At 47.2% G+C, this 72,089-nt stretch overlaps 2 protein-coding genes across 2 annotated transcripts in view; one reads left to right on the forward strand and one right to left on the reverse strand.

Annotated features, from left to right (window-relative positions):
* Positions 1 to 1,760, reverse strand: part of LOC130127545 (NHL repeat-containing protein 3-like) — a 6,390-nt gene extending 4,630 nt beyond the window's left edge. The window contains exon 1 of the mRNA XM_056297216.1: positions 1,223 to 1,760. Within this exon, the coding sequence (XP_056153191.1) occupies positions 1,223 to 1,472 (250 nt within the window). The 5' untranslated portion in view covers positions 1,473 to 1,760. The remainder of the gene's footprint in view (positions 1 to 1,222) is intronic.
* Positions 1,761 to 15,646: 13,886 nt separating this feature from the next.
* On the forward strand, positions 15,647 to 40,632 carry nrbf2b (nuclear receptor binding factor 2b). Its single transcript, XM_056297209.1, has 5 exons — positions 15,647 to 15,808; positions 17,060 to 17,144; positions 36,213 to 36,253; positions 37,679 to 38,388; positions 40,549 to 40,632. The coding sequence occupies exons 1-5, from the start codon at positions 15,779 to 15,781 to the stop codon at positions 40,580 to 40,582; spliced, it is 900 nt and encodes a 299-aa protein (XP_056153184.1). The 5' UTR covers positions 15,647 to 15,778; the 3' UTR covers positions 40,583 to 40,632.
* Positions 40,633 to 72,089: the final 31,457 nt, after the last annotated feature.

Raw genomic sequence — 72,089 nt, forward strand, 5'->3', positions numbered from 1 at the left:
AAGAGTGATAGAAGCTAGGTTAAGAGGAGAGGTGATGATCAGCAGCAGCAGTGTGGTTTCATGCCATGAAAGAGCACCACAGATGTGATGTTTGCTTTGAGAATGTTGATGGAGAAGCATAGAGAAGGCCAGAAAGAGTTGCATTGTGTCTTTGTAGATTTAGAGAAAGCATATGGCAGGGTGCCAAGAGAGGAGGTGTGGTATTGTATGAGGAAGTCAGGAGTTGCAGAGAAGTATGTAGGAGTGGTGCAGGATATGTATGAGGGTGGTGTGACAGTGGTGAGGTGTGTGGTTGGAATGACAGATGGGTTCAAGGTGGAGGTGGGATTACATCAAGGATCGGCTCTGAGCCCTTTCTTGTTTGCAATGGTGATGAACAGGTTGATGGACAAGATCAGGCAGGAGTCTCCATGGACTAGGATGTTTGCAGATGACGTTGTGATCTGTAGTGAGAGTAGGGAACAGGCGGAGGAGAGCCTGGAGAGGTGGAGGTATGCACTGGAGATAAGAGGAATGAAAGTCAGTAGGAGCAAGATGGAATACATATGTGTGAATGAGAGGGAGGACAGTGGAATGATGAGGATGCAAGGTGTGTAGGTGACGAAGGCATATGAGTTTAAATACTTGGGGTCAACTGTCCAAAGTAACAGGGAGTGCAGAAGAGAGGTGAAGAAGAGGGTGCAGGCAGGTTGGATTGGGTGGAGAAGAGTTTCAGGAGTGATGTGTGACAGAAGGATACCAGCAAGAGTTAAAGGGAAGGTTTACAAGATGGATGTGAGTCCAGCTATGTTATATGGTGTGGAGACAGTGGCACTGATGAAAAGACAGGAGGTGGAGCTGGAGGTGGCAGAGTTGAAGATGATAAGATTTTCACTGGGAGTGATGAAGAAGGACAGGATTAAGAACGAGTATATCAGAGGGACAGCTCAGGTTGGACGGTTTGGAGACAAAGCAAGAGAGGCAAGATTGGGATGGTGTGGACATGTGTGGAGGAGAGATGCTGGGTATATTGGGAGAAGGATGCTGAATATGGAGCTGCCAGGGAAGAGGAGAAGAGGAAGGCCACAGAGGAGGTTTATGGATGTGGTGAGGGAGGACATGCAGGTGGCTGGTGTGACAGAGGAAGACGCAGAAGACAGGAAGAGATGGAAACGGACGATCCGCTGTGGCGCCCCCTAGCGGGAGCAGCCGAAAGTAAAGATATATATATATATATATTTACCCCTCTGTGCCACATACACCACCCCAGCATACTGATCGACTGCCACTCCGAAGACAACCCCAGAGAAGAGTTCCGGGTATTTGGGCCAGGCTATGTCTAGTTTGTAGAGAGGTCTCCCAAGCAGCTGGTAATCACGCCTTAAGGTGGTGCCTTCCGGGTGCCTCTCCATGGTGCCGTATAACACCAGTAGAAGCAAAAATATCGTGGCCATGGTGGCCGCTATCAGGCACGTGTGTCGTCTCTTCTTCATGCTGAGGAGTCCGAGCGCCTTCGAGCCTGACGTCAAGCGGCTTCGGGCGGACAGATCTCGGGCGATCGATCCGCGATTACATCGTAAGTCACCTACCGTTGCTAGGCAGAGTCCCTCTTCACCGAGCCAGTTGACGGCCCGACATTAGCATGGGCATCGCCACATAACCCAACACGTCTGGCGGAGCCTGAAGACGGAAGACCCAACGGCCCGGACGCCATGACGGGCTGAGCAGCCGAGCCACAACAACAACAGCGGGGACGTGTTGCCGGAAGTTTCTTTTCTTTTTTCTTTTTTCTTTTTTTTTAAATCATCTTCTTCTCTTGGTTTACTAGCGGCTCGCAAACAACTTTACGGGTGCATACCGCCATCTACTGTACAAGAGTGTGTAACATCATGCCGTTTTTTTTTTGTTTTTTTTTTTACTTTATAGCCCCCACCCCCAAATACACACACAAAAATCAAAACACATACCCACCCACCCCCCTCCTGGACACTAAAAACAACAACAACAACGACGACAACAACGACAACAAGCAAGTCAGAGAAAAGGGAAAATAAAAAACAAACTCATCAACTAAACATATGAAAACAAAGGGGCTTTGTTTGTTACAGTTGGAACCACTCAATAGTCAGACACCTAACAGTAGATATATGCACACAAACCCATGTACAGAGATATATACAGTATACGCCCATACTCATACACAAATAACGAGATATACATACCCACACATCTCAGTACACGTATCTCAGTATAGGCGGACAGGTTCATCGACAATAATACATGGATAAGCCACTTATTCAAGCTAAATTATCCCGAATTATTAAATCATCGCCCATTCCCAGTGCTAATACTTAGAATAAAGGGGAGTTGCTGTAATTGGGGAGCAATAGATCTATTCTGGTATTTCTAAATTTGACCCATCAACCTTGTGTCACTTAAGAAAGTAAATAGTGCCTTCCTGGTGATTTTAATCCACTCTCCCTCTCTCTTTTTTTTTTTTTTACAAAACTGTTGAGCTGGGGTGCGCAATCTTATTTCGTATGGAGGATAAGCAAAGCTTGACGACTCGGGTTCTCTTTAGCCTTTAACGTTAGGCATGTTTATTTGGGCAAATGCAGCAGGCCTTGGCTCTCTGCTACCGACTCTTACAACCAGTTTACAACACACTGTCGCACACAGAGAACGTGGCGACGTCATCTCTGAATGTACCGTAAAGCCTTAGACAGAACAATAACACGGCTGGTACCGTAATACAATGAGTAAGGGCGCCATCAAATAACAGCACTTAACACCCCCGCTCGCTCTTAGCTCACTGGGTTACCTGGAAAACAAAACAACAAAAATAAGGCTTCTTCTTTACCTTGACAATGAGAACACACTCCTTGCACTTCTAAATGCCAAACATGTCTTGAGCAAACCTCTTTAGCTTTAGCTTGGTGGCTGGCTTTGTCATTACATCAGCGATCATTTGCTCAGTAGGACAGTATTCCAAGATTACCTTTCCATGATTTACAGTTTCCCTTATGAAGTGGTACTTAATATCAATGTGCTTGCACCTCTGCCTGTTTACTGTGTCTCTGACTAGGGCTATAGTACCTTGGTTGTCTTCGTACACATTTATTTGTGCACGTTGGTATTTGTCCATACCTCTGAGTAGCTGTTCTAAGTAGATACATTCCTGTATGGCTAACGATAAGGACATGTACTCTGCTTCGGAAGTAGATAGTGCTACTGTCAGTTGTTTTCTTGTCTTCCATGAGATCAAAGAGCCTCCTTCACTTAGACTGACACAATATCCTGATGTACTACGTCTGTCTGTTACAGCTGATGCCCAGTCAGCATCACTGTACACTCTTAGACCTAGTCTCTCTGTGTCATTTCTCTTGAAGCATAACTCCTGTTCTGCTGTACCTTTGAGGTATCTGGACACGTGCTTTACAGTGTTCCAGTGTTCTTCTGTTGGTTCAGCAAAGTGCTGAGATAGTTTACTGACCACGAAACTTATATCTGGTCGAGTGCATGTGGACAAGTAAATTAAACTTCCGACTGCCTCACTGTACTTTCTTGGCTCTTTCATTTTTTTCAGCATTTTCTGAGTACTCAAGTTTTGGCTCACATGGAGTCTCTCTGGACCTGCAATCCTGCGTTTCAAATCTCTCCAGTATTTTGCTCACATATCTCTTCTGTGACATTTTAACTTGACCTTCTGCTTGCTCAAAATCTATCCCCAAGAAATGTTTAAACTTTCCCAGGTCTTTCATTTTGAACCTTTCAATGAGCATCCCCTTTACACTTTTCAGTACACCCTCGTCGCTAGCTGCTATGATCAGATCGTCAACCCATATTATCAAGATTACCTTTTCGTTATGTTTTTCTCTTGTATACACACTGTGATCAGCGGGATTCCGTACAAAACCATTTTCACTCAAACATGTATGTAACATAGCGTTCCAGTTTCCGCCTGACTGCTTTAGACCATAGAGATACTTATGCAACTTGCATACTAGCTTTTCACGTTTCTGACTTTTTCTCATAACCTTCTGGTTGCTCTATATAGATTTCACTGTGAATTGGTGCATGCAAATAGGCTGTCTTAACGTCCATCTGGTGTAAGACTAGGTTCTCCTGCGCTGCCTTCTGCATGACCACTCTTACACTTGTCATATCAGCTGTGGGTGAGAATGTCTCCTCGTAGTCAGCTCCTGGTTTCTGACTGTAGCCTTTTGCTACGAATCTCGCCTTGTATTTATCTGATCCATCAGTGTCACTCTTGAGTGCGTAGACCCATCTACCCCCCACTGCCTGTTTACCTGGTAGCAACTGGGTGAGGCTGAAGGTCTTGTTCTCCTCCAGTGATCGCATCTCCTTGTTCATGGCATTTTTCCACTGCCTTGGTTTGGTTGACGCTATGGCGTCCTGGTAGGTTTGAGGAACGTCGCATACTGCTCTATAACAAGAGTCCACGTATGTTTGCAGTTTGTGCTCTGTATCCTGAGTCTTGAATTCCTGTAGAATATAGCTTGCTTAGTTTTCACCCTTCATGAACTCTTCACACACGGTTGAGGACAGGTAGGGGAGCTTACCTTTTCCCTTACTGCCATGCTTTTCGATGCACTCCTTTAAAAAGGGGTCAAACTCTGCTATCAGTTAAAGTAGTCCCAAATAGTTTCCATTGTGTTCTGAGCCCAGCAGTTCGTGGTCCCCTCGGAATGGCAGTCTTCTCGCTCCCAAAAATGTAATGACAGCGACCACACGTCTGAGTACTTCTTTCCAATACCGTTGCTCTGCCTCACACTGTTGGGCAAGAGCTGCGTCCACTCTGCAGAAGTGTTTAGACCTCTGCATTAACGACAACATGTTTTGTCTATGTTCTGCACTCTTTTCGTGATCTGGATGTTTCCAGTCGCTGAATCCGCTGATAAATGCATGTCGGCTTTGCGATGACAGGAGTTTGCAGGCATAGCAGTAAACAGAGCCAGTCGGCGGCGAATAAAGCAGCCATTCCCTTGGAACAATTTGATTATTCTGGAGACGGCAATGAAGAAAAATGTTAGTAAGAGAGCTGGTCCCACACTCCAGGCCAGACTCCCTCAGTGATGCAGGGTATTTGGGCGCCCGCTTCTGGAAGGCTGCAGGTCTTCTGTGGATCGCCTCCTCTCGGAGCTGCTCGGTTATGGGTCTCCACAATGCAGGATCTGGAGCGAGCGTGGAGCCACATGGGCTGCTTGCAGTCTCAGAAGGTGATCTAGCTCCCTCAGCGGTTGTGGGACTCGCAGCAGGGCCTTCGCTGTGAGCTGGAGGCTGCTCGCTGTCCTCCTGACTGCTTGCTGTCTCGATGTGCAGTTCATTGCTACTAGCTCCCTCCTCACTCGCGGTAGCGAGCAGGTTGCTAGCTGTCCCAATCCTCCCGACAGGCGAAGAAATTTCATTATCAACAACATCAGCTAAGGTGTCTGTTGTATACTCCTATTTCTACTTGAGTATAACTTCAAATAAAGAGGCAGGAGACGGAGGAGTATTTTATGTCGTCAGATGTATTCTTGTCGGAACCCCGGAATCCGCATAACCATAACACACAAGGTACACAAGGGAAGCGTGACAGTATCTCAGAAGGGACAACCCTAGATGGCCAATACATAACATATCCCTCCCCCTTTACTTTTGATGTTCCCTTAACAAAAGTAAAAATTTCACTCCATATATACTTTCTTTAAAGTCTCTGTTTCAAGTAAACTCTATTACTATGTCACAGTCTCTGTTGTTTGGTATTCTTCCCTTTATAAGTATTTCTAACAAATTAATATGTGTCAATTACCAAAACTTGTTTTGACAATATACAACTTTTGCCTAAACTAGGGAAAGAGGGTAGACTACCTCATTTCCCGGACTGAACCCTGGGGATTATTATGCCCCAACGCTGTGGGTTAGTCTCTAGACTACAGTGTCAGTCTATCCGGAGGTCGTCTGTCTCTTCTAGGGTAGGTACGACCTGTGGGCAAGTCAGTCATTGTTTCTCTGGGTGGGGCCTGTATGGGTCCTGGCCTGGGCGAAGTGATGCCTGGCATAGGCACCTCAGCAGGCATAGGAGTGTCTTGAACTGTATCCATTCCGGACGTTGGCGTCTGGGGATCTTCTGGGGATGGAGGTGGTTCCTGATAGACCTCCAGCTCTGGATCAAAGGATAATGGCTGAGGTGAGTCAACACAGGAACCAGAAGCGTGGAGTAGTTGATCAATGTGTCTTCTCCAGATTAGATGACTACTGATTTCTACTGTGTAAGACACTGGACCTGTTTTTGCTAAAATTGTCGCTGGTGTCCACTTTTCCCCCTTGGCATTGGTTCCGGGCGAGAACCCTGTCACCAGCTGTGAAGCTCCGCAGCCTTGCTTTCCCTCGTCTCACTACCTGGGCTCTCTGTTGACAGTGCACAACCTCTCTTGTCTTTTGTGGTCTCAGGAGGTCCAGACGAGTGCGGAGTTGTCTCTTGAGCAGAGCCGTGGCAGGAGACACCTTTGTGGTAGCATGATGTGTGTTTCAGTAAGACAACAGGAAGGCACTGAGACGCCAGTTGAGGGACTGCGTACCTTGAGAGGACTTGAGCGCTTGCTTCATGGTCTGTACGAATCTTTTGCGAGCCCATTTGTAGCTGGGTGATACGGCGCAGACTTGATGTGTTGGATTCCATTCTCTTCTTTGAATGTCTTGAACTCTTCAGACACTAGTTGTGGGCCATTATCACCAACAAGCTGCTGTGGTAAACCAAAACGGCTGAAGACAGACCTTAGCTCTTCAATGGTTCTCTCTGAGGAGGTGCTCTTCATGACGGCAACCTCAGGCCATTTGCTATGAGCGTCGACCACCACTAAAAACATGTAGTTCTCCAGCGGTCCAGCAAAGTCTATATGGACTCTTCGCCACAGTTCTTCAGGCCAGTTCCATGTGTGTAATGGAGCCAGCTGTGGGAGGTTTCTCAATTTCTGGCAGGCAGAACATGACTTTGCTTTCTCCTCTATAGCTGCGTCCAGGCCCGGCCACCAGAAAAACTGCGTGCGATCTCTTTCATTCGCACCACACCACAGTGTCCAGAGTGGAGCTCATCAAGCACTTTCTCTCTTAGTGGCAGTGGAATGATGACACAATAGCACCACAATAAGCATCCAGACTGGACTGAAAGCTCGTTTCTTCTCACCAGGTAAAGCTTCAAACGTGTCTCTTCGTCAAGCAAGGACTGCTCCTTTTAGATCCGGTCAGTCATCTGTATTTTGTGTACCTAGTATAGATTATGTGTTTCCTTTGCATTCCTGTCCTTTCCTCTTCCCAGCGCTGGCATAGATGTTGGGTCACTCCTAGGCGCTGCAGCCCTACCAATCTCATCTATCCCACTCTCTCCACTGATGTTGAGCAAGTGGTGACGGGAGGGCTCTGGAATTGCCAGTCTGCAGTGCCAAAAGCTGAGTTTATCTCAGGCTATGCATCCTTGCTCTCCCTCAACTTTCTTGCTCTAACTGAGACCTGGATCATGCCAGAAAACACTACCACACCCGCAGCTCTGTCTGATGTGTACTCTTTTTCTCACACTCCCAGAGCTGGGAGGCGAGGTGGTGGTACTAGCCTGCTAATCTCCCCGAAATGGAAATACTCTCTTGTTTCCATTCCACAACTTTCTCCGCCCTCTTTTGAATTTCATGCTGTTACTGTCTCTTATCCAGTCAAACTCAGCATTGTGGTTGTGTACCGCCCACCAGGCCCCCTTGGTGAGTTTCTGGAGGGGCTTGACACACTTGTCTCGCACTTTCCTGTTTATGACTCTGCACTTATCCTTCTCGGTGACTTCAACATCCACAATGACAAGCTAGATCCTCTTCTCTCTTTCCTCTCCTCTTTGACCTTCACCTCTCACCCTCTCCTCCTACCCACAAGGCCGGCAACCAGCTGGACCTTATCTTTACTAGACACTGTCCTATTTCCAATCTCTCTGTTACTCCCCTCCGGCTCTCTGACCACTATTTCATGTCCTACTCTCTCTCCCTCTCTTCACCCCCTTCAGCCCCTCCCCCTACCCACATGGTTTCCACCCGTAGGCGCCTCTGCTCTCTCTCCGCCACTGATCTTTCTTCCTCTGTTACCTCTATCCTCCCTACACCTGAATCTTTCTCTCTCCTACCCCCTGACACTGCTACTGATCTTCTTCTCTCTATCCTCTCCTCTTCTCTGGACAATCTCTGTCCCCTCACCTCCAGGCCAGCACACCCAACTCCACCTGCCCCTTGGCTGACCGACTCTGTATGTACTGACAGACGGAGCCTGAGAGTGGCAGAGCGCAAATGGAGAAAAGGCAAACTCTCAGAGGACCTTCTAAACTTCCAATCTCTTCTTTCCCCTTTCTCCTCCTCCCTTTCTGCTGATAAGGCTGCCTTCTATCGCTCTAAAATCCTATCATCTGCCTCTAATCCTAAGAAACTCTTTGAAACCTTCTCTACACTTCTTCAACCCCCACCTCCTCCTCCTACTTCCTCCCTTCTCCCTGATAACTTCGCTAACTTCTTTGACAAGAAGGTAAACGACATCAGATCCTCCTTTCCTCACCACCTTTTCTCACCCTCCCTCACCTCTCCACGTCCCACCCTATCCCACCTCGCTCCCCTCATCACATCCAGTCGCCCCACCAAATGCTCCCTTGACCCGGTCCCCTCCCCTCTTCTTCAGTCTATAGCACCTGAACTCCTTCCCTTTCTAACCCACCTCATCAACACCTCCCTCCAGGCAGGATGCTTTCCATCTGCCTTCAAGACTGCTAGAGTCACACCCCTTCTCAAGAAACCATCACATAACCCCTCTGACGTCAAAAACTACAGACCAGTTTCCCTTCTACTCTTTCTATCCTAAACTTTCGAACGTGCTGTCTTTAACCAACTTCCTTTGTACCTCCACCAGAACAACCTCCTGGACCCCAACCAGTCTGGGTTCAGGGTGGGTCACTCGACAGAGACGGCCGTCCTTGCAGTGAACTAATCGCTGCACTCTGTGAGAGTAAACTCTCTCTCCTCTGTCCTGATACTCCTGGACCTGTCAGCTGTGTTCGACACAATGAACCACCAGATCCTGCTCTCTACCCTCGAGGGGCTGGGTGTCACAGGCTCTACACTCTCAATGTTTGCATCCTACCTAATGAGTTGTTCCTAACAGGTGACATGGAGGGGATCTGTGTCGGAGCCTTGCAGACTGACTACAGGTGTTCCACATGGTTCGGTTCTGGGTCCTCTCCTTTTCTCCCTGTACACGACATCCCTGGGTTCTGTTATTCGCTCGCATGACTTCTCTTACCATTGTTATGCCGATGCCACCCAGCTGATCTTGTCTTTTCCTCCCTCTGACACACAAGAAGAGACACGCATGGCTGTGTGCTTGACTGACATCTCGGAGTGGATGGCGACACACCACCTGCAGCTCAATCTGGACAAGACAGAGCTGATGTTTTCCCGGAGAAAGGTTGCCCGCACCGACACCTGGCCATCACCAATGACAACACCGTGGTGACGCCAACTCGGACGGTGAGGAATCTGGGTGTGATCCTGGACGACCAACTGTTGTTTGCTGTAAACGTTGCATCGGTTGCTCGCTCCTGCAGATTTCTCCTCTATAACATCAGGAGGATTCGCCCATTCCTCACCGACGAGATGCACAGGTTCTCACCTAGGCTCTGGTCATCTCCCGGCTGGACTACGGCAGCCCCCTCCTTGCTGGCGCCCCGGCGTCGGCCATCAGACCTCTGGAGCTTGTTCAGAAAGCTGCAGCTCATCTGGTGTTCAACCGCCCTAAGTTCTCCCACACAGCTCCCCTTCTCATGTCCCTACACTGGCTCCCAGTAGCTGCTCGCATCCAGTTCAAGACTCTGGTGCTAGCCTACAGGGCAGTGAAATGAACAGCTCCTTCCTATCGCCAGGCCATGGTCAAGCCCTACACCCCCACCCGACCACTTTGCTCTGCTGCCTGAGGACGCCTGGTTGCCCCGTCGCTCAGAGGCCCCTGCTGCCGATCGACCCGGTCACAGCTCTTTTCTGTCCTGGCCCCACAGTAGTGGAATGAACTCCCCACTGATGTCAGGACAGCGGAGTCGCTGCCCATCTTTCGGCACAGGTTGAAACTCACCTCTTCAAGAACTACTACACTGTTACTTGTTTTTAGCAGTTATTGTATTCACTCATTTAAAAAAAAACTCTTTTCTTGCGCTTTTTCTTTAGCACTGGTTTTGCGCTTAGATGCTTGCTGAGATGCACTTATGACCTCTGATGACCAGTAGTTCTCCTGATTTCCTACGTTTAATGCACTTATTGTAAGTCGCTTTGGATAAAAGCGTCGGCTAAATGACTGTAATGTAATGTAATGCTTCACACTCTGTGTCATCTCTCCTCTCCTTCCACAGGTGATGATGTCCATAGCCTCAGACAGGACTGGATCAGCGCGTTTGTGTTTCTTAACATGAGTCGAGGTCACTGGAGCAGCAGGCACTTCTTTGAAGTAGAGGATCTCAGCTTGTGCTGGCTCAGCATGTTTGACAGGTAAAGGGAGCCTGGAGAGCCCATCTGCATTCCCGTGCCTGTCTGCTTTCCTGTACTTTATGTCATACTGGTGAGCAGACAATAACAAAGCACATCTCTGCATGCGACTGGCTGCCAGTGGCGGTATGCCAGTGTGGGGACCAAAGATAGAGGTGAGTGGTCAATGGTCAGTCAGTAGCGTAAATTTCCTGCCAAAAGGTACTGACGGAATTTCCGCACTCCAAATATTATAGACAGTGCTTCATGCTCAATCTGTGCATACCTGCTTTCTGCCTGGCTCAAGGTCCTCGATGCGAAGGCTATTGGTCTCTCTTCCCTTGATGGTAAGATGTGTGACACTACTGTGTGGTAATTTGGGGTCGAAATGAGTGAGGGCCTCTTGATTCAGAGAGGACAAACGTGACTTCTCTGAAAGCTGCCTCACATTTGTCTGTCCACTTCCATATCATGCTTTTGTTTAAAAGCTCATGCAGCGGCTTCAGCTTATTGTACAAACTTTGCATAGTATGTCAGCAGGCCAAGGAATGATCTCAGTTGAATCATATTCTTCGGGAACGGCACATCCACAATAGCCTTCACCTTTGACGGTGCCTTGTGGAGTCCGTTACTGTCAATTACGTGGCGCAGGTACTCAACAGATCTGAAAAACTCACATTTATTCTTCCTTACTCTCAGACCATAATCCTCCAGTCTTTGTGGTGTTGCATCCAGGTTCCTTAAGTGGGACTCCTCATCTGGACCTGTGATAACGAGGTCATCCAGATAGCACTGGATCCCTGGTAGCCCACTCAGAATTTGGTCCATTGCTCTTTGGAACAGTGCAGGAGCAGAAGCAATCCCAAAAGGGATCCTATGGTACCTGTACAGCCCTTTGTGTGTCACTATGGTCAACAGTTCCTGTGCTCTGGATCCACAGGCATCTGCAGATATGCCTGACATAAGTCTATCTTACTAAACTTCTGTCCTCCAGCCAAACCTGAAAAGAGGTCATCGATGAGGGGTAAAGGATACTGTTCTGCAGTGAAGACAGTGTTCACAGTGACTTTAAAATCACCACAGATCCTTAGAGACCCATCCTTTTTCATAACTGGCACAATTGGTGTAGCCCATTCACTTGTTCTTACTGGTTCTAATACTCCACTCTTCACTAATCTGCCTAATTCTGCCTCTACCTTGGGTCTGATGGCATACGGGGCAGGTGTAGCTTTTAGACACTTTGGTTTGCTTCCTGGACTGACTGTCAGCTTACCTGTAATGCCTTTCATGCAGCCGAGTTCTCCATCAAAAACTTTGGAGTGTTTCTCCAAGATCTCCTGTAGGGGGCCTCTGTCTCTGTCATTAACCAGGAACACATCCTGCCAGTTCAGTCTGAGCTTTTCCAGCCATCTGTGCCAGCCTAGCAGAGCTGGACTGTTTCCTTTAATGATGTAGAGTGGAAGAATCACGTTCTGTTTGTTGTGTTCCACTGTCACGTCCACAACGCCTAACACTGGAACAGCCTCACCCTTGTACGTCCTTAATCTCAACTTTGTCATTTGTAGAGCAAGGTGCTGCAGCTTCTCCTTATAGACAGCTTCTGAAACCGTGGATACACATGTACCGGTGTCTACTTGCATCCGCACTGCTTGGTTCTCCAACAGTGGTGTGACCCAGTATCCATCATCACTGTCCCTCACAGATAGAACACACACTGTGTCATCGTCAGACTCACAGCTGCTCTGCTCATCCTGGTCATGCTCCGTCTTATTCACATGTTTCTTTTTGTTTCTGTGGAAGCCACTTTTCTTCTTTTCAATGTGTTGTTTGTGTGTTTGGGTCTTTTTGTTTTACAGGCGCGTTCAATAGGGCCTTTCTTACCACAGTGTCTGCAGTCTAAGTCTCCACACCAGCACTCTGACTCCTGGTGCCCTGTTTTACCACAACGGTAACGCGGATCTCCCGCACTGCGGGCGACAACGTTAACCAGTCGACTAAAGGGTCCGACCCGTTAGCCAAGGGCTACCGAGCCTATTCATCCGTGATCGTTACATTTTTTGGTGCGGGAGATCCGAGTTCACGTCCCGGCTGTGGCGGTCCGGCCGGGTTGCCCCTGAATTCGCTACAATATGGTAGCTAGCTTGCTAGCTTGTAGTTAAGTTAGCCGCAACCTCGCGCTGTACATCCGTGAGAAAAACTTGTAAAAGTCGAACTTTCAACCGAAAATAATAAACACAACGTGGCACCGTATTACCTCGTCGCCAGTTTTGTTGTATACTCCTGTTTCTACTCAGCTGTTTCTCCATATTAGCATCGCGTCGCGTGTGCTTGACGTCGGCGTCATCGCCGTTGCGTCAAGTCACGTGACGCGGGTTGACCAATGCGGGGAGGCTCCGTCAGCTCGCCCTAACCCTAACCCAGTCTCACTGTGTTGTTATAGGCTACAAAAAGCGGCACCAGGCAGACCGGTTAAAGTGATCTAACCAGATATTTGGCTTATGCCCTGGGTCCTTAATATGGCCCAGCTTCGACCGGAAGCTTCTTGGCCTGTTTCTCACAATCCGCCGCTTCCGTTTCCTGCTGGAAGGCTGCCGATTTCCTGTGTTTGTGAACCACAAGCTGCTGATGTTCGCCATGGCCAAAGCCACTGAGCCGTGGTCTGGGCGCCAGCAACGCCATCTCTCTTACATCTCGGGGGTTCACCACTGACATCCGGCACGTCGCCGGCAAGGACAACTTTGTCACCGACTGCCTCTCCCGGGCGATGGTGGGGGCCGTCCGCTTGGGACTCGACTACGCAGCCATGGCTGCAGACCAGGCTGCTGACACAGAAGTGCAGGCCTACCGGACCGCTGACACCAGGCTGCAGTTGAAGGATGTGGTTTTCGACGACGCTGGGGCCACGCTTCTCTGTGACATCTCCACGGGTCAGCCCTGGCCCATGGTGCCCACAGGCTGGCACCTTTCACACCCAGGCGTGAAGGCATCAACGAAGTTGGTGGGGGCCAAGTTCGTGTGGCCTGGCCTCAGGAAGGACGTCAAGGACTGGTCTGGCACCTGCATGGCGTGTCAGCACTCCAAGGTTCACCGCCACACCAAGGCACCCCCGGCGCTGTTCCCAGTGCCTGGGAGGCGTTTCGACCATGTCAATGTGGACCTAGTGGAACCCCTTCCCTCCTCCCGTGGTTTCACTCACCTCCTCACCATGGTGGACAGGACCACTAGGTGGCCAGAGGCTATTCCGTTGTCAACCACCACGTCTGCTGAGGTGGCCCGGGTGTTCATCGGGTCCTGGGTACCCGGTTTGGCATGCTGTCTGCCCTCACTTCTGACCGGGGCCCGCAGCTCACATCCGAGCTCTGGACTGCAGCCTAGGGGTGAAGCTGCACCGCACCACAGCCTACAACCCGCAGGGCATGGGTTTATGGGAGTGGTTGCATCGTTCTATGAAGGCCGCTCTTCGGGCCAGCCTCACAGACAGTAGCTGGGTCGACCGGCTCCCATGAGTCATGCTTGGCCTGCGGACTGCCCCAAAAGAAGACCTCCAGTCCTCGTCGGCCGAGCTGGTTTACGGCCAGCCACTGCGGGTCCCGGGGGAATTTCTCCCCGACGGCGCGGCACCCTGGTCTGCTGCCTGCCAACGGGCTGTGTTCCGGGACGCTGCCGGCATTTTCACTCCAGTCCCAACTTCACGGCACGGCCTCCCTCAGTCTTACATCCCCAAGGACCCGCAGTCGGCCGGGTGTGTCTTCATCCGGCACGACGCCCACCAGGGGGGCACGGTGGGCGTCTGCTGTTAATATAAACAATACATTATGCAAAGACCCAATCCACATTTCTGATTTTATTTCTTCATTCTATGAAAACCTTCATAACTTTAATGAGAATGCTTGCAACACATTTTACAACAAGTCCACGACCATATGCCAGCAATTAGCAATGATTTCAAATCATTTTGTGATGCAGAGTTAAATATTTTAGAAATTAAAGATGCTTTAATAAGCATGAAAAAAGGAAAAGCCCCTGGTACTGACGGTCTTCCAGTACAAATTTTTTTTTTTTTGCTTTTTTGTTTTTGTTTTTTAGCAAATTTACAACAAACAATGGCATGGTACAGTGTCTTAGACAGTTATCCAGGCAACAGACAAGCCTTAAAGTGGGCACATACAAATCAAACGGGTATAGCAAGAGGTTCGAATGGGAAAAGGGAAAAATAAAGGAAAATAATGGAAATTTAAAAAGATGTAAAAAAAAATCAAAACAAACAATAGGGAGTAGCGGGGGGCTAGGGGTTCTCTGCAAGGTCAGCTTTCTCAACTAAATTGCAAAGTATCACAGCATTCTTCTTCTCCATACGTTTCAGAGATGAAAAGTAATGACACAGCTCCTTGTGAAAAATATAGAAATTTGGTTTTGTTTTCATGAATCAATTTTATGTATAAAAATTTTCCAAGGATGATGATTGTATTGATTGCCAGGTCATGTGTTGGATCTTTTACATGTATACCAAACAAAACATTTTCTTTTGTTCGAGAAATTAACAAATTTAGGCCATAACCAATCATGCAAATCTTCCCAAAAAGCATTAGCAAATTTACATTCATAAAAAAGACGATCAGTTTCAATGTGTTCATCACAGAATGAGCAATTGTGTTCTAAACCAAATTGACGCCTTAAACGTTGTGCAGAGGGGTATATTTCATTAGGAATGTTCTGCAGAGGGGTATGTTTCATTAGGAATGTTGAAAGTTCTGCAGAGGGGTTTGTTTCATTAGGAATGTTATAAATTCTGCAGAGGGGTATGTTTCATTAGGAATGTTATAAATTCTGCAGAGGGGTATGTTTCATTAGGAATATTATAAATTCTGCAGAGGGGTATGTTTCATTAGGAATGTTATAAATTCTGCAGAGGGGTATGTTTCATTAGGAATGTTCTGCAGAGGGGTATGTTTCATTAGGAATGTTCTGCAGAGGGGTAGGTTTCATTAGGACTGTTATAAATTCTGCAGAGGGGTAGGTTTTAAAGTGAACTTCCTTCGCTCTTCCGGTAGAACGTGTTGCCGGAAGTGACCTTTCAAGTTGCGTGATTGCGACGTCATCACATCGTGTCGCGCAGCGTCAGCCATCTAACAGGCGACGGCTGGGGTTTAATGTCCTGCTCAGCCTGATGACTGTTTTTCAGTAATTTATCCCTGCCGTGGATGACAGTCCCTGGGGGACAGTGAGGTCTTTCATGTAGATTCAGTCATTGAAGACTGGACCTGATGGAGGTGGTGGACAGCCCGCTTAACCTGGTAAGTTTCTGCTGCATTCGTGTTGCACTAGCAAGCTAAAGTTGCTGTCGCTAGCTGGAGGGCTAGCGTGCTGCGCGTTAGCCCTAGCCCTCCAGCTAGCGGGCTGCACGTTAGCCCTCCAGCTAGCTTAAGGCTGTTGGGTAAAGACCGCAGCTAGCGTCCCCGTGTTAGCCCCGCTGGAGCCCTCAGCACACAAAGCAAAGGCGTACTCGACGTGGTCGCCTTGCGCGTGTTCAGCAGCTCGCTACCTTAACGTGGTGTTTAAACGTGTTCTACACAACAGCCAGTAAGGTCTGCTGCCTGAAGTCTCGTTTGAATGATCGTGTTGTCAACACATCACAAACTGTTCTCAGTCTCGCCACCAAAACTCTGCTCTTCGTGGACCCAGCAATGCTGCGAGATGGCCACACGTATGTGTTGTCCCAGGCGTCCGTGTTGGATTGAAGCTTTGATGAAAACAGGAACGAGCCCTGAGGAAGTTGTGGGGAGGCCTGGCCTGCAGGAGGCTGACCTGCAGGAGGCCGACCTGCAGGAGGCCGGCCTGCAGGAGGCCGACCTGCAGAAGGCTGACCTGCAGAAGGCAGACCCAAAACTATTGCCTTACAATAAAAACGAGCTATTTACAGGGTGTAGCTACACGTAAAACCAAACGTGAAAAAGAAAAACAAGCAAATTAACAGTTAACTGAAAAACTCAACTCCCAGTAGTTGAGTTTAAACGTAACAAATGAACAAAACTCGACTCCTAACAGTTGAACTGAAATGAACATGTGCACAGGTCTGCACTCTGACGTTCCACAGCCCCTAAGAACAGCTCCAGAGCTACTGCTTAAATACTTCCCCTGAGCTGATCAGCAACGCCTCAGTTTAGGCTGCACCACTGTGGCAAGGAAAGCCAACACCTGGGACCCACTGAGATGATGGGACAACTGCTTGCGTTCCCACCCACTTTATCACAGAAGTACTTGCTGCAATGAAAACTGCTTCATTTGTTTTTCACCTTTATTTTGTGGTGTGTGATGTGTATAGATCAAATAGTGTGAATGAGCTGCTCTAATGGAAACATTTGCTTCGTCCTTGGTAACACCCGCCATCCTTTCCTTGCTGTATCTACGCACATCTTCCTCTGCTCTTCTAACTCTTTACAATTCACTTCTCAATACTTGCCATCCCTTTCCCATGCCGGTTGTCATCCTTCACCATTGCTCTCTCTGTCTCTTGTCCTCTTCCTATTTCTCCTCTTTTTCCACAGGCTCACCAGCAGTGTAGGAAAGCAGACCGACTGCTGGCAGCAGGAAAGTACGAAGAAGCCATATCCTGTCATGGAACAGCTGCAGGTGAGCTGGATGACACTGATATGTGGTTGCAGCACATCTTCAGTATATGTTTTATTTAACACTGAATTTGAGCTTAAGCTATAAATTAGTAGGTTTGGTGTTTACTTGGCTAGGCAAATCCCAAACCAGGGCAGCTAAAAAAAGGAATTGTTTACTACCTCCAAGTTTGGTGGGTATATTTTGCATCTGCTGAACCTGTGATGATCTGTTTAGCATATGTACCTTATATGTCACAACATCATACGAGGAGATGTCAGAAGCTAAATTGGGATTCTATAGCATGACTTATCAGGACTTATCTGCCACAAGTTTTTGGAGCATTTTATGGAAAACCTGTTCTGGGCCCATAGTTGTAAAGCTACCAGTATCAAGTTATCAGAATTACTCCTAGGAATCATGCTAAAAGTATGACTAGGACTAAAACCACCTGTACCTCAAAATGGGATGAAGGAATTTGTTGCAATGTTTTCCATATGCACTCTTATCTAGGACAGGGCCTTTGTAACCACGCAAGTGACATCCAGAGGGTACATACACTACCGTTCAAAAGTTTGGGGTCACCCAAACAATTTTGTGTTTTCCATGAAAAGTCACACTTATTCACCACCATATGTTGTGAAATGAATAGAAAATAGAGTCAAGACATTGACAAGGTTAGAAATAATGATTTGTATTTGAAATAAGATTTTTTTTACATCAAACTTTGCTTTCGTCAAAGAATCCTCCATTTGCAGCAATTACAGCATTGCAGACCTTTGGCATTCTAGCTGTTAATTTGTTGAGGTAATCTGGAGAAATTGCACCCCACGCTTCCAGAAGCAGCTCCCACAAGTTGGATTGGTTGGATGGGCACTTCTTGCGTACCATACGGTCAAGCTGCTCCCACAACAGCTCAATGGGGTTCAGATCTGGTGACTGCGCTGGCCACTCCATTACCGATAGAATACCAGCTGCCTGCTTCTGCTCTAAATAGTTCTTGCACAATTTGGAGGTGTGTTTAGGGTCATTGTCCTGTTGTAGGATGAAATTGGCTCCAATCAAGCGCTGTCCACTGGGTATGGCATGGCGTTGCAAAATGGAGTGATAGCCTTCCTTATTCAGAATCCCTTTTACCCTGTACAAATCTCCCACCTTACCAGCACCAAAGCAACCCCAGACCATCACATTACCTCCACCATGCTTAACAGATGGCGTCAGGCATTCTTCCAGCATCTTTTCATTTGTTCTGCGTCTCACAAACGTTCTTCTTTGTGATCCAAACACCTCAAACTTGGATTCATCCGTCCACAACACTTTTTTCCAGTCTTCCTCTGTCCAATGTCTGTGTTCTTTTGCCCATCTTAATCTTTTTCTTTTATTGGTCAGTCTCAGATATGGCTTTTTCTTTGCCACTCTGCCCTGAAGCCCAGAATCCCGCAGCCGCCTCTTCACTGTAGATGTTGACACTGGTGTTTTGCGGGTACTATTTAATGAAGATGCCAGTTGGGGACCTGTGAGGCGTCTGTTTATCAAACTAGAGACTCTAATGTACTTATCTTCTTGCTCAGTTGTGCAACGCGGCCTCCCACTTCTTTTTCTACTTTGGTTAGAGCCTGTTTGTGCTGTCCTCTGAAGGGAGTAGTACACACCGGTGTAGGAAATCTTCAATTTCTTAGCAATTTCTCGCATGGAATAGCCTTCATTTCTAAGAACAAGAATAGACTGTCGAGTTTCAGATGAAAGTTCTCTTTTTCTGGCCATTTTGAGCGTTTAATTGACCCCACAAATGTGATGCTCCAGAAACTCAATCTGCTCAAAGGAAGGTCAGTTTTGTAGCTTCTGTACCGAGCTAAACTGTTTTCAGATGTGTGAACATGATTGCACAATGGTTTTCTAAGCATCAATTAGCCTTCTGAGCCAATGAGCAAACACATTGTACCATTAGAACACTGGAGTGATAGTTGCTTGAAATGGGCCTCTATACACCTATGTAGATATTGCACCAAAAACCAGACATTTGCAGCTAGAATAGTCATTTACCACATTAGCAATGTATAGAGTGTATGTCTTTAAAGTTAAGACTAGTTTAAAGTTATCTTCATTGAAAAGTACAGTGCTTTTCCTTCAAAAATATGGACATTTCAATGTGACCCCAAACTTTTGAACGGTAGTGTAGTTGCACTCAAACAAGCACTTTACACTGCTCTCACTGAGCATAGTACCACCAACTCCAGGAAACGCTTCAACCTGCATGAAGGCAGCTTATTGTTGTGTTACTTTTTTTGAGTGGTGGGAAAATGAATGGAGGTGATCTTCAGCTAATCAGAGTTTGATTTATTAATGTACTCATGGATGTTTTTGAAGGACCCAAATTGAGCTATTGCAGTGCTTTTTTCAGTTTCTAAGAAGCGTAGTTATGAGAACTTTCACTTCCACGTAGATGGCACAAGATCTAGACATTGATGGACAGATTGCATCCCAAACAAGTCAGTCACAAAAAGGATTCACGATGGGTTAGGACATCTCGTGGTCTCTTAGATACTTGCAGACTTAGGAGATCATCCCGAGGAAGGGAATATTGGTGATATGCTCTCATTTGCATTGGGAAAATAGAACCAAATTTGCATCACTCTTGAGACTTTTCAGACAGTTAGAAACCAGCTTTCCTACTCTGAGGTGCTTGATAACTATGGGCCTTAATCTTAAACCCTCTAAGACACGAACCTATAAATGCTATAAGAGCTAAAGAGTCACCAACATCACAGGGGTATGCAGTTGCGATTGGGAAATTTCAGATGTAGTGTCTAAGTGGACTAGTATGTAGGTCATATCCTAGAGCAGGGGTTGAGAATCTTATCCAGAAAGGGCCTGTGTGGGTGCAGGTTTTCATTCCAACCAAGCAGTTGCCATCCTGAGTGTACTAATCAAGGTCCTTAGCAGAGACTTGTTGATTAGTAGAATCAAGTTTGTAATTGCTTGGTTGGAACAAAAGCCTGCTCCACACACCACATTGACCCTTTCTTGATAGGATTACCCATCCTATCCTGAACCATGTCTCCAGCCCTCAGCATTCCAACAGAGAAGTGCTACAAAAGTCCACCTACATGCACACATTGTGTTCTTCAGCACACACAGGGCAGTGGAAAATGTAGTATCGCTGCACCCATAAACTTTCAGGGGAACTGTTGCTTGTGCTTGGCACAGCTTGCCATATCATTGTGGTTACCTGAGTGCTACAAATCAATGCTGTCAGAGCAGAAGCTCGTTAAGATGAAGATGATGGCAAAGAAGAGTGAGATGCTGGCAGACAGAACAATGGAGGTGACAGGCAGGCTGAACTCAGCATCAGACAGAGACTGATTGTGATCTCTACCCACTAGGCTACAACATATGCTATTAGTTTTTATACATGTACCTTTTAGATTTGGAATAGTTTATTTTTCATTTTACCCTGTTCTTCTTGATCATGATAACGCATTAAAATTACAGAGTTTAAAATCTGCTTCAAAAGAAATATGTCTTTTCGTGGCATAGCTAACCTTTCATATAGAATAGGGGAAGATTAAACTGCTTGAATGTGTACCTGTTTCACTGAAGCAATACTGGGGGAAAAAGTGAAGGTCAACTGACGCTGTTGTTTTCATGCACCCACCAAGCCACTGTGCTGACCCTGTCTTCAAATTTGTTGTTCAATTCAATTAATTTTTTTCAATTCGAAACTTTATTGCAGACTCAGGGTCCATAACAGACAAAGACAAATAGATAAAAGACAAACCCCAGACAATACACAGAGGAAACACAATAAAATAACATGAATGGAACAAGTCAGTGTCTTAGAAGAAGGCAGCTATACCAGTGGTCCCACTGCCCTGATTGGTAGTGTGGCACTGAATCTTATATTAGTTAAACTCGGGATGATTACATTATCAGAGTAATTGAGCCGGCAGATAAATGTATACATGAGATTTCTTAGAAGAGCCTGAAAGGTGTTGACTCCTGCAGCCACAAACATCTCACTTGCACTACACCATCTGTCTTTTTAGTAGTATTCTCACTGCATCATATGAGCTACTCATACTCTCTGTAAGCTTGCTTTTTTGTAGTTTGACCACAGGTGTGCAGTATAAAGTGGTGTACAATATGTAGTTTGACCACAGGTGTGCAGTATAAAGTGGTGTACAATATGTAGTTTGACCACAGGTGTGCAGTATAAGGTGGTGTACAATATGTAGTTTGACCACAGGTGTGCAGTATAAAGTGGTGTACAATATGTAGTTTGACCACAGGTGTGCAGTATAAGGTGGTGTACAATATGTAGTTTGACCACAGGTGTGCAGTATAAGGTGGTGTACAATATGTAGTTTGACCACAGGTGTGCAGTATAAAGTGGTGTACAATATGTAGTTTGACCACAGGTGTGCAGTATAAGGTGGTGTACAATATGTAGTTTGACCACAGGTGTGCAGTATAAGGTGGTGTACAATATGTAGTTTTACCACAGGTGTGCAGTATAATGTGGTGTACAATATGTAGTTTGACCACAGGTGTGCAGTATAAGGTGGTGTACAATATGTAGTTTGACCACAGGTGTGCAGTATAAGGTGGTGTACAATATGTAGTGTGACCACACGTGTGTGGTATAAGGTGGTGTACAATATGTAGTTTGACCACAGGTGTGTGGTATAACATGGTGTACAATATGTAGTTTGACCACAGGTGTGCAGTATAAAGTGGTGTACAATATGTAGTGTGACCACACGTGTGTGGTATAAGGTGGTGTACAATATGTAGTTTGACCACAGGTGTGTGGTATAAGGTGGTGTACAATATGTAGTTTGACCACAGGTGTGCAGTATAAAGTGGTGTACAATATGTAGTTTGACCACAGGTGTGCAGTATAAGGTGGTGTACAATATGTAGTTTGACCACAGGTGTGCAGTATAAAGTGGTGTACAATATGTAGTTTGACCACAGGTGTGCAGTATAAGGTGGTGTACAATATGTAGTTTGACCACAGGTGTGCAGTATAAGGTGGTGTACAATATGTAGTTTGACCACAGGTGTGCAGTATAAAGTGGTGTACAATATGTAGTTTGACCACAGGTGTGCAGTATAAGGTGGTGTACAATATGTAGTTTGACCACAGGTGTGCAGTATAAGGTGGTGTACAATATGTAGTTTTACCACAGGTGTGCAGTATAATGTGGTGTACAATATGTAGTTTGACCACAGGTGTGCAGTATAAGGTGGTGTACAATATGTAGTTTGACCACAGGTGTGCAGTATAAGGTGGTGTACAATATGTAGTGTGACCACACGTGTGTGGTATAAGGTGGTGTACAATATGTAGTTTGACCACAGGTGTGTGGTATAACATGGTGTACAATATGTAGTTTGACCACAGGTGTGCAGTATAAAGTGGTGTACAATATGTAGTGTGACCACACGTGTGTGGTATAAGGTGGTGTACAATATGTAGTTTGACCACAGGTGTGTGGTATAAGGTGGTGTACAATATGTAGTTTGACCACAGGTGTGCAGTATAAAGTGGTGTACAATATGTAGTTTGACCACAGGTGTGCAGTATAAAGTGGTGTACAGTATGTAGTTTGACCACAGGTGTGCAGTATAAGGTGGTGTACAATATGTAGTTTGACCACAGGTGTGCAGTATAAGGTGGTGTACAATATGTAGTTTGACCACAGGTGTGTAGTATAAAGTGGTGTACAATATGTAGTGTGACCACAAGTGTGTGGTATAAGGTGGTGTACAATATGTAGTTTGACCACAGGTGTGTGGTATAAGGTGGTGTACAATATGTAGTTTGACAACAGGTGTGTAGTATAAAGTGGTGTACAATATGTAGTTTGACCACAGGTGTGCAGTATAAGGTGGTGTACAATATGTAGTTTGACCACAGGTGTGCAGTATAAGGTGGTGTACAATATGTAGTTTTACCACAGGTGTGCAGTATAATGTGGTGTACAATATGTAGTTTGACCACAGGTGTGCAGTATAAGGTGGTGTACAATATGTAGTTTGACCACAGGTGTGCAGTATAAGGTGGTGTACAATATGTAGTGTGACCACACGTGTGTGGTATAAGGTGGTGTACAATATGTAGTTTGACCACAGGTGTGTGGTATAACATGGTGTGCAATATGTAGTTTGACCACAGGTGTGCAGTATAAAGTGGTGTACAATATGTAGTGTGACCACACGTGTGTGGTATAAGGTGGTGTACAATATGTAGTTTGACCACAGGTGTGTGGTATAAGGTGGTGTACAATATGTAGTTTGACCACAGGTGTGCAGTATAAAGTGGTGTACAATATGTAGTTTGACCACAGGTGTGCAGTATAAAGTGGTGTACAGTATGTAGTTTGACCACAGGTGTGCAGTATAAGGTGGTGTACAATATGTAGTTTGACCACAGGTGTGCAGTATAAGGTGGTGTACAATATGTAGTTTGACCACAGGTGTGTAGTATAAAGTGGTGTACAATATGTAGTGTGACCACAAGTGTGTGGTATAAGGTGGTGTACAATATGTAGTTTGACCACAGGTGTGTGGTATAAGGTGGTGTACAATATGTAGTTTGACCACAGGTGTGTAGTATAAAGTGGTGTACAATATGTAGTGTGACCACAAGTGTGCAGTATAAAGTGGTGTACAATATGTAGTTTGACCACAGGTGTGCAGTATAAAGTGGTGTACAATATGTAGTTTGACCACAGGTGTGCAGTATAAAGTGGTGTACAGTATGTAGTGTGACCACACGTGTGTGGTATAAGGTGGTGTACAATATGTAGTTTGACCACAGGTGTGTGGTATAAGGTGGTGTACAATATGTAGTTTGACCACAGGTGTGCAGTATAAAGTGGTGTACAATATGTAGTTTGACCACAGGTGTGTGGTATAAGGTGGTGTACAATATGTAGTTTGACCACAGGTGTGCAGTATAAAGTGGTGTACAGTATGTAGTTTGACCACAGGTGTGCAGTATAAGGTGGTGTACAATATGTAGTTTGACCACAGGTGTGCAGTATAAGGTGGTGTACAATATGTAGTTTGACCACAGGTGTGTAGTATAAAGTGGTGTACAATATGTAGTGTGACCACACGTGTGTGGTATAAGGTGGTGTACAATATGTAGTTTGACCACAGGTGTGTGGTATAAGGTGGTGTACAATATGTAGTTTGACCACAGGTGTGCAGTATAAAGTGGTGTACAATATGTAGTTTGACCACAGGTGTGCAGTATAAAGTAGTGTACAATATGTAGTTTGACAACAGGTGTGCAGTATAAAGTGGTGTACAATATGTAGTTTGACCACAGGTGTGCAGTATAAAGTGGTGTACAATATGTAGTTTGACCACAGGTGTGCAGTATAAAGTGGTGTACAGTATGTAGTTTGACCACAGGTGTGCAGTATAAGGTGGTGTACAATATGTAGTTTGACCACAGGTGTGCAGTATAAAGTGGTGTACAGTATGTAGTGTGACCACACGTGTGTGGTATAAGGTGGTGTACAATATGTAGTTTGACCACAGGTGTGTGGTATAAGGTGGTGTACAATATGTAGTTTGACCACAGGTGTGCAGTATAAAGTGGTGTACAATATGTAGTTTGACCACAGGTGTGCAGTATAAAGTGGTGTACAGTATGTAGTTTGACCACAGGTGTGCAGTATAAGGTGGTGTACAATATGTAGTTTGACCACAGGTGTGCAGTATAAGGTGGTGTACAATATGTAGTTTGACCACAGGTGTGTAGTATAAAGTGGTGTACAATATGTAGTGTGACCACACGTGTGTGGTATAAGGTGGTGTACAATATGTAGTTTGACCACAGGTGTGTGGTATAAGGTGGTGTACAATATGTAGTTTGACCACAGGTGTGTGGTATAAGGTGGTGTACAATATGTAGTTTGACCACAGGTGTGCAGTATAAAGTGGTGTACAATATGTAGTTTGACAACAGGTGTGCAGTATAAGGTGGTGTACAATTTGTAGTTTGACCACAGGTGTGCAGTATAAGGTGGTGTACAATATGTAGTTTGACCACAGGTGTGCAGTATAAAGTGGTGTACAATATGTAGTTTGACAACAGGTGTGCAGTATAAAGTGGTGTACAATATGTAGTTTGACCACAGGTGTGCAGTATAAAGTGGTGTACAATATGTAGTTTGACCACAGGTGTGCAGTATAAAGTGGTGTACAATATGTAGTGTGACCACACCTGTGCAGTATAAAGCGGTGTACAATCTGTAGTTTAATCACAGGTGTGCAGTATAAAGTAAAGAAAATATTGTCTGTACCGGTGGTACCATCAACAGTCCATGGTAGAGATGATTTATACTTGTTGAGAGCTCCCACTTCTTTCCAAAAATTAGCAGGATTAATTCCTATCAGTTTCTGAGCCATGAAATCTGCCCTCACGGCTTGCTTATTTTGACAGACGAAGCGAATGGTGTACTTGTATCTTGCATTAGTGAGCTTCTTGTGTTCCAGCTCAGGCCCTTATCTTGGTCTGCCTGCCATAGCCCATGATTTAAAGGCTTCGCGGGCTTCTTCGTGATACCCAGCTACATACTTGTTCTAAACAAGCCTGATGTTATGTGTCTTACTTTTATATTTATAGTAAGGCTTACTACCTTCATACAGAGCACTATCAATATCATCATACATGCAGCAGAGATCTCTCCTATGCCTCATATCCTTACAATTAATGTCTCTGCACATAACTGCATCTCTGAGCAGATGTATATTAGCAAGGTTTCATCTGTATGGGCATGATAGGCTAAGATGTCCTCCTTTGTAAGAGTTGACTAGTCCAACCTTCCTGTATCATCACTATCTCTATTACTAGCTAGCACAGGTAGATGTTCAACATTTATAGCCATAGCAAGAGGTATGTGGTCAGTCGTTGCTGCCCCATACATAATACCCATAACTCCCCAACGAGGCATGTGCATCAGCAGTGCAAATACTACAGTGGTCCAGCCATGATGTAGTATGCCAGGCATCACTTATGTATGTATAACTATATGTAGGCAACAAGACCTTGCTTGACAATATAAGATTATTTTCTTGACAAAACTGAGCCACGTGATTAGCAAATAAGGAATTCCTGTCTGTTGTTGTTGCTGTTGCTCTTTAAACATTTTTCTGTACAGGCCCAGATCAGTGGTCACGACTGTCGCCAAGGGCCATGCACAAGTTTTGATGGCGATCTTACACTACAGTAGTTGATTTCACTAGTTAGTCCCCTCCATTCAGTTGAAGGGGTGGTAATAATAATAATAATCTTTATTTTTATAGCACCTTCCATACATAAAATGCAGCTCAAAGTGCTTTACATTAAAAACAGGGGAAACAATAAAACTCAACAACAATACAGATGAACTAAGTTAAAAATAATAAAACACAGACCTAGGCAGAAAACATAAAACAAGGCAAGAAATAAAACGGCAGTAACGTGTTTAATGTGATGGTGTGGTTAGGTAGACCAGGAAGCATGCATACCCATGGGCCTTGATGAAGACCACTGGCCCAGACAGACTCCAGGCTTTGGCTGTATACCATCTCTGCAGGCCTACCGTTAGGACCATGGCTTCTGTTACAAGTGTCGGTGTTGGCCTAGAAGCTATAAGTAGCAGGTTCTGTGTGGCGCTGTACGCTGTACACACAACCCCCCCCCCCGCCCCCCAGCTCAACTGTCCACCAGGAAAATGATGAAGCAATACTTGTTTACCCGTAGTAAGGATCCACCATGAAGTTACTCCAGAGCTCATGCAGACTGATAACGTCATGGGGACTGGACAGACACGTTACTCTGACTTGATAGAATGTCGTGTCAACCCCCATTTATCATTATCAAGCTATGCTTAACTTTATTAGTTTATAATCTGCTTTTTGAAACTGCACGAGTGAAAGGTGACCAGGCCCAGTGAACAGGATGTTTGAACAATACGAACTTGAAGACAGACAGACAGACAGATACTTTATTGATCCTGAGAGAAGTTAAAGCCTCATTACAGTTTGTGTAATCCAAAGGCATACTCAAAAATACAATAGCAAGGGTGTCCAGGTAGCATAGCGGTCTATTCCGTTGTCTACCAACACGGGGATCGCCAGTTCGAATCCCCGTGCTGCCCCCAACTTGGTCGGGCATCCCGACAGACACAATTGGCTGTGTCTGTGGGTGGGAAGCCGGATGTGGGTATGTGTCCTGGTCGCTGCACTAGCGCCTCCTCTGGTCAGTCGTGGTGCCTGTTCGGGGGGGGGGGACTGGGGGAACCGTGTGATCCTCCCACGCACTACGTCCCCCTGGTGAAACTCCTCACTGTCAGGTGAGGAGAAGCGGCTGGTGACTCCACATGTATGGGAGGAGGCATGTGGTAGCCTGCAGCCCTCCCCGGATCAGCAGAGGGGGTGGAGCAGAGACCGGGACGGCTCAGAAGAGTGGGGTAATTGGCCAAGTACAACTGGGGAGAAAAAGGGGGGAAATCCACAAAAAAAACATATGATAGCAAGAATATAAAGCAGAAACTATAGGTAATATACATAATATAGAGAACTAGACTAAACTGAAGTACTTGGTGCCTGTAGAATAAAGAGTTAGTATAGTGTGTGTGTTTGTGTGTGTGTGTGTGTGTGTGTGTGTATGTATATAATATGGCAGATTGACAAGACCGCCATGGGTGCTGGGAAACAGGGAACAAGCTGAAAGAAGAAGAAGAAGAAGAAGAGTAGAATAAAGACGTGTAGTTGTATATAAAGGCAGAAAGGCCGTGTTATACCGAGACTATACACACAAAAAGGAAACGTGTCTGCACACGGTGCAGTTTCATAAGGTGAGCAGTGGCATGTAATGGGTTGTGTTCACCACGAGACATAGGAGGCGTCAGTGAGGCAAACGGTGAACAAGTGAATGATTTTATTTTCAACTTTTATAACAAAAAATGGCGGCATGGTGGCGCAGTGGTTAGCACGGTCCCCTCACAGCAAGAAGGTCCTGGGTTCGAGCCCCGGGGTAGTCCAACCTTGGGGGTCGTCCCGGGTCGTCCTCTGTGTGGAGTTTGCATGTTCTCCCCGTGTGTGTGGGTTTCCCCCCGGGTTCTCCGGTTTCCTCCCACAGTCCAAAGACATGTAGGTCAGGTGACTCAGCCATACTAAATTGTCCCTAGGTGTGTGTGTGTGTGTGTGTGTGTGTGTGTGTGTGTGTGTGTGTGTGTGTGTGTGTGTGGGCCCTGTGATGGCCCTGTGATGGCCTGGCGGCCTGTCCAGGGTGTCTCCCCGCCTACCGCCCAATGACTGCTGGGATAGGCACCAGCATCCCTGAGAGCAGGATGAGCGGTGCGGCGAATGGATGGATGGTGGATAATGGATGGATGGATAATGGATGGTGGATAATGGATGGATGGATGGTGGATAATGGATGGTGGATAGTGGATGGATGGATAATGGATGGTGGATAATGGATGGATGGATAATGGATGGATGGATGGATAATGGATGGATGGATGGATAATGGATGGATGGATAATGGATGGTGGATAATGGATGGTGGATAATGGATGGATGGATAATGGATGGTGGATAATGGATGGATGGATAATGGATGGATGGATAATGGATGGTGGATAATGGATGGATGGATAATGGATGGATGGATAATGAATGGATGGTGGATAATGGATGGATGGATAATGGATGGATGGATAATGGATGGTGGATAATGGATGGATGGATAATGGATGGATGGATAACAAACAGTAGGAAAGATGGCTGGACTGAAGGGAGGTTGGAACTTCCCTTGACAGTTTTCAGAAAAGTCTTGTTGGTCAAAAGCTTGAAAAATGTTGAGGCAGCGTTCCCTATGACCCTCACACGGTTTGCATAAAGAGACCTCCTCCTCCTCCTCCTCCTCCTCCACGGTTTTTAAAGGTCGGCGTGTTATTGGTTCACTCCTCACATCGCGGACTCAGACATGGCCTACAGTGAGTGCAGTGAACGTACTTCCTACATGAAGGCCAAAGGTCGTACCCAAACCGCGTTGCGTGTTTGAGGTCCAGAGAGCTTCACAACGCAGCATTCTGGGCAGAGGGTGGAGGAGCGCTCATCAGCTGACGTGACAGGAAGTTGTTTCCCCGGATGGAGGATGCAGCGTCCTGTATGCCAGCACTGAAAATGAAAAGGAACTGATCTAATTACACGTCAGAAAATGAGGACGTGGTATCTACATGAAAACATGACCTTCTTTCAGATCATTTGTGTGGCTGGTGCTGTTCCGGAAGGGATGGAGCAGGAATGCCATTTTGGTCTGGAGAACGGTGGGTAGTATGAGTTAGGTTTTTACCCGTGAGGTGGGAACATGTGATTTCTGGGAACGTTAACATGGAATTTAAGCGAGTCATCAAAAAGCTGTCATGCCAGGATGCCGCTGGTCATTTCAGTATAAACTCTCCACGCCGGGTAGGACGGACCCTCGTGTCCCCGTGGCAGTGCGGTGGTCTGAACAGGGCTTTTCATATGACACATGCATCGACTGGCATTTCCTGTTTGTGTACGGACGCGACGTGACTCACGTCATCTGCAAATATCAAAGGTCATGGAGTGACTCTTCCACGTCACCGCGGTCTGATAGGTTCATGTGAGGAACCCTGGCTTATTTGCAGACGGTTTCACACCAAAGTGTCCCACCGTCCCACCATCCGTCAGCTTGTGAGCCTCTGGCTCCATACTTGAAGTATACACTCCAGTAAGCTGTCATGTAGTCCAGCCAACCGCAAACTGAAGGGATCCAGGTGGGTGACATTCTACAGCAATGAAAGCCGTAGAAATAACGTACCAAAAACTTTTTCGTAAACATGAAACACGTGTACACTTCTAAAATGGTCTTTGTAGAAACGCTGTGGGCTGATCCACCAACAAGGAAACAAGTCAACAACAGGAAGGAAACAAGTCAAGATAGTTTCATACTTTACCTTTTTTCTGCTCCTCCCATTGAAAAGCAAAGTGACATTCAGATAGATAGAGGACAGGCGGTTACATGGGGCAATTCCCAAGCGTTGCCCACATCTGTATCACCGTATATGATTCTGCAGCAGCACATCTGTATCACTGTATATAATTCTGCAGCAGCACATCTGTATCACTGTATGATTCTGCAGCAGCACATCTGTATCACTGTATATGATTCTGCAGCAGCACATCTGTATCACTATGATTCTGCAGCAGCACGTGTATCACTGTATATAATTCTGCAGCAGCACATCTGTATAACTATGATTCTGCAGCAGCACTTGTATCACTGTATATGATTCTGCAGCAGCACATCTGTGTCACTGTTTATGATTCTGCAGCAGCACATCTATATCACCGTATGAGTCTGCAGCAGCACATCTGTATCACTATGATTCTGCAGCAGCATCACTTTAAATGATTCTGCAGCAGCACATCTGAATCACTATATGATTCTGCAGCAGCACAGCTGTATCGCCGTATATGATTCTGCAGCGGCACACCTGTATCACCGTATATGATTCTGCAGCGGCACATCTGTATCGCCGTATATGATTCTGCAGCGGCACATCTGTACCACTGTATATGATTCTGCAGCAGCACATCTGTACCACTGTATATGATTCTGCAGCAGCACATCTGTACCACTGTATATGATTCTGCAGCAGCACATCTTTATCACAGTATATAATTCTGCAGCAGCACATCTGTATCACTGTATATGATTCTGCAGCAGCACATCTGTATCACTATGATTCTGCAGCAGCACGTGTATCACTGTATATGATTCTGCAGCAGCATATCTGTGTCACTGTATATGATTCTGCAGCAGCATATCTGTGTCACTGTATATGATTCTGCAGCAGCATATCTGTGTCACTGTATATGATTCTGCAACAGCATATCTGTGTCACTGTATATGATTCTGCAGCAGCATATCTGTGTCACTGTATATGATTCTGCAGCAGCATATCTGTGTCACTGTATATGATTCTGCAGCAGCACATCTATATCACCGTATGAGTCTGCAGCAGCACATCTGTATCACTATGATTCTGCAGCAGCATCACTGTAGATGATTCTGCAGCAGCACAGCTGTATCGCCGTATATGATTCTTCAGCAGCACATCTGTATCGCTGTATATGATTCTGCAGCAGCACATCTGTATTACTGTGATTCTGCAGCAGCACATCTGTATCACTGTGATTCTGCAGCAGCACATCTTAATCACCGTATGTGAGTCTGCAGCATCACATCTGTATCACTTTATATGATTCTGCAGCAGCACATCTGTATCACCTTATATGATTCTGCAGCAGCACATCAGTATCGCCGTATATGATTCTGCAGCAGCACATCTGTATCGCCGTATATGATTCTTCAGCAGCACATCTGTATCGCTGTATATGATTCTGCAGCAGCACATCTGTATTACTATGTGATTCTGCAGCAGCACATCTGTATCAATGTGATTCTGCAGCAGCACATCTGTATCACTGATTCTGCAGCAGCACATCTTTATCACCGTATGAGTCTGGAGCAGCACATCTGTATCACTATATGATTCTGCAGCATCACATCTGTATCACCTTATATGATTCTGCAGCAGCACATCTGTATCGCCGTATATGATTCTGCGGCAGCACATCTGTATCGCCGTATATGATTCTGCAGCAGCACATCTGTATCGCCGTATATGATTCTGCGGCAGCACATCTGTATCGCCGTATATGATTCTGCAGCAGCACATCTGTACCACTGTATGATTCTGCAGCAGCAAATCTTTATCACCGTATATGATTCTGCAGCAGCACATCTGTATCACTATATGATTCTGCAGCAGCACATCTACATCGCCGTATATGATTCTTCAGCAGCACATCTGTATCGCTGTATATGATTCTGCAGCAGCACATCTGTATCACTATGTGATTCTGCAGCAGCACATCTGTATCACTATGATTCTGCAGCAGCACATCTTTATCACCCTATGTGAGTCTGCAGCAGCACATCTGTATCACTATATGATTCTGCAGCAGCACATCTATATCACTATATGATTCTGCAGCAGCACATCTGTATCACTATATGATTCTGCAGCAGCACATCTGTATCACTATATGATTCTGCAGCAGCACATCTGTATCACTGATTCTGCAGCAGCACATCTGTATCACTATATGATTCTGCAGCAGCACATTGCTTTAAGAGCAGGTACGCTGAGTCAGGTTAACCTCCTTAAATAAAACTGAGATTTTCAGAGGTAAAAGAAAAAAAATGGACGTCATTGTGTGTTTGAAATTGTAGGCCGTTCTGTGGAACACAGTCCTCAGTCTTTTCAACCCCAAGAGGATCGTGTGGTTGTAATTTTGGAAAATAAAAACAGTAAATTTGCAGTGGCGTGTATGCCACACTGCAGCAGCACGTGTTTGTTTATATTAGTGCTGCACGATTTGGTGAAAAAGTCATATTGCAATTATTGTGGACAATGTTGCAATTCCAATATAATAAATTATACAAATAATACAAATTTGTTGCGTTGCCGGGACATGCAGTGACTTTCATTTTGCATGTTTTACACAGTACCTCTTTATGCTCAATGTCACAGAGCTGGAATCCAAAATATCGCCGTATAACACAGGTCGCCATTTCTTTTTGGTTTTTTGTTTTTTACCACCAGTTCATCAGCGTTAACCTGCTCATTGTTGTCGGTATTCATTTTTTCTTTCTGGTCTGCACACAGCACACTGGAGTCATGTGACTGTTGACTGCACGAGCTTCACTACCTCAACAGAGACTGATTGGTCATCTCTCAATTATGGGTGTAGATATGCAGACTGCACACAAACAGATGTCCACATACACACACACACATTTTATTATTTAATTAAATCGCAGCCGTTTGCGGTTATATCAGTGCAGAGGCTGACATTGCCGTTGTGGTTAGATTAATCATGCAGCACGAGTTTTTATCTCAATAGATGGAGAGACCCAAGGCAGAGACCCTCATCCATGCCTTCATCACCTCCTGTCTGGATTAGTGCAATGGAGTCCTGTCTGGGGTACCTAGCAAAGCCCTAGACAGGCTTCAGTATGTGCAGAATTCAGCTGCCAGGGTGCTCACCCTCACTAAGCCCTGGCAACACATCACTCCCACCCTTGTCCACCTTCACTGGCTCCCGCTCAAATCCCGCATTTCCTATAAAATCCTCCTCCTCACCTATAAATCCCTCCATGCCCTTACCCCCCAGTACCTATCAGACCTCCTCAACCCCTATATTCCATCCCGGAATCTGTGGTCCACATACACGGGCCTGCTTTCCATCCCCCACACCAGCCTGCGGACTTTTGTGGCTAGAGCCTGTAATGTGGCAGTCTCCACCCTCTGGAACTCTATTCCAGCAGAGATCCACAACGCTGCTTCTTTGGACAATTTTACAAGACTACTGAAAACCTGCCTTTTTACTAAGGCCTATGGTCTGTAGTCTTTTAATCTTTGTTTTAATCTTCTTTTTTTTCTTATCTAGTGTAAAGCTTCCTTGGGTTCCTTGTAGGGGTGTTAGAAAATAATACACTCCACGATATTGTCTTTTGTGATACTGTATTGATTCTCAAAACCACTATATGGATTTTTAATTGTTTACATGCAAAGGTTGGTGACAAACATGTGTTGTGTGTAACCCCACGACTGCTAGATAAGTGTTGTAATCTTTCTTCAGCCATTTGACTCTTCCACTCCAACCCAACAACGTGAACTGAGACAGGAAGTAGCATAAGCACAAAGAACACAGGCATATGAAACCATAATATATCACCTTTTTTACGGTGTCACAATGTATCACCTTTCTTACAGTATCACAATATATAACCTTTCTTACGATATCACAGTGTATCGCCTTTCTTACAGTATCACAATATATCACCTTTCTTACAGTATCACAATATATCACCTTTCTTACAGAATCACAATATATCACCTTTCTTACAGTATCACAATATATCACCTGTCTTACAGAATCACAATATATCACCTTTCTTACAGAATCACAATATATCACCTTTCTTACAGTATCACAATATATCACCTTTCTTACAGTATCACAATATATCACCTTTCTTACAGTATCACAATATATCACCTTTCTTACGATATCACAGTGTATCGCCTTTCTTACAGTATCACAATATATCACCTTTCTTACAGTATCACAATATATCACCTTTCTTACAGAATCACAATATATCACCTTTCTTACAGTATCACAATATATCACCTGTCTTACAGAATCACAATATATCACCTTTCTTACAGAATCACAATATATCACCTTTCTTACAGTATCACAATATATCACCTTTCTTACAGTATCACAATATATCACCTTTCTTACAGTATCACAATATATCACCTTTCTTACAGTGTCACAATATATCACCTTTCTCACAGTATCACAATATATCACCTTTCTCACAGTATCACAATATATCACCTTTCTTACAGTGTCACAATATATCACCTTTCTCACAGTATCACAATATATCACCTTTCTCACAGTATCACAATATATCACCTTTCTTACAGTATCACAATATATCACCTTTCTTACAGAATCACAATATATCACCTTTCTTACAGTATCACAATATATCACCTGTCTTACAGAATCACAATATATCACCTTTCTTACAGAATCACAATATATCACCTTTCTTACAGTATCACAATATATCACCTTTCTTACAGTATCACAATATATCACCTTTCTTACAGTATCACAATATATCACCTTTCTTACAGTGTCACAATATATCACCTTTCTCACAGTATCACAATATATCACCTTTCTCACAGTATCACAATATATCACCTTTCTTACAGTATCACAATATATCACCTTTCTCACAGTATCACAATATATCACCTTTCTCACAGTATCACAATATATCACCTTTCTCACAGTATCACAATATATCACCTTTCTTACAGTGTCACAATATATCACCTTTCTCACAGTATCACAATATATCACCTTTCTCACAGTATCACAATATATCACCTTTCTCACAGTATCACAATATATCACCTTTCTTACAGAATCACAATATATCACCTTTCTCACAGTATCACAATATATCACCTGTCTTACAGAATCACAATATATCACCTTTCTTACAGAATCACAATATATCACCTTTCTTACAGTATCACAATATATCACCTTTCTTACAGAATCACAATATATCACCTTTCTTACAGAATCACAATATATCACCTTTCTTACAGTATCACAATATATCACCTGTCTTACAGAATCACAATATATCACCTTTCTTACAGTATCACAATATATCACCTTTCTTACAGAATCACAATATATCACCTTTCTTACAGTATCACAATATATCACCTGTCTTACAGAATCACAATATATCACCTTTCTTACAGAATCACAATATATCACCTTTCTTACAGTATCACAATGTATCACCTTTCTTACAGTATCACAATATATCACCTTTCTTACAGTATCACAATATATCACCTTTCTTACAGTGTCACAATATATCACCTTTCTCACAGTATCACAATATATCACCTTTCTCACAGTATCACAATATATCACCTTTCTTACAGTGTCACAATATATCACCTTTCTCACAGTATCACAATATATCACCTTTCTCACAGTATCACAATATATCACCTTTCTCACAGTATCACAATATATCACCTTTCTGACAGTACCACAATATATCACCTTTCTCACAGTATCACAATATATCACCTTTCTGACAGTACCACAATATATCACCTTTCTTACAGTATCACAATAAATCATGATATATTGAGTCGTAACCCTGTATCGTGATACGTATCGTATTGCCAGACTCACCAGTACACAACCCTAGTTCCTTGAGAGGCGCTACACAAAACTAAGCTGTTGTTGTTTTCAGTTGGACATTGGGTTTCAAGATGAAATAACTGGCTGAAGTCCCAGTGCCTGCTTTAACTATTCTGTGTCTCTGTCTGTCTCTCTCCCTCTCTCTCTCTCTCTCAGAGCTATTGAGAGATGCCATGAAGCTGACAGAGTGTGAGCAGGTAAGAACATTTGCATATTGTGTATGTGAAACACCATTGGGGTTGGTGAGTAAGTTTCATTTATGGGAGACGCATGGCGTAGAGACGTTTAGTCTTTTTCTGTCCTACACTTATACCCGCTGCATTATTTTCCTGTCCTACACTTGAACCCGTTGCATTAGAGGGCAGTGTTGCATTTACAAAACAAATTACACAGGAACAGCTGAAGAAATCTGGAAACAGAAACAAGGAACATGAAAAAAAGAAAGAAATGAAGCAAGGGAAGCCTCCGTATGTTCCAGCTTTCTGTTTAGACCCGTGTTGTCTTATCTTCTGAACGGTGTATCTGTGTGTTGTGTTAGCTCCTTTGTCCACGCAGCTTTTTATTTCTTGAGTTAGTTTTGGGCTGGCGAATCTTCTTGCCTGCTCCATCAGTCAGTACTGGTGTCACGTGTCGTTCTACCGGTGGGCACATCCACATCTCTGCAAGCCACGGTCACCCAGAAACCACTTCTCTGCGATGGTTTCCAAGAGATGTGTAAATGTGCCCATGCAGAAGCCGCTCACAGCCACACTTCTACTGACTAGTCTGTCTGTCTGAGCTCGGCGCTGCCGACACACACAACACACACACCCCAGTATAGAAAGTGATGTCCTCTCCCGTTATCTCTCACAGTCATGCTGCACTTTTGTTTATATATAAAACCTTACACTCACAAGTTATGTTCTATGGACAAAATAAAAATACAAGATCAGCTTTTTCTGGTTTGATCATTTATGTGAGGGTGTCGGGGTGGCGTGGAGGTCTATTGCGTTGCCTACCAACACAGGGATCGAATGGTCGAATCCCCGTGTTACCTCCGGCTTGGTCGGGCGTCCCTACGGACACAATTGGCCGTGTCTGCGGGTGGGAAGCCGGATGTGGGTGTGTATCCTGGTCGCTGCATTAGCGCCTCCTCTGGTCGGTCAGGGCACCTGTTTGGGGGGGGGGGCCGGGGGGGAATAGCGTGATCCTCCAACACGCTACGTCCCCCTGGCGAGACTCCTCACTGTCAGGTGAAAAGAAGCGGCTGGTGACTCCACATGTATCGGAGGAGTCATGTGGTGGTCTGCAGCCCTCCGCGGATCGGCAGAGGGGGTGGAGCAGAGACCGGGACGGCTGGGATCAGTGGGGTGATTGCCCAAGTACAATTGGGGAGAAAAGGGGGTAAAATGTAAAAATAAATGATTGAATGAATGTGATGCTCTTTATTGACATGTTCATGTTAGTGTTCCTGTTTTTGGTCTTCTCTTTCCATTGAGCTGTGTCATATTTCTTCTTCTCGTGCTTCTTTTTCTTTCTTTCATCATCATCATCAGAATAATGGAGATTAATTTTAGGTAGTTAATTGATTCATCATTAATGTTTTGAGTGATGACTCAAGTCTTGTCATTTTCTTTCCCGAGGCTCGTCTGTCCATGGAGCTGCAGATGGACAGCCACATTAAGCAGCAGCGGCTGATCCAAGAGCGCTGGAAGAGAGAAGCCCGCCGCGAGGCCATCATAGCCCAGCCCAGCCTGCCGAAGCCCCCTGCCAAGCCAGCCATGCCCTCCCAAACCCAAGCAACCATCCAGCTCCAACCCCAGGCCCCCGCAGCCCTGGCTGCTACCGAGGGTGGAGGAACCATTGAGAGAGAGTATGACACTTTACTCTACCAGCTCCAGACTCGACGCACCGGTCTTTCCACACCTCCGCCTCCCCAGTGCTCTGGCTCCAAGACCACCAAAGATGACAAAACCCGCCTAGAGGAGCAGCAGACCACCATCGAGGGCCTGCGGCGGCTGGTGGAAGAGCTGATAGATGAAAACCAGCGGCTGTCCACGGAGAACGAGCGGCTTCGCTTTGAAAACGCCCGGCTCCACTCGGAGGCTGCCGACGCAGCGGACTTCGTGGAGCGCTCAGAGCTCTGGATCCTGCCGCAGGCAGGGGGCGCTGTGGGAGCAGGAGGCGGACAGGAGAAGAAAACAACCGGGAAGGGGAAGGAGATCGCCATCCCCCAGCTCCCGCCGCTGGAGATGCCTGCTCAGGAAGACCTGTGTCTGGATGACCTGCCTACGCTGGAGCTGCCGGAGGACATCCAGAATGAACTGCAGGAGTTGCTGGACCGAGATAAAATGTAAGTGTAGGGTCAGACGCACAAACTGGCAGACAGACCTGCACAGACCTGCTGCGGAAGCAAGCAGAGCGGGAGCGAGACAAACACTGGCTTATTGAACTGGGATAGGGTGCAGGCGTAAAGCATATCGCTGCTGCTGATGGAGGGGAAAAGAAGACCCGCGCAGATTTCACGTTTTTCTTACTTGAGTCAATCCATAGGCAACTATGTTCTGTGTGAAATTCATGACCTGTGGGCTGTCATACTTGTTCAAAGACCCACTGTTCACTTCAAAATTGAAACATCAATGAGAAAATTCCTCCTTCTATCCCCCCTAGAAAAATACTTGTGGCATATCTATAGTTTTCCACACTATAGCAGAAATGTGAACAAACAGACCAACACACAAAGACGAGTGAACCAGGACAAGAAGTACACACAGCTTGCAGGCTTGGAAACACGAGCGGGACACATCTTCTCAGATTGGCATGCAAACGTAGTACACATTTTTAAAGGCACATGTATGAACGAATGGACACTACAGGAAAAGCAGTCTGGACTGCAGTAAGTACACACACCTCATGACTCTACAGTACACTGAAACAAACTCGCCTTTCGCTCTCAATCCAGCGGCTCCGGCACGCATCGAAAGAAAGGCCGACTGATGTACTGGCAGCCCAGCTAGCATCGGTAAAAGCAGACAAAACGATGTCCACAATTGTCCTGCCTCCAAACTCTTCACTCTTTCATGGAAGTTGTGCCTTGGAAAACTACTAAAATATGCCGTGTTGCCACGTGCACCATCGATTCCGTTGTTGTAAGGGGACAATTGTGTTTTGAACGGTGTCTGTTAGAAACCTCGTATGGATGGCCAGGAACCTGACTTACAAGTGGACAGACTAGCGGGAAATAATAGCTCTGAAACTCTTTTAAGTTTCGCCCACAGCTAAAGTCGACGTCATCAAAAAAACAGAACATCTTGCGTCCGGGTGGCGTGGCGGTCTATTCCGTTTCAAATCCCCTGGTTACCTCCGGCTTCATCGGGTGTCCCTGCAGACACAACTGGCCGTGTCTGCAGGTGGGAAGCCGGACGTGGGTATGTGTCCCGGTCGCTGCAGTAGCGCCTCCTCTGGTCGGTCGGGGCACCTGTTCAGTGGGGGGGGGGGACTGGGGGGGGGAATAGCGTGATCCTCTCACGCGCTATGTCCACCTGGTGAAACTCCTCACTGTCAGGTGAGAAGAAGCGGCTGATGACTCCACGTGTATGGGAGGCGTGTGGTAGTCTGCAGCCCCCCCCCCCCCCGCCCCGGGTCAGCAGAGGGGGTGGAGCAGCGATCAGGGTGGCTCGGAAGAGTGGGGTAATTGGCCGGGTACAACTGGGGAGAAAAGTAACATCTTAGCTAGTCTCATATGTATCGGTATCAGAAAGCATGACAGGGTTGGCATCAGGTTTGTGGACATGAAGTATGCAGTGTAGCACAAAACTGCAGTACTTGGGGATGATCTGCTGTCTCCTGGCAGATGAATCCAGGCGAACACTGCCAGCCCAGTGTGGTTATTTTACTTTATTTTAGTTTAGTTTAGTTTTGGCAAAACCATTTCAGTTGAATCGGGTGGATCCAGATGACGGGTGGAGGAGAGCAACTCAAAGCTTTGTAGTCCATAAACGTTTGGAGTCAGATTGTGTAGACGGGGAGTGCATTAAATATCCGGCTGGTGTTCCTAATCTGTGTACTTGGTGTACACAACCCTGGTGTAAACCCTTCACAAATCATACTAGTGTTACGTGAGTGACACACCAGTTTTGGTTACAGACAACATTGTGTGTACACGGGAATAAAGGGACGGATTCTTGTATTATATCAGTGTTGAAACCTGCCGTGCGTGGCTGTGCTTGAACTGAACTGTGGATGAATGAACTTTTGTGCCAAGTCGTTTTTTCTCTCGGTCCTGCTTGAGGGAAGAGTGTTGTGTGAGGAAGAGTGTGGTGTGAGACGGTGTTTGGTAGTTGGCCGATGCATTTCAGCACAGCAGAGACTGAAGTGTACGCGTCTCGTTCAGCAGCACGTCTGTCTGTCCCACACGTGTGGACAGACAGACGTGCTGGTGCGGAGACGTGGAGCAAAGCGGCGTCCTCCTCTGTTCCCTCTCATGTCGTCACTTTTCCCGTTCTTTTCTCAGGTCTTCTCTCTTCTCGACTCTGCTCTTCCACTGACCGACCCCTGCTGCCCATGTTTCCCCCCCTCCTGTCCTTCCTGTCCTTCCTGTCCTTCCTGTGCATCCTGTGCGTGGTTCGCAGGGGAGAGATCTTTTCGTGTTCAGGTTTTAAAGAAAATACGTGTTAAATGGATTTATTTGCCCCACACCGCACCACGTCTGGCATGTCCAGTTGCTAGACAGCTGGCTAGTGTGGATTCGGGCGTGTCCGGGCTCGAGAAGGAGACCGTGGAGGTGGACGTGCTCCGGATGTGTGACTGTAGGTGTTGTTGGCTGTGTTTCAGTGTTGGTTCACCACATCCTGCACCAGAACACCTCCGCCCAGGGCTCCTTCCCCCGGCTGCGGTCCGGACCGCCCCCAGTACGATGTTGGGCTGGACGTTCAAGTTCTTTGACTGTCTCAATACCAATATGATACGCCCCTTTTTCCATAATGTTTTTCAATATGATAATAATTACTAATATTATAATGTTATGATATACAATATTATAATATAATGATTTGATTAGCTATTAATTATCAATTATTATTGTAATTAATTTAATCATGATTTTTTCACCATGTACTTTTTTTCTGCCCCCCCCCCCCCCCCCCCCCAATCTCATCTTCTGTGAGAAACGTGCTTTGGACTTGGTGCAGTCCGGCAGCTCGCCGCTGTCTGAGCACGTGGACGGGTGGCGGTTCCTCCATGCAACCTCGCGGTGGCTCTTAGCAGGAGTTGCCGGCCGGGTGGCGTTGGGGGGGGGGGAACTGGCCATTGGGTGCTTTGAGTCGCGGTGGGGCTGATGGAGAAGGTGCACTTGCAGGGAAGGAGAAGTTCACAAGGAGCTCCAACTTGTTTGGCCATATATGCAGGCTAAATTTGGCATTATCAGTTAGCCCTTGTGTGAGTCGGTGCCTTAAAGGTGACATGAAACATGTGTTTTCGTTCTTGTTACCTCTTATATCTGTTCTTCATTTACATCGGTTTAACAGTTGTAGAAATTCCCCAAACAAAGTTGTACTTTTGCTTCTGAGAATTGTTTTTCTCTTCCTGACAATGATTTTGTGATTGTCATCATCCTGCGCTGGTGTGCAGACGCTACCGACAGGGTCGAGGCTAGTTCCCCTCGATGCAGAGAGCGGTCAACTGAGCATGCGCAAGTACTCGTTGCCTCCGTTGTTTGGGTAGGTTAGGGCGGGGTTAGGGTTAAAGTTGGCTAATCAGACGCAGAGTAGGGGCGGGGCTTCCTAGAATCCTAGCGCCTGGATGCTACGCGGGGCGTGTGGCGGCATGGTAGAGGCATTTCGCGCATGCTCAGTTGACCGTTCTCTACTCCATTTCCGTTCTCTGCATCGATGGGAACTAGCCTCTACCCTACAGACGTGTTCAGAGAAGGAGTGGCAGTTAGTTCCACCCATCAAGTTTAAACAGGCCAATAGCATATTGATGACCGCCTCCTTCTAAAAATGACTGGTTGTGATTGGCTGTCAATCAACATCCCCCCCCCCCGACTAAATCCCGCCCGACCGTGCCGCTTCAGTCAGACGGACGTTACGTCACAGCAGGTCGTGGCACGTTTGGGGTGCCGCAAAACAAAACATGCACCACGCCTGTCTTCTAACTCAGTATGACGTTGGTCGACTTGGACTGACGGTTGTGTACTCTTCTCACAACTTCAGCGAGTAAGCAGGCACCGGAGCCTGCCCGGTTCCGGTTCTTCATGCTGGTTGAAGTGGTCGAGGTAACCTTGGGTTTACCAAGCGAAATGTTTTCTTCTGTTGCTTTCAGGTTTACGGCGAGTCCAAAACGTCACTGGCCAGGCCGCCACGGCGCGTGAAAGTCCTCAAATGTGACAATCACAAAGGGCAGGCAGCCACGTGATCCAGTTCACGTGCTGATGGCGTAACCGTGAACTAGTTGTTGGTACTTTGTTTGACCGTAGAGGGGCGGGTGTGGAGGAATGTACGAGTACTGGACGGGAATATGTTGTTCCTAGGACCAGAGGCCTAGGAAGGGAGGGGTGCGTCAGAGGGGTCAGAGGGCGAGAGGGTCACGTGGTTCATGTAGCCGCCGAATAGTCCCAAGCGAAGCTTGGCGGGTCATTTAAATGAACTGCTCAGCCGCGATTTCTGCTAACTACTAACCAATATGTTCAGATTTTGACATTTATCGATATAGATATATTCCCACGTGACACATTCTATGCGCATGTGTAGGAATTGACGAGCTGTCACGCTTTAAATTACATCGTTAATTTGATTCAAACGTGCTTGTAAAATGGTCATCATTAAAATGTCAACTGTAACTTCTTACCTGTAAATTAACCTTTGATCAGTGCGAGAAACACACCTTCCCCACAGAAACCCTGTTGTCCGGCGATATTATGAATCCTACATAGGCCTCGCCAAAATCCCGTTTCTGGCTTTGTCACGTGTGCGCCACCGTAGCAACGCGAAAATATGTTGTTATGGGGTTAGCGCTCATCAAGGAAACGCTGTACACCCACAATTTAACCTGTCTAAGTTATCCACAATCAACATTAACGTTTTTAACTCAATCTTTGCTTGCTCCACGTTTGAGCATAGGATACTTCACCCCTTACCTCCGTTCTGTTGTTGACAGCCAGCAGTCCAAAATTACAAAAGCAGCCAGCTGTCCAAAATTGCGAAAAATACAAAATTACAAAATTGAAGGTAGCTAACGTTAGCTTTGCTTCGCACCGAGTTGATAGTTGATTGTTTCCTTAGCAACGCAGCGGAAATCCGGCGTCCGTTCGCGAGATTTGGGACAGGGTACGGGATTTTGGCGAGGGCTATGTAGGGTTCATAATATCGCGCCCCGGGCCGCACCGCTTGGAACCATCCGGGGCTCCCGTGATCCGCCATTGCTGTTACATAATTGGCCCGTTGACGTAACTCTCTCCTTCTAGGGTTCTGCCTAGGATGAATCCGGAAAGTTGACTGACGGGCAGATCTGGCCAATCCTAGCGCCTGGGGGCGGGAACTTTCCGGATTCATCCTAGGAAAAAAGTATTGGCGACCGGACGCAGCTTCCGCCAGGAACACTAGCCGAGCTTTATTAGCGCCGCCAAGTTTCACATTCGGCGCAGGCTCTTCCCACTCTGCTGAAACACTGTGACCGCTTCGTTAAGAAGTCACACGCCCTGTTTGATCTTCTAATCAGTCTTACACAACTGGTTCGACATCTCGTTTTCTTGATTATTATTTTTTTAATTCAGGAATGTCCCCACCCTTCATTTTAATTTAAGATTGTTTTTTTATTTTCAGTGAAAACGTTGAGCGTCCCTACTCAGGCTCTATTTAAGGCATTATTAACCACTTCTTTCCGCGAACTGCTGACTGGACATGACGTCAGCGTTTCGGACCTTAGGCCTCTGCCTTCGGTCCTCATCCTGATCTACTGGCGCACTTTGTGCCACAACGGAGCTTTTATTCCTACACGAGCAACACGGCAAGCAGCCGGTAGTGACGCTGCGTACAGACGGAAGCCACGGCGCCTTGGCAGATGACGTAACCATCCTCCAGCTAGCTGGACCACGTCTTGTCCCGTGCTGGACTGAAACGCATTTGTGCAGGGTGATGATGATGATGATGATGATGCATGTAGCACAATATGACATGATGCATTGATTAGAAAACAGAAGGAAACCTTAAAGACCGTTGTTTCAGCACTATTAGGGAATCAAGTCGGCCATGTCTTTGCTGTTTTTCTATTTTAACATTTATTTCATGTTTAATGTTTAAACTGAGTTTACAAATGTAATCGCCGGTGTACCAGAGTCACCATTTTTGAATTTTGTACGCGTTTGTGACATGAAAATCAACAAAGTGTGCTATTGATCATCATCTGTGTGACGATGAGCATGATGATGTCTGGGACGTGTGTGTCTGCTCCCGGTGCAAGCTGTATGCTCCTTTTGATAGCTAGTCATAAAAGTTATGAAGACAAACACTGACCGTGTCTTTGTGTTACTGCATCCTCTCCCAGCCCGCCCCCCCACCTCACGCACTATGACCCGGGACGAACCTGAGTGTGACGCCACACAGCCGCAGTTTGTCTGCAAGTGGGTCAAAAACACGTCCGACTCCTGCCAAGAGTCGGGGACAACTTATTGTCGTCTCAGTCGTGTACTTGCATACACAAAAGACACGACATTTCGTTTCTCCCAGCCCACAGCAGTGCAACGCAAGAAGACAAAAACACATCCAACAACGACACCATCAAAACATACTGTAGCGAATTCGGGGGACAACGCAAACACGGGAACTGCCGCGGCCAGGACGCGAACCCGTATCGCCCGCACCGCAGGAGACATCGCTAACCGCTAGACTAAAGGGTCGGACCCGCCTGCCAGCGGCCAGCGTGTCTACTTATCCATGCACGTTACAATACAAAACCAGGAAGAACACAAAACAAAACACACACACAGTCAACAAACAACACAATCCATTCAGTAAATTTGCAACACAATTCAAAAAAATCCCTGTCCAGGAGAAGGAGCGCCAGCCAGGAAGACCGTCGGAGCTTCCGGTCTGCAAGGGCTAGCAGTTAGCTTAGCCTGCCCCGCTTCCGCGTCCTGTCGGACCGCCCTCGGTGCTTCCTCTTCGGGCGCAGCTCCGGTCCGGGCCGTGGTCCCTGGGCCCACAGGAGGCAGCAGAACAAGCTCCGTCAACCGATCCAGCACCAGCTCTCCCAGCCAGACACCTTCGACACACCTCCCCCCGCACTCCGACGCTGGCCGAGGCCGCCGCCAGACCGCCTCGGCGTCATCTCGGTGTTACCGGAACAGCCGGTCTGCATGAGCTAGCAGTTAGCTTAGCCTGCCCGGCTCTCCCGGCTGATCCAGCACCTCCCAGCCATCAAACGAAATCGACAATCTCAGACACAAGTCCTCGTAAAGATAAGAGTTGACCACGAGCCATAATAACATTGTTAAGTTCCCTCAGGTTTTACTCCGTGTTTCCTGCACCTTCTCTCACCATTTGCCCCGGTGAGAGCCGAGCAGGACGGCTCTTAGTTTCAACCAAACAAGCGCATCTTCTGGCGGTCTCTCAGCAACGCTGCTTTAACCAGGCCCAGGGAAGCTGGCAGGGAACTCCTCTATTCCAACACGCCGCCTTCTATTCCGTCACGCCGCCTTCTATTCCATCACGCCGCCTTCTATTCCAACACTCCGCCTTCTATTACAACACGCCGCCTTCTGTTCCGTCACCTGCCTTCTATTCCAACACGCCGCCTTCTGTTCCGTCACCTGCCTTCTATTCCGTCACGCCGCCTTCTATTCCAACAGGCCTTCTATTCCAACACGACGCCTTCTATTCCATCACGCCGCCTTCTATTCCATCACGCCGCCTTCTATTCCAACACTCCGCCTTCTATTACAACACGCCGCCTTCTGTTCCATCACCTGCCTTCTATTCCAACACGCCGCCTTCTGTTCCGTCACCTGCCTTCTATTCCGTCACGCCGCCTTCTATTCCAACAGGCCTTCTATTCCAACACGACGCCTTCTATTCCATCACGCCGCCTTCTATTCCATCACGCCGCCTTCTATTCCAACACTCCGCCTTCTATTACAACACGCCGCCTTCTGTTCCATCACCTGCCTTCTATTCCAACACGCCGCCTTCTGTTCCGTCACCTGCCTTCTATTCCGTCACGCCGCCTTCTATTCCAACAGGCCTTCTATTCCAACACGACGCCTTCTATTCCATCACGCCGCCTTCTATTCCATCACCTGCCTTCTATTCCGTCACGCCGCCTTCTATTCCGTCACGCCGCCATCTATTCCAACACGCCGCCTTCTATTCCATCACGCCGCCTTCTATTCCAACACGCCACCTTCTATTCCAACACGCCGCCTTCTGTTCCGTCACCTGCCTTCTATTCCGTCACGCCGCCTTCTATTCCGTCACCTGCCTTCTATTCCGTCACGCCGGCTTCTATTCCAACAGGCCATCTATTCCAACACGACGCCTTCTATTCCGTCACGCCGCCTTCTATTCCATCACGCCGCCTTCTAGTCCATCACCTGCCTTCTATTCCATCACACCGCCTTCTGTTCCGTCTCGCCGCCTTCTATTCCAACAGGCCTTCTATTCCATCACGCCGCCTTCTATTCCATCACCTGCCTTCTATTCCAACAGGCCTTCTATTCCAACACGCCACCTTCTATTCCATCACGCCGCCTCCAGCAGTGTTGTGTAGTTGGCTCAGTATCAGACGTCAACACACGAAGCAGAGGAACAGGGGAGCATGTACTTTGCTTAGCACTTTTTTTCATCAAACCGTTTTACTTCTTCTACTCCTTCTACACACACGTAACTCACAGTACCTGGAACATATTAACCATAGTAGTGCCACCTAGCGGTCTCCAACGTAAATAGCTTTAACAGAACACAATGCATCACTATATATGTATATGGACACAACATCTTCCCCTTTTGAACAAAGAATACTTCTAGTACCTTAGATTAGAACTGACAGTATTACGCTCTGAATAATGTATGTAACCCAATAACATCATTCACTTTCTACATTTTCTCTTTCCTCCCCACATTAGTCAACAGTATTTTTTTCCACTTTCCCATGACAAAGTCTTTGGTCCAGCTAGGTGGATTTCTAATCCTGGTAAACCCGAGCTGGTTGTCAGAGTTAGAGTCAGGTGGTTCAACTCTGGCAGTGCAGATAAGCGTGAGGGTGTTCCAGAGCCTTCCATCATCCAGCAAGTAAGTGTTTGGTCCTTTTTGTCACAGCAGTCCTTGGTTTTATGAACTTCAGTTCTCCTTTCTTTACTTTCCATGGCTTCCTAATCCGTACTTTGTCACCGGACTGGAAGTCGGTTGATTTAGCGTGTCTGTGAGCATCTGTGTATTCTTTCGTCTTCGCTTGTTTTTGCCTCACTGTTTCACGCACAGCGTGTCCATCTTTTGGAGGTACGGGCATCTCCATCACCTGTAGCTTTGTTCTCATTCGTCGACCATGGAGCAGTTCTGAAGGGGATACTCCAGTCGTAGAATGAGGCGTTGCTCTGTAATCCATCAGGTAATTTCTCAGGAATGATTTCCAGGGTTCTCTTTGGATTGATGCGGTCTGTAGGCAGTCTTTAAGGCGTCTGTTGAATCTCTCAACTTCTCCATTGGCTCTTGGATAATAAACTGAAGATCTCAGGTGTCTGATTTCCCTCTTTTTGAGAAAGTCGGAGAACTCAAAGGAGACGAATTGAGGTCCATTATCACTGACCAGTTCTTTTGGATTCCCTTCTAGAGAGAAAACAGTGGTCAGGAACTGGATGACAGTAGTTGTGTCAGCACGGGGAGCAACAGCTACTTCAGGCCATTTACTATAGTAGTCTACCAGTATTATGGCATATCTGCAATCAGCAGGTGCTATCTCAAATGGACCTACGATGTCCACCGAAACCTTTTCCCAGGCAGCAGCTGGTAGGGGAACGGTTTGGAGTGGAGCATCGTGGGTTACAGTCAACGTATCATTCTGTCTGCAGGTTGTACAGTTCCTAATCAATGTCTCTATCTGGGAGTCAATTTTGTGCCACCAATACAGTTCTCTGTACCTGTTTCACGCACAGCGTGAAGGCATGGAGATGTTTAGGAGAGATGGCAGTGGAGTTTCTAACTAGATTGTTTAACACAATCCTGGAAAGTGAGAGGATGCCTGAGGAGTGGAGAAGAAGCATACTGGTACCGATTTTCAAGAACAAGGGCGATATGCAGAACTGTAACAACTACAGAGGTATAAAGTTGATCAGCCACAGCATGAAGATTTGGGAAAGAGTAATAGAAGCTAGGTTAAGAGGAGAGGTGACGATCAGCGAGCAGCAGTATGGTTTCATGCCACGAAAGAGCACCACAGATGCGATGTTTGCTTTGAGAATGTTGATTGAGAAGTATAGAGAAGGCCAGAAAGAGTTGCATTGTGTCTTTGTAGATTTAGAGAAAGCTTATGACAGAGTACCGAGAGAGGAGGTGTGGTATTGTATGAGGAAGTCAGGAGTTGCAGAGAAGTATGTAGGAGTGGTGCAGGATACGTATGAGGGAAGTGTGACAATGGTGAGGTGTGCGGTTGGAATGACGGATGGGTTCAAGGTGGAGGTGGGATTACATCAAGGATCGGCTCTTAGCCCTTTCTTGTTTGCAATGGTGATGGACAGGTTGACGGACAAGATCAGGCAGGAGTCTCCATGGACGATGATGTTCGCGGATGACATTGTGATGTGTAGCGAGAGTAGGGAGCAGGTTGAGGAGAGCCTGGAGAGGTTGAGGTATGCACTGGAGAGAAGAGGAATGAAAGTCAGTAGGAGCAAGACGGAATACCTATGCGTGAATGAGAGAGAGGACAGTGGAAGGGTCAGGATGCAAGGAGTGGAGGTGACAAAGACATCTGAGTTTAAATACTTGGGGTCAACTGTCCAAAGTAACGGGGAGTGCAGTAGAGAGGTGAAAAAAAGAGTGCAGGCAGGTTGGAGTGGGTGGAGAAGTGTGTCAGGAGTGATTTGCGACAGAAGGGTACCAGCAAGAGTTAAAGGGAAAGTTTACAAGATGGTTGTGAGACCAGCTATGTTATATGGTTTGGAGACAGTGGCACTGACGAAAAGACAGGAGGCGGAGCTGGAGGTGGCAGAGTTGAAGATGCTAAGATTTTCACTGGGAGTAACGAAGAAGGACAGGATTAGGAACGATTATATTAGAGGGACCGCTCAGGTTGGACGGTTTGGAGACAAAGCAAGAGAGGCAAGATTGAGATGGCTTGGACATGTGTGGAGGAGAGATGCTGAGTATATTGGGAGAAGGATGCTGAATATGGAGCTGCCAGGGAAGAGGAGAAGAGGAAGGCCAAAGAGGAGGTTTATGGATGTGGTGAGGGAAGACATGCAGGTGGCTGGTGTGACAGAGGAAGACGCAGAAGACAGGAAGAAATGGAAACGGATGATCCGCTGTGGCGACCCCTAACGGGAGCAGCCGAAAGTAGTAGTAGAATACAGTTCTCTGGGGCGTTGTTTAGTGCGCACAATGCTTTGGTGGATTTCATGAGCGATATTAATGAGTCTTTTCTGCAATGACTCAGGCACCAGCAACCGATGAGTACCTCTGACAATACAGTTATCCATGACTGCAAGCTCATGGCGGATCAGGAAGAATGGCTGTAAGTCAGGCTCAGTTGCTTCCTTTCGTGAGGGCCAGCCCTTCCGTATCTGTGCACGGAGCTCTCTGAGCACTGGGCAGGCACAGCACTCAGACTGGAAGTCACCCACAGACACAGCACTCAGATCAGTGAGAATGGTTGCAACGGATTCCACATTCTCTGCACATGCAGTGTCTGACTCGCGAAGTGGGAGTCTAGACAGACAGTCAGCGACATACGTAGTTCAAAGATCCAGTTCTGTATTCAACATCATAGTCAAACTCCATCAGGCGAGCAGACCATCTGGCTATCCGGAGACCAGCGCGGTTATCGCTTTTGGTAATCAGGAGTGTTGTAAGTGCTTGATGATCGGTGCGTAACAGGAATTTCCTTCCCTAGAGCCATGTACGCCATTTCTCAGCAGACCAGACGCAGGCCAGCGCTTCCTTCTCGGCGATGGAATATTTTTTCTCAGCGTCCGACAGACTGCGAGATGCAAAAGCAACAGTCTGTTCCTCACCAGCACTGTCCAGCTGAGTCAAGACGGCACCTAGCTCATAGTCTGAAGCGTCTGTAGAGACTATGGTAGGCTTGTTGGGGTTGAACAGCACTAGAGCAGGGCTATTCACGATCATCTTCTTGACTCGGTCAAATGCTGCTTGAGCTGCATCATTCCACTGGAATGAAATGTCCTTTCGCAGCAGAGCTCTCATAGGTTCAACAACAGTTGCGTAGTTGGGCACAAACTTGCTGTACCATGCACTCAGACCAATAAATGAGCGCAGGGTTGCAGGATCAGTAGGGGGCGGGGCATTCAGGATAGCAGTGACATGAGAGTCATCTGGCTGCAGACCTTCTGTACTGATCTTTTGGCCAAGAAAGCTCAGAGTAGTTTGACGGAGTTGACATTTGTCAACACTGAGTTTCAGTCCCACTTCATTGATTTCGTGCAGCACAGCACGGAGATTGGCCTCATGTTCAGCTTCTGAGGATCCGTAGATGATTATGTAACCCGTACTTTGCGTTCGGCCGTCGTCTCCCTACACGCCCTGGGACTCTGCGTTGTGTTTGTTGTGGTATAATGTTTGCGTGGAAAAGGAAGGAGGCGAACGCTTGGGATCGTGGCTGAGACCTGGACACTTTATTGGCACTCGCTTGCACTTCACCTCTCATCTATCAGCTGGCCGTTGGCCTCATCATACTCACAGCTTCCGGCAGAAGAAAACAAAAACATTTTATCAACGTAGCCTTTTGCCCGGGACAAGACTTAGGGGTACGGTGTTGCAAGAGGGACAAACATAGCCATTTGCGGCAATCCCAGGGGAACATACAGCGTAACAGTGCCACCCTGTGGCAGATTTACATTACTACCTTACATCTACATAATCGAGGTAACATTGCACCCCTTTGAGGCCACTGAGGATCGTTGTCATCATCTTCTGAAATGTAGCAGCGGCATAACTCAGTCCATAAGGATTTCTGCAGTATTGGTACAGGCCTTCATACGTAATGAAAGCGGTGAGCCCTCTGCTCTCTTCATGCAGCTTCAGTTGATGGTATGCAGATTTGAGATTCAGGGTAGAAAACATGACAGATCCATGCAGCTCAAACAGCATGTCCTCGATCAGTGGTAAGGGATGGCTGTCAACGACTACTGCTTAGTTAGGTTCCCTCAAATCGACGCACATGTGTATGCCACCTGTCTTCTTCTTAGTGACTACAATTGGGGATACCCATTCAGATGCATCAACTTTCTCAATAATCTCATTTTCCTCCAGGTTCTTGAGTTCATCGGAAACGGCATCACGGACTGAAAGTGGTAAGCGTCGAAGCTTTTGTTGTACCGGCTTCACTTCTGGTCGTACCTTCACTTTGTGTACAAAGTCCTTTGCACATCCAAACGCAGCTGAAGTCTCACTTTTCTGTTTGCTGGTATTGGGCGGAGCTTCAGTTTGGCGGAGTGTCGCACAGACATCGGCAGTCTCAGGTATTAACTGTCCTCCATTGATCTGTAGCTGGAGAGCAGTCACCAGGTCCATACCTAGTATAGGTGTCCCTGTTTTCACTATGTAAAAGTCTGTGGAGGCACTCTTGTCATTTTAAGTCATGTCAGCTTTAAGACATCCTAGCACATTCAACTTCTTTCTGGAATATGTAACAAGCTGCATTCTAGGTTCACTTAGCTTACTTGAACCAAAATATTCACTCTAAACATTCTCAGGCAGTATAGAAACACCAGACCCTGTATCAACAAGTAACTCAACAGTGCATGCCTGTGCAGTAGTAGGTGCAGTAATAGTAGCAGTACACATTAGCTTAGCAGCTGTTTCAGTAGTAGAACTAACCGTTAAGACTGTAGTATCAGGCACAGTCACTTCATTAACAGACTTTTGGGAGGATTTGCACACTCTAGAAAAATGTCCCATCTTACCACATGTTTTAGATTTGCAGTCATTCCCAGGGCAGGATTTATTGTTGGCTAGGTGGTCAGCTGAACCACAACGATAGCATGTGTGGGTTGCATCCGTTTTCTGAACGGTCTTGTATTTTGGCTTGCGCGCCTTCTTTTGCACTTGAACGGCGGCGACGTGCTTTGTGTCACCTTCAGCAATGACTTCTGCATCAGCTATAGCAGCTTCAGTACTCCCAGCTACTTCCAAAGCTCTATCAAGTGTCGGGTCCTCCTCCATTAACAGTCTCTCACGTATACGAGGATTATTTGTCTTCTCTACGATCTGATCACGCAGCATTTCACTTTCCATATTGCCAAACTTACACTTCTTCACGAGCTCGCGCAGCGCTGCCACATAGTGATCCGTTGACTCACCCACATCTTGAGCTCGTTGCCTAAAGCGGTACCTCTCGAAGACAACGTTCAGTATCGGGGTGAAATACGCCTCCAAAGCCTGCACAGATCCCTCGTAGGTATCAGCCGTGAGCGGCAAGGGGCTGTAGGTTCTCTGCCCCTCTGTTCCTAAGCAGTGAACTAGCAAGGCTCTCTGTCTCCCGGCAGGGGAGCCACTTCCCCCGAGAGCAAGCAGGTAACTGTCCAACAACTTTTTCCACGCCGCAAATGGGGTTTTCGGTTCACCTGGGCACTCCAGGAACACGGCAGGAGGTTGCAAGGAGAGCAAAGCCATCTCTTCGTCACTACCACCCTCGTCGCCACTTTGTTGTGTAGTTGGTTCAGTATCAGACACCAACACACGAAGCAGAGGAACAGGGGAGCGTGTAATACTTTACTTGGCACTGTTTTTCATCGACACGTTTTACTTCTTCTACTCCTTCTACACATGCGTAACTCACAGTACCTGGAGTATATTGACCATAGTAGTGCCACCTAGCGGTCTCCAACGTAAATAGCTTTAGCAGAACACAACGCATCACTATGTATGTATATGGACACAACAAGCAGGAAGCCGTGGCTCCAGAGTCTGATGTATCTGCAGTCCTACCGTCTACTGCTGTTCGTCATAACAATGAAACGTTATGACATCACAAAGCCTGTTAAGGAGGCATTAGTTGTAAGTAAAAGTTGTGATGTTCCCTCCTTTTTAGAATGTGTTTGAAGTGAAAGAAAGTACTAAAAACTGCATCGTATTACTAAGACTACACTTGAAAGGATGGCGGTAGGACTGGCACATTTTTTTGACTTTGGAATAGACCCTTTTACAGTTTGTAAACAGTGATGACGTAGGTGTGGATGCGCGCGCATTTAGGCGACGGAGGTATGGCGGAGTTAGCTAGTCTGTCAAACTGTGCAAGGGGATTAACGACAAAAGATCGCGAAAGTTACCTGAATAAATTAACTTTGGCGAACGGCAACCGACTTGCAGATCCATGTGGTGTCACCGAGTGGGTGGAAGACGTTACTAAGTGGCCTCATATCCAGTGGCCAGATTATATATATATATATATATATATATATATATATATATATATGTGTGTGTGTGTGTGTGTGTGTGTGTGTGTGTGTGTGTGTGTGTGTGTATAAATATATACATATTTGGTGGAGAAACCGAGCGTATACACAAGAGAGAAGCTGCGGGCATACAAGTCACTGGATGCTACAACTATGTTGTCTGTGGTCACGTACAAAATGTAAAATACCACGACCTAGACTCTGAGTTTTGTGTCCTCAAATCCGAAGTCTTGCCAAGTCAAAGACAAGGCCACAAGACGGCTATGTACGAGGCATGGGTCATCATAAACAAACCCGAGAGCTACGTCCTCACAGCCAGGTGTAGCTGCATGGCAGGGTGAGTATTTGTTGTCCTGCTGCTTTTCTAGTTGGCTCAGGGTTCATGATGTCGGCCTAGTTGTTGTGCAAACATGAAATCTGCTTCTGTTCTACTGTCATTTCCTCCCTCATCACATCAAAATGTGCCTTTCCATAAACGGGGCATGAAATTCCCATTATCATGAACGACACACAGTATCTTGTTGATTCAGAGTTCCAGCTATGGATGTTATTCATCTGCAGTGGAAAAATGCGACATTATATAGTAGAATTTACAGGCTTCTCAGCCACAGCCTAATTTTGACCGAGATTAAAAAAATCACTTGTCCCATGTTGAACTTAATAGTGGCACAGGAAAACGTAGAGTTTTGCAGCTCCTCTTTAAACTTCTCATTTTCAGCCCGTAGTTTTTCACACTCCTGCTGCAGGTTGACATAGTCCTTCTGCAGCTGAGGGTACCTCAGGTTCAGATCATCATATTCTGTCCTTGGGACTGGGATGTCCTCTTCAGCTTTAACAGAAAAGCCAACAGTTAGGATATGCCGGCACAAGCTCACAACAAAAATATGTCCTCACCAGGACAGTGACCCATGCTGCTGACTTGTCCTGGAGGTTCAGAAGGAGCAGGCTGATTGGGTGGAGTGTAAACTGTTAAGGTTTGTAGAACGAACCCAATAGCGACAACACAAGACAAAGTAAAGCACCAACCTGGCAGGACTCGTAGAGGAGAGCCGGCCGGGCCTGGACAGAAGGGGGAGGCGCTTCAGGCGGAACTTGAGAATAGCTTCTTAAAAATGGGAAAACGTAAACTGCCCCCTTAATCCGAAAAGGAAAAAAAGTAAACTGCTCCTTTAAAGTCCGAAAGGGAAAAAACGTAAACTGCTCCTTTAAAGTCCGAAAGGGAAAAAACACAAACTGCTCCTTTAAAGTCCGAAAGGGGAAAAAACACAAACTGCTCCTTTAAGGTAGAAGTCCAACCGAGTAATAAGATCCACAGTGAGAGAGGAGAAATTAGAATATCAAAAACTTGATCTCAACTAGAAAATCACGATGGGAAAATCCAATGGGGAAAACACAAAGAGAGTTCCTCTCCGAACAAGCTCTCAAGGAGAACTGACACAAGGGAATAATCAAACAAGCAAAAACACGGAGAATACTACAATCTGTACTCCACCGGGAGACACAGAAATGTCACAAAACTCGAGACGAAGAATTTACTCACGGGACTGTTCAGGACGAACTCGCGACGAGTTCTGGAAAGCAAACAAACTTATACTAGAGTGGTAAACGAGTAGGCAGGCTGCAGGTGTTTCAGACGCGCCCCTCCCCCGCTCTCATTGCTGGTTGCCAGGTTGGTCAACAGACCGAGCCCTAACAGTACCCCCCCCCCTCTACGGGAGCCACCAGGCGACCTGCCAGGCTTGTCAGGGTGACGGCGATAGAACTCAGCGAGCAGACCAGGGTCCATGATGAGCTGGCGGGATACCCAGCTTCGTTCCTCCACCCCATAGCCCTCCCAGTCAACCAAATACTGGAAGCCCCGTCCCCTGCGTCGGACGTCCATCAGCCGACGGACCTTCCACTGTGGATGCCCATCCACAATCTCAGGGGGAGGCGGAGCTGGGGCCGGAGGCATAAGGGGGCTCTCGGAGACAGGCTTTACTCGGGACACATGAAAAACCGGATGGATCTTCATGGAGGCCGGGAGCTTAAGACGCACAACTGCAGGACTGGGTACTTCCTGGATCTCGAAGGGTCCAACGAACCGGGGATTCAGCTTCTTGGCAGAGGACTGAAGGGGGAGATCCTTGGTGGACAGCCAGACTCTCTGTCCGGGTTGGTAAGCTGGTGCTGTGGATCGGCGACGGTTAGCTCCTCGTCTGGCACGTTCCATAGCACGGAGCAGCGCAGCCCTGGTGATCTCCCAGACACGACGACAGCGGTCCAGATGAGTCTGCACGGAGGGAACCTCCACTTCGGACTCCTGTGCAGAGAAGACGGGCGGCTGGTAACCCAGGGATGCCCTCAAAGGGCGAGAGGCCGGTGGCGGAGCTGACCAGGGAGTTGACCGCATACTCGACCCAGGGGAGAAACTGACTCCAGGAGGTTGGCTTCTTGGCAGCGACGCAACGGAGAGCAGATTCCACACTCTGGTTCATCCTCTCAGTCTGTCCGTTAGTCTGCGGATGATATCCCGACGAAAGGCTGACCGAGGCGCCCAACCCCTTGCAGAAAGCACGCCACACACGGGAAACAAACTGGGGCCCTCTGTCTGACACAATGTCCTTGGGAAGTCCATGCAAACGGAAGACGTGGCTCATCAGGAGGTCAGCGGTTTCTGAAGCAGAAGGAAGCTTAGGCAAAGCCACCAGGTGAACACCCTTGCTGAAGCGATCCACCACCGTCAGGATCACTGTGTTGCCCTGAGACGGAGGAAGTCCAGAGACAAAATCCAACGCCACATGGGACCAGGGCCGACTGGGAATAGGAAGGGGCTGCAGCAGACCAGCCGGTGCCTGGTGAGAGGCCTTGCTGTGGGCACAGATGGTGCAGGCCATGACGAACTCCTTGACGTCCCTCCTCATAGTGGGCCACCAGAACCGTCGAGCTATGAAAGTGAAAGTGCGGTGGACTCCAGAGTGGCAAGCGAGCTGACTGGTGTGGCCCCATTTGAGGACCCGAGACCTCACTGAGTCCGGAACAAACAGTCGGCGAGGCGGCACGTTGCTCGGGGATGGACTGGAGCGCAAGGCGCGCTTGACCACCGTTTCAAGGCCCCAGGTCACCACGCCAACGACCTTGGTCTCAGGGAGGACGGGACTTGGTTCCACCGTTACAGGTTCCTTAAGGTGTTGACGAGACAGAGCATCTGCCTTGGTGTTGCGGGAGCCAGGACGATAAGTCAGTGTGAAGTCGAACCGACTGAGGAAGCTGGCCCACCGTGCCTGCCGACCATTGAGACGTTTGGTTGCCCGGATGAACGTCAGGTTCTTATGATCAGTCCAGATGGTAAATGGATGCTCTGCCCCCTCCAGCCAATGGCGCCATTCCTCAAGTGCAGCCACTACAGCGAGAAGCTCCCGATTACCAACATCGTAGTTCTCCTCGGTGGGAAGGAACCGGCGGGAGAAGAACGCGCAAGGATGAACCTTCTGGTCGGCCTCTGATCGTTGGGAGAGCACAGCCCCCAATCCGGTGTCCGAAGCGTCCACCTCAACTATGAACTGCCTCTTGGGATCGGGATGGAGTAGGACGGGGGCACTGGTGAACCTCTCCTTGAGCGACAGAAATGCAGAGCGAGCAGCTGGGGACCAGACGAACGGCTGAGAGGGGGAGGTTAGACGGGTGAGGGGTTCTGCTACAGAGCTGTAGTTTCGGACGAACCTCCTGTAAAAGTTCGCGAACCCGAGGAAGCTCTGCAGTTCCTTACGTGACTTAGGATCCGGCCATTCCACCACCGCTTTGATCTTGCGAGGATCAGCTCGAGTCTTGCCTCCCTCCACGATAAAACCTAAGTAGTCCACTGACTCAGAATGGAACAGGCATTTCTCAGCCTTGACGAACAGCCGGTTACGAAGGAGGCGTTCGAGAACCTGCCGCACGTGCTGGACATGCTCCTCGAGGGACCTGGAGAAGATGAGGATGTCATCAAGGTAGACGACAACGAATTGGTCGAGCATGTCGCGAAGGATGTCATTCATGAGTGCCTGGAACACCGCCGGGGCGTTGGTGAGGCCGAACGGCATTACCAGGTACTCATAATGACCACGGGGAGTCTTAAAGGCTGTCTTCCACTCGTCCCCTTTCCGGATCCGAACGAGATGGTAGGCGTTCCGGAGATCCAGCTTAGTGAAGACAGTCGCCTGGGTCAGGGGTTCGAGGGTGGAGCTCATCAGAGGCAGGGGGTATTTATTCTTGATGGTGATGTCGTTGAGTTGGCGATAATCAATGCAGGGTCGGAGACCACCATCCTTCTTCTTAACGAAAAAGAAACCAGCTGCCACCTGGGAGGATGAGGGTCGGATGAGCCCTGCCGCCAACGATTCTGAAATGTAATCGTCCATAGCAGCCTTCTCGGGGATGGAAAGGCTGTAAAGACGACTGCTAGGGAGAGAGGCCCCAGGACGGAGGTTGATAGCACAATCATATGGCCGATGCGGAGGGAGAGACTGAGCCCGCGTCTTGCTGAAGACCTCCCCGAGATCATGATACTCGGGAGGAACAGAGGAAAGATCGGGGGGAGGGGCAATCGGAACAGTCTGGACTGCTGGACCAGGTGCGGCCTGAAGACACCGGGCGTGACAGGAGGAGCTCCACTCCAAAATGTTACCAGACGACCAAGCAATGTGTGGCTCATGCTGAGCCAACCAGGGACGCCCCAAGATCACAGGAACTAAGGGAGACTGGATGACGAAGAACTGAAGGCTCTCCACATGGTTTCCAGCAATAGTGAGAGACACGGGACAGGACTGTCGGGTAACACTGGCCAGGCGGCGCTCATCCAGAGCAAAGGCCTCTATTGGCCTCTCCAATTCCTCACATGGAATGTTAGCTTGAGCAGCAAACGTAGAGTCCAAGAAACACCCATCAGCTCCCGAATCGATGAGTGCGCCTACAGTGAGCCGCTGGTCTGCCCAAGCCAGGGTAACGCTCACAAGATGGTTAGCCGGAGCAGGATGGCGGGAACAGGAAAGACGGCTCACTAGGATCTCCCGGGGTCCCAGTGAGCCTAATCTTTTGGCCGCGTAGGACACTCGCTGATCCGGTGTCCCTTAAGACCGCAGTAAAGACAGAGACCTGCCTTGAACCGGGCCTCACGTTCAGCGGGAGTCAGTCGTGTACGCCCAAGCTGCATAGGTTCCTCCTCTGTCACTGTCTGGGAGGAGGAGAGGCTTGCCACAGGGGAAGTGGAGTGCGACGAAGAAGGGCCCCCTTCGGAAGCTCTGGATGGCTGAGAGGTAGAAACGGTTCCCCGTAGACCTCGCTCGCGCCTTCTCTCGCGGAGACGTCCATCGATGCGGATGGCAAGGCTGATAAGGTCGTCGAGAGAGGTAGGATCCTCCCGGGTGGCTAGCTGATCCTTGACGGCATCGCTGAGGCCCCTACGGAAGGTTACCCGAAGTGACTGGTCGTTCCAGCCACTCTCAGCCGCAGCCAGCCTGAACTCGACTGAGTAGTCAGTGACACTGCCACTGCCCTGCTGGATCCTGCTCAATCGGACACCCGGATCCTGACCGTACACTGGATGATGGAATACCTTCCGAAGCTCAGCCACAAAGTCATCGTAGGAAGAGCAGAAACTGGCCCCCATGGACCAGGAAGCAGTGGCCCACTGAGCAGCGCGGCCAGTCAGCAGGTTAGTCACGTAAGCAACTTTTGCAGCATCTGTGGTGAACCCCCTGGAATGGTGGGCGAAGACAAGCTCACACTGCATGATGAACGTGGCACAGGTCTCAAAGTTGCCATCAAAAGGCCTGGGATTGGAGATACTGGGCTCCCGGAAATCCGAAACATAAACGGTAGGATTGTCTAAAGCAACGGCTGCGGGCACTGCTGGAGGAGGGGCGGCCGGAACTGGTGGGACAGCTGGCTGGATGGTGATAGCCGCTGTGAGAGTTTGCAACTGCTTAAGAACCTCCTCTTGTTGGCTCGCGAGCGCCGCTTGCTGGGCCGAAAGAGAATCCACCGAAGCCTGGAGGGGTTGCACCTGAGCCCGGAGGCCCTGCATGGCAACAGCGGCCTCTTGTAGTTGCTGGCCGTGGGAGGCTGTAAGCTGAATCTGCTTATAGAGAGCAGCCTGGACAGGATTGGCGTCTGGGTTGTCTGGGTTCATAGTGAAGGCGAGTTCGTACTGTTAAGGTTTGTAGAACGAACCCAATAGCGACAACACAAGACAAAGTAAAGCACCAACCTGGCAGGACTCGTAGAGGAGAGCCGGCCGGGCCTGGACAGAAGGGGGAGGCGCTTCAGGCGGAACTTGAGAATAGCTTCTTAAAAATGGGAAAACGTAAACTGCCCCCTTAATCCGAAAAGGAAAAAAAGTAAACTGCTCCTTTAAAGTCCGAAAGGGAAAAAACGTAAACTGCTCCTTTAAAGTCCGAAAGGGAAAAAACACAAACTGCTCCTTTAAAGTCCGAAAGGGGAAAAAACACAAACTGCTCCTTTAAGGTAGAAGTCCAACCGAGTAATAAGATCCACAGTGAGAGGGGAGAAATTAGAATATCAAAAACTTGATCTCAACTAGAAAATCACGATGGGAAAATCCAATGGGGAAAACACAAAGAGAGTTCCTCTCCGAACAAGCTCTCAAGGAGAACTGACACAAGGGAATAATCAAACAAGCAAAAACACGGAGAATACTACAATCTGTACTCCACCGGGAGACACAGAAATGTCACAAAACTCGAGACGAAGAATTTACTCACGGGACTGTTCAGGACGAACTCGCGACGAGTTCTGGAAAGCAAACAAACTTATACTAGAGTGGTAAACGAGTAGGCAGGCTGCAGGTGTTTCAGACGCGCCCCTCCCCCGCTCTCATTGCTGGTTGCCAGGTTGGTCAACAGACCGAGCCCTAACATAAACCCTTTCATCTCGTCTCCTTTTCCTATGGTACCTTAACATAAAAAAGCTAACTTGATGAACAGAAATACTGATCAGAGGCCATATTACAGGACATTCCTAACTTGCAGATCCTATCTTAACTGTCTGGTTACGATTAGATATTAGGTCATGATTTGCTTCATACCAACTGGAGAAAAACCCTATCTTAGACATCCCTATCTTCACTTTAACCTTAAGATAGTAAATATTTGTAATAAAGCCCCATTTTCTCAGAGCCAGCAGCTGCAAGCTGCAAAGTGCACTGAATAGCATGAAATGAAAGAGGGGAGAAGTCTTTCTAAAACCATCAGGAAGTGTTAGGCCTAATTATTCTGACCTTTCCACCCTTGCCTCGGGGTTCTGACTTTGTTGTGTGTACTTAAACACAGAGGGCACCAAATCAGGATTCTGGGAGTCCAGTGACGCCTCACCTGTAACTAGCCAGACACACCACATTAGCCAGATAATACCGGCTAACGCTGCTTATCGGTTACTGTAGGTATTAGTCTGCATCTAAACCAGGCATGCCGGTGAGACCACAGAGTAGACGGATAACTTACCTGAGAGAACATGGCCGCTGCAAACGCCAGCATGTTGGATTGGGTCCTCAGACCAGTTTTCATCAATACTGTAGCGAATTCGGGGGACAACGCAACCACAGGAAGTGCCGCGGCCGGGAAGCGAACCCGCACCGCCCGCACCGCAGGAGACATCGCTAACCGCTCGACTAAAGGGTCAGACCCGCCAGCCAGCGGCCAGCGTGTCTACTTATCCATGCACGTTACACTACCTTTGCTGGCTCTGAAATGGCCGTGATCCCGTCGGGATTGGGTAAAGCTTCAGTCCGCTGTTGGTAGAGTAGCGACTCGTACAGCCAAACACACAACACCCGCACATTTTGATGCTGCTTACACTTCTGAATAAACTTTGTCATCTCCTCTTCCTCTTCCTGAATCCGTGAATGAATGGGAGACTCGGGGGTAGCGTTTCACTTTCGTTGCCTAAATGCGCGCGCATACTTCTGATGACGTAGGCTGTAAAAGGGTCTATACTAGTAATTGAATATTGATAGACTTTTTTTTGTTGTTGCTCATTTTCAATTTTTTTTCTTCAAATGGATGTTGTCATATTCTTCATATTTTTTCCCCTTTTTTCTGGATTTCCCCCCTTTTTCTCTCCAATTGTTTCTCCCCACCCTTCCCAGCCGTCCCGGTCTCTGCTCCACCCCCTCTGCTGATCCGGGGAGGGCTGCAGACTACCACATGCCTCCTTCCACATGTGGAGTCACCAGCCGCTTCTTTTCACCTGACAGTGAGGAGTTTCACCAGGGGGACGTAGCGCGTGGGAGGATCAGCTATTCCCCCCGAACAGTCGCCCCGACCGGCCAGAGGAGGCGCTAGTGCAGCGACCAAGACACATTGTAGATTCGGCTCATTTAATATCTGCTGAATGCAATGAGGTTGGTGAAATGTACAATCCGGAGCTCTGGCCTGAAGGGGCGCTTGTCCGGTGCTATTATGAGCCATGCAGGGGTGGCGTTATTGGGTTTAACACTGCTTTTGTTGCGGGGGGGGGGGTGAGTATGCCTGCTGGTGATATGGTCACTCACTAGTCTTGCTAAATGACCATTCGGGTTTTGTCATACAACTGTCGTGGCCTGCGTCTGGGCCAGAGCGCAGGGGATAAAGCTCGTCGGATAGCTGTTGAAAACCTTTTGGAGAACTGTGACATACTATGTATGCAAGAGACATTTTTAGCAAAGCAAGAGCTGGAAAAACTAAACTCCTTCAATGAGAACTTTCATGGGGCTGGGGAGTCTACAACAGACCTTGGCATGGGAATAGTCAGAGGCAGGATACCAGGAGGTGTGGCAATTCTATGGAATAAGAAGCTTGACTCATTGATAAATGTGGTTAGGCTTGGTGTTGACTGGTGCATTTCAATACAGTTTACTCACAATGACGGGGAACTCTTTATCCTAAAAGTGTATACACCCTATGAATTCCGGCAGAATGAGGATGGATATTTAAATAGGCTTGCATCCATCAATTCCTTTATACAAGATAATACTTCTTCCAGTGTGTATGTCATTGGGGATTTGAATGTGGATATATCAGACAGCAATTCATTATTTGCTAATCACGTGGCTCAGTTTTGTCAAGATAATAATCTTATATTGTCAATCAAAGTCTTGCTGCCTACAAATACTTTATGTGAGGCCTGGCATACTACATCATGGCTGGACCACTGTAGTATTTGCACTGCTGATGCACATGCCTCGTTGGGGAGTTATGGGTATTATGTATGGGGCAGCAACGACTGACCACATACCTCTTGCTATGGCTATAAATGTTGAACATCTACCTGTGCTAGCTAGTAATAGAGATAGTGATGATACAGGAAGGTTGGACTGGTCAACTCTTACAAAGGAGGACATCTTAGCCTATCATGCCCATACAGATGAAACCTTGCTAATATTCATCTGCTCAGAGATGCAGTTATGTGCAGAGACATTAATTGTAAGGATATGAGGCATAGGAGAGATCTCTGCTGCATGTATGATGATATTGATAGTGCTGTGTATGAAGGTAGTAAGCCCTACTATAAATATAAAAATAAGACACAGAACATCAGGCTTGTTTAGAACAAGTATGTAGCTGGGTATCACGAAGAAGCCTGTGAAGCCTTTAAATCATGGGCTATGGCAGGCAGACCCAGACAAGGGCCTGAGCTTGAACACAAGAAGCTCACTAATGCAAGATACAAGTACGCCATTCGCTTCGTCTGTCAAAATAAGCAAGCCGTGAGGGCAGATTCCATGGCTCAGAAACTGCTAGGAATTAATCCTGCTAATTTTTGGAAAGAAGTGAGAGCTCTCAACAAGTATAAATCATCTCTACCATGCACTGTTGATGGTACCACCGGTACAGACAATATTGATGAGTTATGGCGACAGCATTACAGTACCTTATTCAACTGTGTCCAGAGTTATCGGTTTAAGGTGGGCCATATTGAGAGTGATGATTCAATGGTGATCATGTCACACGAGGTGTACCAAGCTATACACAAGCTGTCTGTTAACAAGGCAAGTGGTTTACATCATGTTACTGCTGAATAACTTCAATATGCCAGTCCGAGGATAGCTCCTCTCCTTGCTATCTGTTTTGCTGGCTTTATGGTCCATGGCTTGTTACCAGACTCAGTGTTGTCTGTACTGTTAGTGTCAGTCATTAAGGACCAAGCTGGTTCAGTATGCAGCCTAGAGAACTACAGGCCTATAGCTCTAGCCAGCATACAAAGTCAAAAGTCAAAAGTCCTAGAAAGAATCCTGCTGGATAGAGGGCATGAGTTTATCAACGCCACGGATAACCAGTTTGGTTTTAAAGCTAAACATGGCACTGACTTATGTATATATGTCTTAAAGGAAATTATTAACAAATACAGAGGCCAAAACTCATCGGTTCTTATGTGTTGATGCTTCTAAAGCTTATGACCATGTTAATCACAGAAAGTTGTTTGTTAAATTGAGTCAAAGAGGGGTGCCTAAATACATTGTGAGAATTCTGTCTTATTGGTATGCCCACCAGACCATGCAAGTGAAATGGGGTAATAGTGTTTCAGCCCCATTTGGGGTTAGCAGTGGTGTCAGACAAGGGGGAACTCTGTCTCCAGTTCTCTACAATTTATATATTGATGATTTGTCCAAGCAGGTGAAAGCCTGTAACACTGGGTGCGTAATTGGTAATAACTTGGTGAACCATATTATGTATGCAGATGACCTTGTCCTTAGTGCCTGTAGCGCTGGTCTCCAGCAGCTCCTTGAGATATGTTGGGTGTATGGTGTGGAGCATGATATCAAATACAATGCTAGTAATAAGAGTGTTGTCAAGATCTGCAGAACCAAAGAGGTCAATCATCTAAAATTTCCTGATTTTAAATTGTCTGATAATAATCCCTTAGTATGTAATAAGGTGAAATATCTTGGACACTATATTACTGAACAAATGACAGATGATGATATTTATAGGCAATGCTGCATGATGTATGCACAAGCACACACTCTGTCACACAAATTTGGTATGTGTTCAATTAGTGTGAAGATGTGTCTGTTCAGAGTATATTGTACAACACTTTACACTGTGGTCAAACTATATATTGTACATCACTTTATACTGCCCCCTGTGGTCAAACTACATATTGTACACTACTTTATACTGCACACGTGTGGTCACACTACATATTGTACACCACCTTATACTGCACACCTGCAGTCAAACTACATATTGTACACCACTTTATACTGCACACCTGTGTTCAAACTACATATTGTACATCACCTTATACTGCACACCTGTGGTCAAACTACATATTGTACACCACTTTATACTGCACACCTGTGGTCACACTACATATTGTACACCACCTTATACTGCACACCTGTGGTCAAACTACATATTGTACACCACTTTATACTGCACACCTGTGGTCAAACTACAAAAAAGCAAGCTTACAGAGAGTATGAGTAGCTTATATGATGCAGTGAGAATACTACTAAAAAGACAGATGGTGTAGTGCAAGTGAGATGTCTGTGGCTGCAGGAGTCAACACCTTTCAGGCTCTTCTAAGAAATCTCATGTATGTGGTGACCCACATCTATATAACTAGAGACATTCACCTAAGAGGACGGTGTACCTTTAAGGGAAGAGGCGAGGGGTCAGATAATGCACTTCCGCTTCCGGTTCACAGTCAGTTCAGTGTCGTTGTCGAATTTATGACATGCAAAGTTGGAGCTAGTAAACTACCTCGACTACGTCTACTCTCACGTCTCCTGTCTCGTTGTTTTCTAACTCCACATGTATACATTTATCTGCCGGCTCAATGACTCTGATAATGTAATTGTAATGTCCGTAGACGCCTTGTCTTACTGACATAAGAATAATTCAAGAACGAGCCGACTTCGTAGGTTCTTAACTGTGTAGCTTTTACTAGCGTTCATCCGACATACAACCTTCATAACATGCGCTTCTAACTTCCTGTATACGTCACACGCACTGCACGTACACCCGTGAGTAGGTCAAGTTAAACACGTGACCTTTCATTCATTACATCTCCCCCTCTAAGATGATTTTCTAACCTGTATATCACCCCCCTTTTCACAAAAAATAAAAAATCCCCCCACAATACACAAGTCCATACGCCTCACAAATCCAGCCGGATTGCAGGCTTGCTCACCCTGCCAGAGCGAGTAACATATGGTGTGGAAGTTGGCATTTCTGCTGCTCGGGACTCATCCGTGTTTCCACTCTCCCCTGGAGTGACATGGTCAGGATCCCTGCTGACAGAGGTGAGTGTTTTGGGTGTAGCCAACAGGTGGCGCCTGTTCCTTCTGTAATGTTCACCTTGAGCTGTCTCCACTATGTAGGATCTGGGAGTGGAGCTCTGACTGTGAACAACTGCTGGCATTGTCCATGTTTTCTGTCCATCAGGTTTGGTGAGTACTGCGTCACCCGAGTTCAGTGGGCGCAGTGTCCGCACGCCGTTCCTGCGGTTGTAGTAGAAAGCCTGCCTCGATTTGGCTGCGGCGTCAGCGGTTTTGATCAGTTCCTCTTTAGGCCAGGCCGGTTTCAGGTTATGCTGCAATGTGGGTAAGGTGGTTCTGAGTCTCCTACCCATGAGCAATTCCGCTGGACTGGCTCCAGTGGAAGAAGAGGGTGTAGCTCTGTATGTCAACAGGGCGAGGAGAGGGTCTTCCTGCCTTAATATGCTTTTGGCTATCTGAACAGCCCTCTCTGCCTGTCCATTACTCTGGGGGTAGTGTGGGCTTGAAGTCACATGGATGAAATCATAATCCTCACTGAACCTCCTCATCTCTTCTGAAACTAGCTGTGGCCCATTATCGCTAACTACAATTTCAGGGATACCAAAACGTGCAAATGTAGCCTTCAGCCTAGCTACAACCTGACTGCTAGTAGTTGTTGGTAGATTTAGGATCTCCAAAAACCTGGAATAATAGTCAGACACTATCAAGTAGTTTTGCTTTTTGTACTCACACAGGTCTATGCCAACTTTCTGCCATGGTCTGGATGGAAGCTCACTTGACATTAAAGGCTCTTTTCTCTGTGTGTTCTTGTGTTCTCTGCAGAATTGACATTGCTGTATCTTTGTTGTAATGTGCTCTGTCATTTTGGGCTACCACACTGACTGGCTAGCTCTCTCTCTGCACTTAACTATCCCCTGGTGCCCGCCGTGTATTCTGTCTAAGATCACCTCCCTCATCTCTGTGGGAATGACGATACGACTGCCTCTGATGACTAAACCATCTACCGCAGATAACTCCCCTCTCACCTGATAAAAGTCTCTGACTGTCTCCGGCACTTTATCGACATACTCAGGCCAGCCGTGTCTGATGAAGCCCAACACTGTCTGGAGCTGCAGATCCCCATCCGTGCTCTGCTTTATCTCCTGCATCCTTTGAGGTGTGGCAGGCACCTGGCACACGATGGCATCAATGTGCGCTGCAACATCATCATGAGAAGCACCATCTCCGTAGCGCTGCTCTGGGCCTCTGGAGAGTGCATCAGCCACAGCTAAAGTTTTGCCTGGTGCGTATTCAGCCACTGCATTGAAACGCATCAGCCTCATTAACAGTCTCTGGCACCTAATGGGCACATTATCCAAGTCTTTGCTGTTCATGAGAGGCACTAGTGGTTTATGATCGGTGACAAGTCTGAAATTGTCAAGCCCAAACAGGTACTTCTCGAACCTTTCACATGCCCAGACGCTGGCTAAGCACTCTTTCTCGATCTGTGCGTACCTTGTATCTGCGTCACTCAGCCGTCGGGAGCAGTAGGCCACGGGCTTCCAGTGTTCCCCGTGCTGCTGGAGCAGAACGCCTCCCAGCCCGTAGCTGCTGGCATCTGCTGACACCACCGTAGCCTTAGTGACGTCATAAAAGGTGAGTACCGGGGCGGTGGCGAGTGCTGCTTTAAGGTCTTGGAATGCTGTGTTCTGTGCAGGTCCCCACAGCCACTCTGTCGTTGCTTTAAGCAGTCCATAAAGCGGCTGACCTACAGTGGACAGCTCTGGGACATATTTTGCCAAATAGTTCACCATCCCGAGGAACCTCTTGAGTTCCGTCACGTTCTGGGGCTGAGGAAAGTTCTCTATTCCGGCCACTTTGTCCGGGTCAGGTCTGATGCCTGCCTCGTTGATGATATGACCAAGGAAGCGGACTTGTTTCTGTTTGAACTTGCATTTCGCTTGGTTCAGTTTGAGACCTGCTGTTTCAATGACCCCCAGCGCTTCTGCTAGGCGCCGGTCATGGATTTCCTCAGTCTCTCCATGTATAAGGATGTCATCCATGTACACCTCTGTGCCCTCTAGCCCGGTCAGAGTTTCCGCCATCTTTCTCTGGAAAATCTCTGGAGCACTCGTTATACCAAATGGAAGGCGGCAGAAAGCATACCTCCCAAATGGGGTGATGAAAGTGGTGAGCCCCCTGCTGTCTTCATGCAAGGGGATCTGGTAAAACCCACTTGCTGCATCCAACGTTGTGAAGAACTTTGACCCTGCGAGCCTTGGCATTATTTCCTCCATAGTGGGCAGCACGTATTTCTCACGTTTCACCGCTCGATTCAGCCTCCTGAGGTCAGCGCAGCAGCGAACCTCTTTCTTGTTCGGTTTCAGCACCGGCACCATAGCGGCGCACCATTCTGTGGGCTGAGTCACTTTTTCAATAATGCCCTCATTTTCCATGCGCTGCAGTTCTTTCTTAACCAGTGGTACAAGTGGCAGCGGTATCCGTCTGGCTGTATGCACCGCGTATGGCTGGGCACCCTCCACCAGAGCTATTTTCACTGGGTCTGTTTTCAGCAGTCCACTTGAACCGAAAACTCCACTGACCTCATTCATCCGCTTCACTAGACCCATCTCCACTGCCTCTGGACGACTCAGCAGACAGCTGCCTCTCCCCTTGATCACATACACTGGAAAGGAGTATTGTTTCTCCTTGTAGTTGGTTGTGGCTTGAAACTGTCCTATGCAGCTGATGTTTCCACCTGGGCTTATGAAGCATGTGTCAGGAGGTCCCAGTTTTATGTTTGGCTTCAGCTTTTTAAATGTCCCTTGGTTGATAACAGTAGCGTCAGCCCCCGTGTCAATTTTAAAGGTTATTGGTACATCACTTATTGTTAAACTAACAGTCCAATCTTCCTGACTGCTCTCTTTGCCAACTTCTCCCAGAAAGTACAGCTGTTTAACCTCTTCAGTGACTTCTCTCACCGCTTTAGAGTGACATACACGCTCCCAATGTCCCTTTTTATGACACTTGTTGCACTTACTGTTCGTTGCAGGACACTTCCGCTCCTCGGTGTGCTGCGTCTTGCCGCACCTCCCGCATTCATCTACTTTGTTGGTTGCCGGACTGCCGCCACCATGACGCTGTCCGCCCTTTTTGTTTTGGCGTTCGTCCCGCCATCGGACAACATTGACGTTAGCCAGCAGGGCCTCTGGTTGGTTAGCTTGGAGGCTGAGCTGCTTTGTTATTGCCTCCGCCTGGCGCACTTGTTCAATGACTTTTACCAGAGTAAGGTCCGCTGTGAGCTGGAACTGACGGGAGAGCACCTTGTCTTTTATGCCCACTACCAGACGGTCTCTGATATGTTCATCCCTCTTGTCCCCAAACTCACAGTGTTCAGACAGCTCATACAATGCCCGGATGTACATCTCCGCTGTCTCTCCTGGCTGCTGGCTACGTTGATAGAAGCACGCCCTCTCATGTATGATGTTACGGCGGGGAATAAAGTAGTCGTCGAACCTTTTCAGTACGATATCATAGTCCACTTTATCACCCTCCGCCGCGAAGTCAAACGAGCTGAATATCTTTTCAGCCTCGCTGCCCATTGCATAAATCAGCGAACTCACTTGAATCTCCCCGTCGTCTTTATCCAGCTTTGTCGCGAGCCTGAAGCGCGAAAACCGTTGTTTCCACTCCCGCCATTCAACGGGGCAGTCAAACTTGAATTCACTCGGCGGATTAAACTTCGGCATGACCACTCGTGTTCCGATACACAGACTATTCTGACACCATGTAATGTCCGTAGACGCCTTGTCTTACTGACATAAGAATAATTCAAGAACGAGCCGACTTCGTAGGTTCTTAACTGTGTAGCTTTTACTAGCGTTCATCCGACATACAACCTTCATAACATGCGCTTCTAACTTCCTGTATACGTCACACGCACTGCACGTACACCCGTGAGTAGGTCAAGTTAAACACGTGACCTTTCATTCATTACAGTAATCATCACGAGTTTAACTAATATAAGAATCAGTGCCACACTACCAATCAGGGCAGTGGGACCACTGGTATAGCTGCCTTCTTATAAGACACTGACTTGTTCCATTTATGTTATTTTATTGTGTCTTTGACCTGTGTATTGTCTGGGGGTTGTCTTTTACCTATTTGTCTTTGTCTGTTATGGACCCTGAGTCTGCAATAAAGTATTGAATTGAACATACCCACATCCGGCTTCCCATCCGCAGACACGGCTAATGTGTCTGCAGGGACGCCCGACCAAGCCGGGGGTAACGCGGGGATTCGAACAGGCGATCCCCGTGTTGGTAGGTAACGGAATCGATGCCCCTGCCCCAGGCGTATTTGAGTGGAACAACCACTGGTACCTCGTGCTTATGCACTCTCACGCAGGAGGGCTCGAGATTGACCAGCTCAGCAGTTTACGACCCCTACGCGTGATTAAAACGCCACGTGTCGGTCCAGCGCGTGCCGACCACACGAGCTGCACTCAGACAATGGCGCTCAGTACGCGAGGCAAACCGTCCACGACTTTGCCAGATCTTTTTTTTCTCCCATATTTTATTATTATTCTATTCGTTTATTTTTTATTCGTTATTTGAATGTACATTTACTGTTTATTTGAATGTACATTTACTCTTTATTTGAATGTACACACGATCCACACGAAAGCAAATGTTTTTATCTGCAGTAATATGTATCTTATGTTTGACCTCTGACCCTCCATGTCTATTGGTTGTGTGTGTTGCATAAATGTACGCGCGCCACTCTGGCGCGCGCCCTTGGCAGAAGACAGAGCACGAGGGTGCCTCGTGTGTTTCCGGCCTGCGTAACGCGGTGGTGTTGTAATGTTGCTACGGTCTAGCAGATAACAGAGGAAGACCAAGATGCACCTTGATCGCTGTATAAAACCCTTATCCTGCAGATACACGACAGGTTTTGGGGACGAGGATGGGATCTTCCTCTTTATTGTGATGTGCAGCGGGTTGCTCCCGTCTGGACCGGTAATGTTGGAACGATGCTAGCAGCTTAGCAGCTAGCATACGCGATGGCTCTGTATGGTCCAGATACACCAGGACCGCAGTTCCGCGACACGGCGGAAACCTCCGCCCGTTATGAAGGAAGGCTTCTGCAGCTCTTGTCTGCTAACCAAACTGAGCAAGACGGGAGAAGAGCCGTGTTTTTGTCCGTGGTTGGACGGAAGACTTTAGCCTTGCTCTAGGACTTGATATCCCCGGAACAGTTCAGTGAAGTTGATTTGGCAACCTTGCTACAGACGTTGCGGGATTTTTACACGCCGAAGAAGAAGGTATTGGCGGGAAGGTTTGCTTTTAGAAGCCGTCGACAACAGTCTGGAGAGACTTGCTGATTACATTGCTACTAGCTTGGGAGGATTAGCTTCTACATGCCATTTTGGCGCGAGCCTCGAGGAGCAGCTCCGAGATCAGCTCGTGTGTGGGACATCTAACAAAGGGCTGCGCCGGAAGTTACTGAATGCCGCCATTGGCGAGGGATTAACATGGCAAAAGATGGAGGAATTAAAGAACAATTTCGAATGCAGGAATTCTGGATTAGAAAGCATGCAGAAGGGACAGTCATCTGTGCATATGCGAGCGGATCATGTCGGGGTGCGGAGACACCTAGAGCCCAGGACTGAGCGGAACCAGAGGGAGGTCAGCGACAGCCATCAGGACTGCTACAGGGGCCTCGGGGAAGGACACGGACCGGGGAGCTGCCGCTTCAAAGACTTCCGGTGTCGCGGATGTGGAAAGAACGGACATCTGGAGCGAGCCTGTCGGAACCAGCGCACCAACGCCGGTAGGGACCAAGGGAGGCGGTCTGCTGGACATTGGTCTGCCCGCCCGCCTCGGACCAAAGGCGGCCCGGAGGTGAACTTTGTGGACCAGGCAGACGCAACTCGCGAACCGGACTCAGGGAGTGATTCTGAACAGCGAACTGATATGAGACTGTCTTCAGTAAAGACTGAGTGGGAGTATGTGAACCCTTACAAGGTGATGGTAGAATGCAGTGGTGTTAGGATGTACATGGAGGTACTAGATACCGGGGCAGCCATGACAGTTATCTCAGAGAGCCTGTACAAATCCAAACAGGAAGGGTCGAAACTGCATTCAAGTGACCTGACATTGAGAACATACACAGACCAACCGTTAGCTTTGTGGGGTAAAATCCTGGTGAATGTGCA

The sequence above is a fragment of the Lampris incognitus genome, chromosome 17 (genome assembly GCF_029633865.1).
Source record: "Lampris incognitus isolate fLamInc1 chromosome 17, fLamInc1.hap2, whole genome shotgun sequence".
NCBI classification, from domain to species: Eukaryota; Metazoa; Chordata; class Actinopteri; order Lampriformes; family Lampridae; genus Lampris; species Lampris incognitus.

What these genes read in the sequence shown, in the direction of transcription:
- nrbf2b (XM_056297209.1), top strand. Translation starts at nt 15,779, where the DNA reads ATGGAGGTGGTGGACAGCCCGCTTAACCTG. An exon ending in TGGACAGCCCGCTTAACCTG is followed by an intron (nt 15,809 to 17,059) that starts GTAAGTTTCTGC and finishes CTTTTTCCACAG; the next exon opens with GCTCACCAGCAGTGTAGGAA. An exon ending in TTGCTGGACCGAGATAAAAT is followed by an intron (nt 38,389 to 40,548) that starts GTAAGTGTAGGG and finishes TTCTTTTCTCAG; the next exon opens with GTCTTCTCTCTTCTCGACTC.